At 40.1% G+C, this 72,089-nt stretch overlaps 1 long non-coding RNA gene across 3 annotated transcripts; it reads left to right on the top strand.

Annotated features, from left to right (window-relative positions):
- Positions 1-13,320: 13,320 nt before the first annotated feature.
- LOC310896678 lies at positions 13,321-66,952 on the top strand. Of its 3 annotated transcripts, none has more exons than XR_014581739.1 (4): positions 13,321-14,389; positions 17,398-17,689; positions 26,549-26,725; positions 65,864-66,952. It is a non-coding gene; the product is annotated as an uncharacterized lncRNA (long non-coding RNA). The 3 variants fall into 3 exon arrangements; XR_014581740.1 differs by lacking the exon at positions 65,864-66,952 and adding an exon at positions 41,139-41,678; XR_014581741.1 differs by lacking the exon at positions 65,864-66,952 and adding an exon at positions 38,007-40,425.
- The last annotated feature ends 5,137 nt before the right edge of the window (positions 66,953-72,089 follow it).

Below are 72,089 nucleotides of genomic sequence, written 5' to 3'. Positions count from 1 at the left end.
CTAGAAATAGTTGACTGTTCATGTGCTAAACAAACTGATCCTGTTGTCAGAAGTGGAAAAAAAGTCAGTTAATCATGTGATTTTGCCTCAGTGACAAGCATGGGCACATTTAAAAAGCAATATTTTAAGTATTGCTAAAATCTAATAAAATGGTCATGGATCTTTTATATTGAGTCCAGGGGAGGGCCACGACAATGATCAAAGTTCTGGAGCACCTCTCCTACAAAGACAGACTGAAAGACCTGGAGTTGTTCAGCCTGGAGAAGAGAAGGCTCCGGAGGGACCTTACAGCGGCCTTCCAGTACTTAAAGGGGGCCTACAGAAAGGCTGGGGGGGGACTCTTTGTCAGGGAGTGTAGGGATAGGAGAAATGGGAATGGATTTACAATAAAAGAGGGTAGGTTTAGATTAGATATTCGGAATAAATTCTTCGCTTTGAGGGTGGTGATGCACTGGAGCAGGATGCCCAGAGAAGCTGTGGATGCCCCATCCCCGGAGGTGTTCAAGGCCAGGCTGGATGGGGCTTTGGGTAGCCTGGTCTGATGGGAGGTGTCCCTGCCCATGGCAGGGGGGTTGGAACTGGATGGTCTTTAATGTCCCTTCCAATCCAAACCATTCTGTGGTTTTTTGATTCCATGATTCTAAACTTTTAACTAACTCCATAATAGAGGGAATTTTGGAATTCAGAAAGACTCTTGCAGTACAGATTTTTGATACACCTCTCATTGACCTTTCTACTGGCCAGAAGAGGACAACAGCCATAAGGATCAGTTTTGATGCATTTGTCAAATTATCTGTGACAGCATAAGATACGAGATCAAAAAACTGCTGACCTTCTGGACCAAAGTGGGCTAACTGATACATTGGCAGTGTCAAGGGAGAACTTTTCCTTCAGAGACTGGAGTAAACTGACTTGCTTGCTGTTCCTGAATAATCTTGATGAATGGTTTTGCCTTTCTACTGCTTTTTCCTTAAAGTCTGATCCAAAGATCATTCATATCAAAGAGAATCTTCCAGTGGGCTTTGGTTTGGGTCAGTGAGTGAGGTTGGGTCAGGCATGATACAGCTCGGTAGCAGTGGCAAGAAACAGAACCAAGACCCAAAGGCAGTAATACAACAAAGGTGAAGAAAATCCAAAAGCGAATTTTCAAAGTGGAGTGAAAAAAAACACTAGGGCAGGATTCAACTTACCAGATTCAGGCATCTAAAACTAGTTTAGATATCTCCTATTATTCCTTCCACCTCTTCTAACATTATATTAGCATAAATTCAGATATGGTTTTCCTATATGCCAGCAGCTGCTCTTAAGGCAGGATTAAAGAAAGTGTCGAGGTAACATATTCTTGTTGAAATCAATGACTGGCAATGTTGACTTGGTTTAGTGCATATCTTTAGAAATCTGGCCTAACATTTACTGAGGAGAATACGCATATTTTGTGAAAACTCTTGCAGCTAATTTGTTCAGACAGCTTGGTTACTGAGAAAGAAGTTTTTTTTTTTTTTTTTTTTTTTTTAATATAGCTGGATTCTTAAAGGTATTTACCTACTAAAAATCCATGTAGTTACATAGTGGGATTTTCCATTCGACTGCATTTTGAAGGACCAAAATCTTCCTACAGAGCCCTCAATCTCATTGATGGTCAATGAGATTTAAGCTTCTATAGTAAATATCAAAATATATGTGGATTAATAAGGTAGTCCACATACACTATTGGAAATTTAGACTATATTGAGTTCACTTAGGGTTTTGTACTTGGTTTTGAAATAAAATTATTTGATTGGAATAGAAATATTATTTCTGGTGGACTGCATCACTTCATTAGAATTCTACATTTTTTTTCATTGCCATCAGAAATTCTTAAGAAATGAGTAGCCCAAATGGAGGTATCTGTGTTAATACACACATAACCTGTTTTGAAGGCGATCATCACTTGAGATACAAACTTTGGATTTTTGACCTCTTTTCTGTTTTGTTTTGTTTTGTTTTCACTGAGAGAGAACAGTTTGTTACAGTAAGGCTAGAAAAGAGAAGTAACTGCAAATAAAGTCAATCTGCTCATGAAATACTGTGAACATTAATTATGGTAGGACATTACGGAGGTTGAAGTTGACAGTTGTTTAAATATATATGGAGCCAGATTCACCTCTAAGTCAGATACATAAATTAAAGTCACTTTTTGGGTAGCAAGTGGTGTTGAATCCTACCTATATTACATATTAAAAAAGTCAGCTCTGTGACTAATAGAAATATTAATTTGATTGTAATTATATTTTTAATATTCAATTCTGCACGTTTAGGTATTTCAGAAAAATACAATAAGCCATTTAGTCTGATTATTGAGACATACTTCTTACTGAAGTCAATGTGAACTGTCAGCAAAATGTGAAAGTAAAATATATAAAATAATAAAATAGTCCATTCTGTTTTACCAAATTGCTATTAATAAAATGAAATGCTTATAAGTAAGAAAAAAGGTGACAAATGTAAAGATGTTATTTTATTCTCAATGAAATTCTCTAGTTAACTGGAATTTTAAGCACTTGTGGGAATGCATTAGTATTAAAATTTGTGAAGGTAAATTTCACTTTATCTGTTTTGTTTCCTTAAAGAATGGCTAGATTTCTTGTCTTTAGAAATATGTTGACTGGTACTTATCAAAATAATCTTTTGTTATCCTTTCTGAATCCCTGCACTAATTCCACCAAAGCCACAAAGGCCTTAGAATTAGATGGATTAGTAAATTTCTGAATAAAATTAACATAGTTATTAGTTGCTTATAACCATATCTGCGTGCAAAAACAAATCAGCCAAAAGCAAGAATGTCAGAGAAAAACCTTTTTCCTCTTTATCTCTTGTATGTTGGTTTTGAGGTTAGTGCTAGAGGAAGTGTTAATGATCTTCAGTGACCGGGCTGTTCCCCAAAATTCTTGTGGTTTCTGAGATTGAGAAATACTGAACAAACACATTATGAAAGAAGAACATATTTCAGAGTTTTAACTCTGCAAACTATGTGCACCTTTTTCTCTTTAGGTTTAAAGAGGAAGATGGAAATATATTAGTATAGAAGTTGTACCCATTCCTGGGTTCATTTTCCATACCTTACCTTTGGTATAGCTAGATCCAGTAGTTCATGTCCTTCTCAATGACAAGATTTAAAGACTTTGCAGGAGAACAACTGTGCTTGTCTGTCTTTGTGTCTGTGTCTTCATGGACCTGGACCACAACTGTAGACATGGGATTCAGCCATAGACCTGACACATAACTCTGGTACAGAGGAAAATAGAGTCGAACAGTTTATTATTAATGTGAATGCATGAAACAGAACTGAGTTCAGATGGTGTTGTAAGCTACAGTATCTCAGCTACCATTCTAAAATTAAATATGCTGTTCATTAGTGTCTATAGATGAGCTAAATTATTAAAAATTAATACATCAGTAAAAAAAAATCTATTATATATATAAATTTCTTCTATTCAGATTTTTAGGCCCTCTCTTATGCTGAGCCACTATTTATGCAGGTGCAATGTTCTGGCTAGGTAGATGTAAGACCAGCTCTGCTGGCTCAGTTTAGGATCACTTGGACTTAGTTAATAACTGGAAGTAAGAGTTGCAAAACAAGATACCTGAATATTGATGTATAAACTTCCCCCCCAAACGACATCATTTTTCTAGCTGCTTACAAAAGTAAGATACAATTTGTGTGAGCAAACATAATCACCCAAATACTGAATGGGGGGTTCATGGGCTTTTGTGTACTTAGTCAAATGCTTTATGTAACTCCAGCAGTGGCTTCACAGATGAAAGATTTCAGCATAAATGCATGTTTTACTTACTGAAGGTGAAAAAAATTCTGTTCCCTCATGCTAGAAGCACATTCAGTCCTTTGAAATGTAATTCTCATTCTCTGAGTGCAAAATATGAAAAGCAACCCTTTTTATTTGGTGAATATGTTTTACCTTTTGTAGATTCTAGTTCAGGAATGCCATCCTGTGGGGATTTCTAGCTACCAATGGAGGTGCCTGATGTCAGGTACTTTACACTATTCATTCGTAAATCTTCAAATTCAGGTGTTTAAATAAAGATTTATTTGTTTGGTCTATTTTATTGATCATTTCTGAATGGTGTTCTGGGTTAATAAGAGCGATGCTAGATCAGATTTCCAGGAGCAAGAGAAAGTTCAAGCAAGAACTTGGTAAGAGTATGTGTCATTTACAGCAAACAGTCCTGGCTTGTTCTGTCCTTGCCCATGCGGGATATACCAAAGTTTTTCCCCTCTCTGTACAACTTTTATAGTTCCTCTTGTTCTCTGCCCTTTTATTTAGTCTTTTATTTAGTCTAAGAGAATCTATGGTGGGCTAGCAGCTTATGTTTGAATGCGTTGCTTCTTCTTCCCTTTTGCCTCTAGGTTCTTCCAGTGTCACTAAGGGTCAGTGCTCAGGGCACAAAACGATGTTGAAAAGCTTCATTTTCCAGAGCAGGATAGCTGGGACAGTGCGGGAGCCATTCTTGTTGAGGACCAGAATATCTAGGATATGATCACAATAATATGATTGCACTGTTTCCAGTAAACAGGATAGGTGAATAATTTGGGTACCACTGTGCTGAATTATGTTGTAGGCTTACTAGGCAGGATGGAGGAAAACCTTGCAACTTCATAAAGCAGGATTCTCAGAAGCGTTATTCATACTACAGGTTATTTTATACCTTCATCTCCTCCAGCCCTAGTCTCCCTCAGACTGCACTGCAATGAGCTGTCTAACACCTGGGAGTTGGGAGGGTTTATTACCACTGTTTTTTAAGTCTCTCCCTTAAATCTTTGCCTGTTGGCAAAATATCAAAATTATTTTCCCTGCCAATAGACCTCCAGCCAACAGACCCTCTGAACTCCTCTCCTAATAGTGATTTTGTGTAAGATAAAAAGCAAACAAATTCACTTACATGGTATGAGGCTACTGCAGTGCAGTGAGCAAATAATTCTCAGTTTGGATGTTTATGCTTTTTCTTCAGCATGGGCAAAAAATATTCCTATTTAAAGATCCAAAGGTCAGTAGGTTGTCTACACAATAATGCATTTAAAGGAATGTTCTGTCCAAATACCAAAGTCAATCAATTGAAAATATGGTTGCTACAGCTTCTTTCATGGATAATGTGCTTACGGTCTGCAAAAGGCATCATTGATACCTGTCTGTGATCTCCACACCAGGTGCCTCCAGACTCCAAGAAAAGTGTATTCAGCAATTCAGGAGCAGGCACCCAAATTCTCTTTCACTACACTGGACCCAATGTTAAGCACTTATTTTGGATATATAATTTGTAAGCTCGCATTAAGTACGAATTTTCTGTTTTTCTGAATTTAATAGGGATCTTTGGCATCTAGGATTGGTGTTAACATTAGACAGTCTACAGAGATATGTTGAAACCTGCCTGTGAAAGCAGAACTGTGTCTCACTACCTCCCCATCCTCTTGATACTTAGATGAGAGTGGAATTTGCAGCCTAAAACTGTTTCATGGACTCAGGTGATGAGCCTTCATGTTCTTGTTGTGGGCGCAACAGAGATGCTTTTCCTATATGTCATAATTTAGCTCTCAAACAGGCTGTGGGATAATGAGATTCAAGGCTTCTTGCAAATGAAAGTGCCTTTGGTGCTGGGCCGGTAACTGCTCTAAGTGATTGCAGTTGTCCCATTGAGACTGGACCAGTGGGGAACTGGGAGTGGGAGCTTCCCAGGACACAGTGAGGAAAGGGACATCACACTTGTGCAGTGATAAAAGACATGGTTTGGGAGGCAGGTGTCCCTCCTATCACTATTCTTGCTTTTTTTTTTTTTTTTTCTTTCTAATTGGTTTCTAGAGCATAAATAGTGTTGGAATAGAGAATAACACCTGAGACACTGGGACTCTTGACTCTCAGAGGAGTGTTACTTTGCCAGGATTCCCCGAGATTTAAGTTGTAATTTCTTTCCCGAGATGAAAACAGTACCTGAACTGAAGAACAGTGATTTAACTGAGGGCAGGATTAATCTGTCCTAACATTAATTGCTTTGAAGTTAGCTATTTAGTCTGAGAAAGTGATCTAGGCTCTTAATCAGTGGGCAGAGACATCCAGGAAATGACTCAGCTTGTCTTTAAAAAAAAAAAAGAGATGCTGATGAATCACCGATCAGAAAGTTACCTGTATCAAAAGATACTCCCTGGAGTATGGAGGGGATGGAGAAGACTTGCTTACCCTAGGTGCTGAGCTTGTGGACAGCTGAGGTGGCAGGAGACAAATTGCACTCTAGGTCTGCTATAAATCAGAGTTTGGGTTCACTGTGAATCACGCCTGGAGTTCCTTAATATGATTGATTTTGAAGTGCAAATAGGGTCTCAAAGGAGGAGATGTTCCTACGGCTGTGCAGGATGTCCTGTGAGCATAAATATCTGTCCAGTCTTCCTCCTGTAATCACGCATGTGTGAAAAGTAACTAATTACATATGTATGGAAACTGTGCCCAAGGGGGAAAATCTTCTTTTGGATATGTCCTGTACAGTCAAGGACAGAGCAAGTAATCTAGCAAGCATATTGCACATGTGCCTTACTCCGTGGAAAACTGCTAGTTAAATTTTTTTTTTTTTAAACAATATTGAACCTGCTATTATGCAGGGGACTTTGTATATGAAAACTGTCAAAAAAAAAAAAATTAAGATAAGTGGTGTCCCAGTGAGCTCTTTAATGCTCAGAGTGCAGATGACAAATCTCAAAACACTGTGCCAACAGTAGAAACAATATACAAGAAAACGAAGCAAAAATTACAGCACAATATAGTTTAATTCTGTGCAAATCAGGGAGCATTTAATGACAGAGTCCTAATATTTTTTTAAGAAAGCAAGCACAGCGTTCACAAAGACTGTTAAACTGTCTGGCCCCAGCGGTGACAGAAATCCCTTTAACCCACACGTGGCACCGGCAGCAGCTGTGTAGTTTCTGTACGCTCTGCTCCTGGGGTGTCAGTGCCAGCCCCAGGGCTTCTCCGGGAGATACAACACCATGACATGCGCCTGAATGGGAGGAGAAGGGAGAGATGTAGAAGGAAAACGTCTGCTATTTACCTCTGTTCTAGGGTTGCCTAAAGGTGGATGGGTCTGTGATCATCATTAAGGTACTTCTGTGGGACAGGGAATGAGCAAAACTGCTTGCCACCCTCTGGGTGCCCAGCCAGGAAGGAATGTCACTTTTGCATAGAAGGAAGAGTTCCTTCAAAAGATGTACTGCTGTTGCAGAGTTAGCTTCCTCTGCCCAAATTACTTCAAACTTGCAAAGCACATCCACTGCTTCACAGCTAGAGATTTCCAGAATTAAGCCCGTCCTTTGACAATCCTTCCATTTTTCTGGCAACCGTTACTCACGGAGATGCATGCTGTTTAGGTCTCTCCCATATCCTTTCCGCCCCTATTTTTTTTCAGAGTGTTTCTGCTGAAGCTTTTAGCTGCACTGTTCTTCTATTCATGTTGTTCCCTTTGATTTCTGCTTTTCCCTGCTACCATGCGGTGTCACGTAATCAGAAAGCAATAGTGTCACCGAATAAATTCTCACTTTTAAGCAGCGAATGCATCGCACCATCCTGACAGCATGGTATATCATCCTTTGCAGCACCCTTATTTCCAATCTCATGTCTGGGGAGCTAATCCCATAGGTAAATTCCACTGTAGGAGCCATGGAAATAGCCATAGATCATTTCATTTTTCTTAAAAAGCAAAAACCTTTAAAAAAATCATTTTGCTAATCTAATAGTGAACAAATGTAGGAGGTGCTGGAGACAAAAGTTTACAACTTTTACAAGCTTTCAATTTTTTTGATCTCTCAAAAAAGTGACTTTTCCTTTATACTTTTAGCTGCTGAGTATGAACCTTTCCTTGTTTAACATATAAATATTATGGGCCTCTAGATGACTTCATAACTTTGACATCCCCAGACCAGGGCTTAGTGGTATAAAACGATAGATGATGTCATGAACAACCCGAAGTGTGCATTTTGCTCCAGCAAGCTGTTAACTAATGCCGAAGAGATAACAACAACGCTGTGATGTGGTCACACATTCTGCAGAGCAGATTTTGTGAGCTGGCTGCAGAGCATCCACCTGTGCACCCGTGAGGCCGTGGCACTCACAGTGCTCTGCAGCAGGTACACACGTGCTGGAGAAATGGAGTGCAAAAGTAAAAAGATCTGATAAAAAATGTATGAAGTCCACTTCTGTGTAGCAGTCTAATGGAAAGTCTAAACACCACTTCGTGTCTGATCTTAAGGAGAACTTGAGCTTTAGGTTTGTTATGTGTTCACAGTTTTAAGTTTAGCTAAGTTAATACCCCTACCGTGTGCTAGTAACACTAAAATGACAAGATATTATTCTGCTAATGCCCCTCGCTGACTGTGTGTTTATACACATATGGTTCAATCATCTGGCTGATTGACTTGCCAGTGCTTTGAGTTTTGTAGATGACTGATTTTTACTTCCTTCTCTGTCTCATGCTGTTTTCAGATGACGAGGCTGCGTTTGGCAGGGTCTGACAGTGCATTTCTTCTATTTCAAATGTCCCTGCAGGAATACAACCATGCTTTGGTTTAAGGGGGAACTTCTACAAATACTTGGTAGACCTGCTATTTCTTTATTTATATATGACCCTGTGAAACAGGATGCAAATTCATGGGTCTTTTTTTCCTTATCATTGCATTGTTTTCCTACATATTTTGTCTACTTGCTCTCTAATGTGTCAGCTATACTCCCTATAAGGAAGGATCTAGTCCTTTTTTTTTTTTTAATTTTAATTTTAATTTTAATTTTAATTTTAATTTTAATTCTTATTTTTAGGCTGTGTATGTCTTGAGACCTTTAACTGTGACTGTAGTTTTGGAACTTTCAAAATAATAAGAATAATTAATAATACTTTCCTGTTTTGTAATGTTGAATGATTCCATCAGATCTCAATGTGAAATGTTGCTTCAAAGGAAAGCTACTGGGTTTGAACACAGAAAGTTGTCAACTTGTGAAATAGTTTGACTCCTAAAGAGAACATTCCTGTTTAAAAATACTTATATCCTTTTGTAGTAGTTTTTGATCTTATGTTGAAGATTTTAAATTGGCTTTTGGGCCTGTGTTCTGCATATTTTAGAGCTGAATTAATTGTGAGCTTTATGGTGTTCTTTTCTTGAAAGATTGTTCTGTTCTGTTTTCTCCTTAGATAAGTGTCACGAGGCTCCTGTGAACCCACGAGAGAAAATGAAAGCTTATAGTTAATAAAATGCATTTACCGTGTGAAAGCCGTGACTGACTGAATTGAACTTTTCCACGCGCTGCTCTTATGTTCCATACACCTCCCACAGACGTAGAAGACCAAGGTCAGTGGAGAATATATATATATATATTTTCATTATAAATGCTGGTATGCAAGACTTCTTCACCTCTGAAGTTGCTGTGCCCATAGAAATGAGAGATAATGGTGAGAAAAATTGCTAAAAGAGATATTGTTTCCTTTACAGCCAGCTGCTCCTCCCAGGTCAACCCTTGGCAGCTGCACGGGGTATCTCTGAACAGAGGCACAATGGTAGTGGTCCAGCCCATGGAGATTTTATAGCAGAAGGAAGCAGAGAAAGAAGGGGAAGAGGGGTGGAAAGGTGGGAGGAAGGAAGAAAGGAAGGAAAAGCTCTAGCGTCCTCGCATGCTGGGAAGGGTACAAGAAGAAAAGCCATTCTCTCCACTGCACTTCAGGACTATCATGTGTTGTGAGTCATTTTCCCTTCTGGCAGCACGTACACAAGGGCTGATTTGAAGCAAGCACTTAGCTCATAGCTTTGCTTATTGCTTCTGCCCCAGGCCACATGAAGAGATGGCCAGTGATGCGAGAGTCCTCTGCTGAATGACATCAGCAAGACTTAACTATAGTCTCAAAGACTTGCAGGTGTCCTGGGTGTCCTGCTGGATTTGAACTAGCTCTTATGGCATATTTGGGCTGTGGCAATAGTTTTATTGTATTTTTTTTTCTTAGAGTTGGAGGAGCATTAGGAAAACTCTTTTTAACACCAGGCAGTAGAAGGTGAGGACAGAGCTTCCTGTCTCTCTTATAAAACCACTTAAAGCACAAGAAACCAAATTCAGCCCTGAACTTTTTTTCAGGAGTGTCTTATCTTTTGTAAGAGAGAAGGATGCCAGTTTCTGGAAAAAGGGAAAAGACGAAGCAAAATGAGGGGAATTGAAAATACTGTTACAACGCAGCCCAGGATAAACACAGTATATTAAACGCTGAGCAGCTGAGGACAGTGTTCTCCCTTATTAAGAGCAGGGTGTTCCAGGGTCCCTTTGTATTAGAAATGGTAACTACCTTAAGTACTTACACCTTTTTTAATCCCTTACACCTTTTTAATTCCTTACACCTTTTTAAACCTCTTACACCTTTTTAAGCCCCTTCAGACTTGATGCACCTCAACATTTTTGTCATCCATATAGACTCCCAGTAAATCATCTCCTGATTATTTACTAATAACTTATATATCCTAAATAATACTGCCACTCTACAGCTACTTTTAAATTCTATATCTTCTTATTTTTCAAAATGTTTCAAATCCCAGCAAGGGCAGAGGATTGACATTTAACCTGTGATTTATCAGTGTTTTTAATAGCCTTAAAAAGATCTTAATGAAAAATGAAATAAATCATACATTACCAGCCGATTTCTCTTACTAGTCTGCTGAGTAAAATTCTCATATGTTAGTAGAGACTTTTTTTTTTTTTTTTGACAAAGATCTCTTTCTCTCTATCATGTTCCCTCTAAATCACACAAATGGTAGGAACCAGACCTTCAGCATCAATTAACTGATTTCTTTGGAGCTGTGCTAAGTACAGCAGTTGATGATTTGGCCAAAAACATGTGAATATAAAAACATCTTACATGTTCATTATGTTTGCTTGCATTGTAAGCAATCCCTTCTGAAACAATTAATCCTTAATTGTACAAGTAGTCCTGCTGAGGTTAGTAGACAGAAAGGATCATAGATTTTAGCTGCCAGGGAATTCTATACAGAGGTAAATCACTAAAAAGGTGCTCTCCAGAGCTTGTACCCGCAGAACTGTTTCTCAATAGATACTCGTAAATTTATCTGAAAAAGCTCATCATCATATTTTTTGGCCTGGATAAGAATGCCATTATGATTCATAGGTCTCAACACAGTGCTGTTAGAAAATACTTATTTAGAAGTAATGAGAAGAAAATGCTGCTGACAAATATTTGGGGATGCTGAATTGTGAGTAGGAATCATTTGTCAGCTTCATCATGAAAACAATATCCAATTTTGGTAACTTCTGAAAGAAAAAGTAACATTAGAGAGAGAGAGAACTCAGTGTTTCCTTTTTGTATGTGAGCACTGAAGTGCTGGTGTTAATTTCAGCCAAGGTATTGCACGTGGTTTTAAAAGGATGGTTTAGTGCTTTCATTCCCTACTACTGGCTTGCTGTACAAATGATAGGTCAAATACTTTTACCGCTTCAGATGAGCAGAGAGCAAATTCCCTGGAGTCTCTCAGAGCATGTGGTAGTACAAATATGACATTGAACATTTGCTTTATGTTCAAAGACTAATGATAAACCCAGAGCAGAAATATATATCTTCCTTTCACATTTAAGGCTGTGCTTAAGTAACATAGTCTAGCCTTCTAATTTAAATACAGATTTTTTTTTTTTTTTTGGTTGTGGTGGTGGTGCTCAAGGGAGAACAGCTAATGTACAGAAGAGTGAAAGTGCTAGCTGTCTTGAATTTATTCTTTGTGCTTTTCTCTTTCATCGTTGGAGTTGTTAAATGTTCTGGGATAAAGTGATTACACACTTAAATACAGGATACTATAAAACATGAGGCAGCATAACAGCATGTGTGGATAAATAAGGTCCCTGTTTTTATCAATCATCATTAAAAAAATAAAATCTGGTTAAGAATGAGACATAGAAATAGGCAGCTAGATAAAATGCATATGTACTGGAAAAAATCATATGAATGTGAGTACTTTTCTACCAGCATTAGAAAGTGAAAAATGAAGTATGGGCTAGAATAACTGGTTTTAGGTGAAGCTGCTGATATCTCAAACAGCAGAAGGAAATTGTAGGGAGCCCAGTGAAAGCAGGGAACAAAAGTTAAAGTGAATTATTTTCAATGACGGCCACTGTGGAAGATGCCCTACTGTAAGACCTTCCTTTTTAAGGGGTGAGCCTGGGGAACGCTCTCAATATGAAATGTCACCAGGAGAGGTTTTTGAAAAATCAGTGGAAAGGGTAGTATCAAAGTGGCAGCAGCAGATAGCATGAGCCCAATATTTTCTTTGGAACTCAGGGCTGAATTTGCTGAACAATTAATTGTGGCTTCCAACCTATTGTTTATTTTTATTTTAATTTTTTCCCCTTTTGGATGGATGAGAAACGGCACCAGTTTTTTAACAAAGTGCTGCAGAGAGAATTTAAGGAACTACAGAACAGTAAGTCTGGTTTTTGTACCAGAAAAATCAATAGAAGCTGTAACAAATGATAGAGTTAGTAGAGATGTAAAATACAACATAAGGGGAAATAGTTAAAACAGATTTTGTAGGCTGAAGTCATTCCTCACAAATCCGATCTAGTTCTTTGAAGAATATGTAGGTAACGGTGATGCGGTTAATAACAAATTTACAAAAATACTTTCAACAATGCTTTCTACCAAAAGTTCTGGATGGGATTAAGCTGTGATGGGTTAACAATTGGTTAAATGAAGGGAGGCACAGAGTAGGGGTAAATGGTCTCCATTTTCACAATAGAGTGGAAAGTCCATAGTCCCAGTTTTGTGCTGTTTAGTATACTCATAAATGAGCTGAGAAAAGGGGTGGGTGATGTGGTGACAACTGCTGCTTGATCAAAGAAGATATTTTTGAGAAGCCAAAATTCAAACCAACTGTAAAGAGCATCAGAAAGATGCTCTTCATTCCTTAAAGGATGCTCTTTTGTTCCTTCATTCTAATATCATTGCTTGATATTAATTGACTCTAAGATAAAAATGGCAGATGAAATCTGGTGCCCATAAAATCTAAGTAATGCACATGGGAAAACCAATCTCAACTATATGTACAAAATGATAATTTTCTTATTAGCTATAACAATTTGAAGTTATTATACATACTTTTCTGAATCATTATAATGATCAATGAGAATCGAAGGAAAGTTGAATGCTAGAAGTGACAAGGAAAGGAATGGATATCATTTTTCTCACTGCTTACATATTCAGGGTGTTGAATAAGGCATTCATTTCTGATTCTTCCATCTGAAAAGATATTGTAGAGATTGAAAAGGTACAGAGATGGACAGTAAGGTTAACCAGGAATCTGAAATGGCTTTTGCATATGGAGAAATTAAATGAGTTATGCCCTTTAGCTTGGGAAAGAAACTACTGAGATGTATGTGGAGAAGGCTAGTCAGGGATGATTGTTCCCTGTATCTCACAACCCTTGCAGTACGGGCAGTGTAATGGTACTGTTAGACATCTGTATTACATATACTTTTTCTGCACAGCTTGTAATACAGCTTAGGAACTCATTACCATATGAAGCGTCAGCTGTAAAAGTAGGAATGTGTTATGCGGATGGGATGGATTTGGAGAAGAAAGGCCATGAAGAACAAATTGGCACACAGCAGCCGCAGACACCTGCTTGCTGGAAGATCATCTGTGGTCAATAGGGCTCTCTATGGGCCATGTTCCCTGGCAGGAGCATCTGCTAATAGCCTCTGCCAGAGAAGGGCTACAGGAACAAATGGACCTTCAGTCTGACCAAAATGTCTTAAAATATTTTTCCTCATATCCACTCCATCGGCTACATAGCATTAACCCTGATCTTTGCTGTTGACTAAGTGACCAAACGCCAAGGGACTCAGGTGTCTGCTGTGACTCAGATCTTCTGCCAGAAGGAAACTGTGGTTCTGGTGAGCTCTCAGTCAGCCTTGCTTTCAGGCTTACCAAAAGCTTCTGATTCTGTCACTGTCCTGGACTTTCTTTTTTTTTTTTTTTTTTTTTTTTCCCGTTTTATTTTTTTCCCAAGCCTTGATTTCTCTAAAAGTTGGGTTTTAGCTTCCTTCCTTTTTAAGGAGCACAAGTACAGGGTGCAGCTTGAAGAGGCACATGAGTACAATTCCAGCACTTCTCTATTTTGGTCTCACAGAAAAGCAGCATTTAGATTTAAAAATCTCAAGACTTGTGCTATTACCCAGCACGCATTAAGATATTTCTCTGCTGACTTGGCGTGGAGGAAGGAGAGGTGTCCACTAACGAGGCAGCTGAATCATGACAGTATGAAACAGGCTGGATGTGACTCCTCTGTAAAGAACTTTGGGCTGTGAGTCCTAGCAGACAGGTGGGAGATTCTTATTTGTACGTATTAATGACACTTGCTTATCAGACAGTGATAATGCAATGGACAAACAAATGGCATTTCCCTTATTAATATGTAAATTATATGCTAAGAAGAAATGATCAAAGGCTCTTGAAATACAGCAGTAAATGCTAATTTAATTCCTTGCCTTTCAGCATACTGTGCATTGTAGATAGCTCTTTTCCCTAAATGAACATTTAAAACTTTCATTTTGCATGTTTTCATCATCTTTAGATATTTCAGATACATTTTTCCTAAATATGTTGTGCTGTTTGCATATAATGCTCTATCATACCTCATAAAGTTGCCACTCAGAATTTACAGCAGTGAAGGCGGAGGGGCAGAAGAGTGCAAAAAAAATCTTTATGCTGGCACTGTGTTTTGATGTAGAGGCTGATGTGACCAATGGTCTTCTTGAACAGCCTTTCGGTGCTCTGATTCCCTAGAATTGTTTATAGGTTATTAGTAGCATTGAGCAGCAGGTAAAATACTGAGGTGGATTTCCTTGCAAGAAACCAAGCCAAGTAATCCCCTTTTGCAAACACAGTTGGCTCTACCTTGTAAACTATTTTGTTTGCTTGTTTGTTTGCTTGTTTGTTTGTTTGATTGATTTTCCTAATATATATATATATATACATATATATATATATTTTTTTTTTTTCCCCTGGAAATGTGTTCCAGAACTTCAGTCTCTGGATGTCTAGAAATCTGATTTCTTCATAACCATTTTTTCATATTGCCAACACTGTTGGTGAGCTTGGAAGGTTCTTCTCTCTTGTGTTTTCTCTCATGTATTTGTAACACAATCACACCCGGTCTCAGGATGTGGCATCTTTGCTTCTTTTTGGGCTGAGTAAGCCAATTTGTAGTGGTGTCCCCTTACAAGATAAGCTTCTCCATTTCTTCAGTCATCTAAGCAGTATTCCCTGAACATGTGGCCAGGATTGGTGGCACCCCAGCGTAGTGCCTTTTGTGGTGACTCGTGGCTGGGAGCATGCGATGTTTAGGGTTCCTTTTCCCTTACTGGAGCTATGCTAGAAGGGTTGCAGTGGAGGAAAAGTCCTTTCACGTACTCTTTTAGCAGCTGCTTCTGTTGGCTGCAGGAGTAAATTGCAATTTTCCAGCTCTAGTTCTCCTTCGCCCATTTATTTGTGCTTACTAAGAGGAACTAACTGATACTGAGAAGGAAATGCCTGGCGAGCAAGACTCAGTAGGAACCTCCTCTATGCTGTGAGGGTGATTTATATTTAAATCCTTTTGGAGCTGGCTTTATTTAAGTTTTTAGCTGATAGTCTGCTGTGTCTAGCACTGGAAGAAGTGTCAGTTAGTTTTATAGAGAGGATTCCTACTTGCATGACACCTGAAGTGCTATGACACTTTCTGAAAACGCGAGGGACTATTTGCTCCCACTTGCAGCGGGCATGGTGGTGCCATGCAGTAATAACAGTTCAGAGAGGTACATTGAACACACTTGATTTAAGAGAATTTCACTTTTAAAAGTGTCTGAAGCTTAGTCAACAACCTCGTCTCTACTCAGTACACTCATGTGTACTTTCTGAATTCTTTTAGGATGTTCTTTAGACTGAGACTCAGAAATAATTTCCCTTGCTTTAAAGTCCTGCTTCTGAGTGGAGCAGTAAGCTGCTGGAAAGGGCTGGGGATTTTATTCACCAAGAATTGGAAGAGAGTCTTGAGGTGATCTCTCTGCTTCTGATGAAATTCGTTCCTTTATCTAGAAACTCCTAAATCATTCCTGGCAGAGGTGACATTATAAAAATAATTCTGAAGAACAAAAGTTCTTGCCCTTGGAATACTCTGCATTGCACCAAATGGTATACTTTTTTTTTTTTTTTAACTTCATGAGACTACAGCAATTGTAAGATGCATAGAAACTTTCCTTTCCTTTAGATTTCTTTAATCATTATTTCAAGTTGATAGATTTTATTTTTCCTCACACAAATAAGCTGCACAAAACATAGCCAGAGCAGTGTCTGGTGACCACCAGGGCCTTGCAGAGGACATACCAGGTTCATCCCTGTCCCCCCTTAAGGGATTGTGGTGAGCCCAGCCCAGCCTCCTCTTGCTGTTCACCATCTCTGCAGCAATGTGTGTCCGTGGAGCACGCACCGCTCTTCCCATGTAGCAGAGCACGGCACACATTTAGCTGCATGTGATTATTTAAACAGGGACAAAAATAAATCCTTTTCCTATGGCTTCCTCCTTTGGCAGGCAGATGCACTCTGGGGACATAGGCTTTACTGCGGGATAGCAGAGAGAGAATTTTTTTGGAGTCTGTGTCATACACGATTGCCTAATACACCTCAAATTCCCCTCTGAGGAGATTTATTTTATTTTATTTTATTTTATTTTATTTTATTTTATTTTATTTTATTTTATTTTATTTTATTATTTTATTTTATTATTTTATTTTATTTTATTATTTTATTTTATTTTATTTTATTTTATTTTAATCATCAGCAGCTGATTCTTTCTCCTCCTGATGGCGTAAAGAGGTGGAAGCTGCTATACCATCAAGTGAATTTATTCTCAGAATGGGGAAAGTTTATTTGTTTTTTATTGGCAGTAAGAGCAACACCTAAATAGTGCTGAAGCTGAAATATGGGCTTAAGAATTTATGGAAAGCCTGATAGTTACAAGGACACTAACATCTGTCCCTTTCTGTAAATTATTAAATAAAGAAAACCCCAAATTCTAGGAGACAGCAAATATTAGATGAAGGTGGCGATTTTATGTCATGTTATATTTGATGGCAGCTAATTCAGTCTGAATAGAGTTATGACCTAAATGCACAGATAAGGTAATTTTGAAGTAATTTCTGTTGGTCATAGTGATCTTGAGGACATATTTTGGAATATCACTTGGCTTACATTGTCCTGGAAGCTTGTCAAGTCTTGTTTAAATAAGCTTGTTTAAATTCTGCTCAAGAGCTTTTCTGATATATGATAGCAAAGTATTTTATCTTCTATTAGGCAAAATATTCATCATGTGCATAAAAACCTGGAGTTGGTCCGCAGCTCTGCTGTTCAGCTTCAGTGGCGAGTACTTTGCTGGGCAGCTTCTCATATCTGTGTCACCAGAGACTGACCCAGGTGTTTGGATGCCTTCCGGCTCAGGAAGTCCAAGGTGCCAGCTTGGATTTGTCTCAAGGAAGTAAGACACTCTTTAGAGAAAATCTGCAGCTTATCCAGAAGATTCAGCCACAAACACACCATGTAGTCCAAGAAGCAAGTAGACAACCAGAATAAAGACAGATGGAAGGAGGTGAGCTTTGACCTTTCTCTGTGCAGCATTGCAAGCTTCTCCCCAAACAGACTTTAACTCCCTAACACATGATTTCTATAGCTTTTGTATATTTTAAAATCATCAACTTCATGCAGCTGTTCCACTTCTTATATATCTTTGACAGGTATGATTTTTTTTTATTTATCTTTGGTGAATATATTGCAACATGATTTCTGGTATGTACTTTTGATGCTGATGTTTCAGAATACATCAAATGGCTTGAAACAGGAGCTGACAGCATCTCAGCCACAGCAGCTACTGCAGTCCTCTTAGCAGCTGCTGTATCTGTGTGACAAGTAAGAGCCTCTAACAAAAATAAAGTCATTTTACCGTGTACGTCTAATTTGTTAGCTTGATTTACAGGTGATAAGTGATCCTGACCAGATTGGTTCTGACACATAACGAGTAAGGTATCTGGAGGCCTTCCAGTGGCAAAGGCTTTAGTATACTATTTTATAGCATAGTATTCAGTTTAGCATAACTCAGCTTTACAAATTGGCTACGTCTGACCTTGATATTCTCTTATACAGACTGTGATAGTAGTAAATTTTGAGACTGTTCCTAGTTAACCTGATAAAGGAAAAGTTATTTGGGAATGTAAAGACAGCCCATTGCAGAGGCCTCCCCCTAGAAGGTAGCTTCGTGCTATGTGGACAGTGTGAAACTCACTTTTTCCCTGAGCTTAGGGACTTCAGCTTTGTCAATAAAACATCCATGTGGAACGAAACTACTGCTTCAGCTCTTATCTTCCACCTGGTTGCTGGTATGTGGCTGGAAGTCCTACAGAGGGGCACAGTGCTGGGTAGGGATGCTCTGACATGGGCTAGCCTCTGAGTAGGTGCCTCCAAATACTTCCTAAATCTCTGCTGTACCCCCTGGCTGTACTCCTCAGCTCCACTCTGCTGCTTTTGCTAAATAATCTGCCACTGATGTAGCATTCAGCCAGATGTGAAAGTGTTAAAGAGCTTTCAAACGGGGAGGAAAAGTGGTAATGTGTTCAAAGCCAGGATCAGGAATCTATCAAACTTCTGCCTGGTGTCTTAACGGGACAGTGGCCGTGCTGCTCTGCCCTTTCTCTTCATGGCCAAAGGGCGAAACTCAGCCACTGTTACTCAGTGCTAGGGAAAAGTTGTTGGTAGCATGTGAATTTGGGCATCCAAACAGAGAAGCTGGTAGTCTGCCACAGGCTCAAGGCACGGTGAGTGAACTGGGAGCTTGCTGGGTAATTGGTAAAGCAGCTCTCAGATGCACCAGCAACTTTACTGGGGTGACCAGTACAAACAGGGCCAGAATCCCAGCTGTACCCAACCATGTGAACTTATTGGAGATTTATGTTCCTAATGCAGCAATGAGAGGACACTTCACTACTGCTTGCCTTTAATTTTTCCATGCACCAGTGTTACCAGTTGAAGTACTCATGCCAGGTAATCAGACTGAGACCTGGCCCCGTGTCCCAGCGCAGATGCCTGGGTGAAGTCAGGGTGGTGAAGCTCTAACTGATTCCAAAGGGGCTGGCTGTCAACCATTGCAATAAATAATCCTGGTACCAACAGCCCCAAAGTATTTTCAGTTTATTTTCTCATGCTTTACTTACCATTTTATTGGCAAACATCTTTCATGCTGTAAGTAATTCTACAATGTATATAGAGGTAGTAAAACATGCAGTGATTCTTCACCTTTTAAAATTCACTTAGAATGGTGACACGTTTGCTTTTATCTTGTGTGGCTTCCAAGGGAAAAAGAGCATTAAAAGTTTTATGTGTTTGAACATTTTCCTTAAAGAGAGTTCTTCTGGCAGATTTAGTCTCTTATTTGATCCTGCTAAGTATATTCCATTTCTCCAGTGAAGTAGTTATGTATATTTAGGGGAATTAATTCATATTCCTTAAAAAACAAATGTTCTTCCTGTCAGATATTAAAAATGTACCTAAGAGAATTTGGCTTGTTTACTTTTGATTTTTAAGATTTTTACATATTACCATGTCAATGATGTGAATCATTTCACCTTTGGGAGCTCTGCTGTAGGGAGCTCCAGGTAGTTTTTCTGGGAACCGAGAAGGTATGTGGGGAGGGCTGTATAGGTGTGTGCATGCACATATATGCCTATATACAAACTCACCTGTGGGTGTTTATAAATGCATTTAAGTATATATGCATAGGCAGCCAACCACTTATCAGTGCAGAGCTTCAGCTGCAGGATTAGTGCAATCTGGCCAGCATCTCATGCTGCCCTAACACCAGAGGAGGGCAGGGGCTCATAAAAAATACAACAAATATGTTTAAAATGAAAGGAGGTAATAAGGAAGGAAAGGAGATGAGAACTATATGACAAGATTACATAAACTATAAAGGAGATTACATAAACCATACACCCAGCGTGGTGTTTCTGAATTGTCTGAAAACATGTTTGATAGGGGATGCGGGTTGTCCCTGTCTGCCATCACACCTTACAATTGTAGTCTGGCTGATGGATGTCACAGCAGAGACAGATCTTGAGGAGTGATTTGAAAGAAAAGATTCCCATTAGATCTTTTTCAAAGGATACATTTTCTTCTTTAAATCAGTCAGGGTTCCCAGAGCTGAGTCATTAACAAGCATCTTTTCTGATGAAGTTCAGAGCCCCACAGCACTGGGAGCAGGATGAAATTAAAGGTTGAGAGGTTTGCTATACAGCAGACCACAAAGAGGTTCACTCTTCCAGAAGCTGCCTCGTGTTTTCTGGAGGGCTATTGTTTTTAATTGATACATGGCTGTGCAATGTAATTTCCCAGCTCAGTGTTCTCTGGGAATGCTTTTCAGGATGGCATTGGGGCAGGTTGCAGCTGGGGAATGTGCTGGGGAGGTCAGTGCTGCCAGTCCTGGCAAGCAGGGGATTGAGAAGAGGCAAGTCCTACAGCAGCTTGCAGAGCCGTAGTCCAGGGCAAAGCCTTTGAAGTACTTTAAAATGGAATACACTGTGTTGCTAAGCCTGATTTCTCAGCTCTGTAAAAAACCTTTCAGAACACAAGTATGCTCCAAAGAATCACATGCCACAGTTCTTTCTGGGTTATATCTCAGGAAGAAAAGTTAATTTAGCTCAATCTTCAAATCTTTGTTGAAATTTTGACTTTAAGGTCAAGGTAGTAAATTTTAGTTAGAAACAGATGGAACAGCTATTTTTTTAAATTATTTTCTTTAATTTAAATAGGGTTTATATTTTATTTCATTTTAAATCCTGAATCCAAATCAATTTAGTTTTCACTGTTGGACAATACAGGAACTCATCTCTGCAGCTTTAGGGCTTAGATTCTTAAAGGCAAATATCTGCACAGCTTCTGATGAGTCCAGTTCAATGTAAGTGCTAACCTACCATTGAGGGCACAGATACCAACAGCACATTCATGCCTTTCTGTGAGCAAAGACAGGAGATCCACTTGGGCTCATGTCTAGCCTTTGACACCTTCACCCATGTCTGTTCAGGCTGCTGAAAGAAAGATTTATGGATGCCTTTTTGATCTACACAGTAATCACACAGAGAAAGTGGGGGCCTTTTCTTATATCTCCCACGCTGGAGGAGAGGCTGAATTCAGTATTTCTGTCTGGGTGGAGATGGGGCTCCTATATTTGGACAAATTGTTTGCTCATCTTCTGCTGCAAAGTATTGGTGAGACCAGTCTGGATTCACACCTCAAAATTCAACACCCTGGAAACCTAATGTGACATAGAGTTTGACACTAATTTTGGCCCATCTCTAACTAGAGTGGTCCTCTGATTTACATCTTATTCAAGCATAGAGCTAGGTGAGATTGAGTTTAATTGTTAATGAAATAATGAAATGTTATGAAGGCAAATTAATTTCGTACAGGCCAGCAGTGAGACAGTAACACAAGCTGAACTTGAGTCAGTCAGCAGTGCTTCACAACCTTTCCCTTTGCTTTGAAACAAGTGCAAGAAGCATGGTCATACATGGTGCTGGAGACAGAGAGAAACTGGTAGCTCTGGAGCTACCACAGTAGGCAGGCAGTGCTTCTGCCTTCACTTTAAGCAGCAGTGGCATTCAAACACTATTATATCCCATATGGAGAATCCATCACCCAAAAGGAATCCATGTTTATAAAAACTGCTTCTTTCTACACTCATATTAGTTTATTGGTAAGTGAAAGCAGACAGCTTTCCTTGTCTTGCATGGAATAGCTCAAAGAAGTCAGATGCTATTAAAATGGCAAATGTTATTGCCAGTCTCTCTCTTTCTCTCTCTCTTTCTCTTTCTCTTCCTTAGGGAGCTTAGAAGTTTTCTGAGAATCATTTAGACGTGAAATGTACCAGCAGATGAGTCATGGAAGTGCTTGGGGATAAGGAGCTCTTATTGTGTCTGTGACTCCTATTGTGATTCTCAGCTATGTGATTCAGACCATTTCTGGCGTGGACAATGTAGAGTTTTGCTTCCATGCTGTTGGAAAGTAAATTATCACCGTCTTCACTAAGGAATGGGTTTCTCATGGCAGCATTAGATGTAGATGTCAAGAGGCTTTACCTCTTTTCCAACTCTCAGGTGTGGAACATGAGTTTCCCTTAGAACCATAGAATTGCAGAACAGTTTGGGTTGGAAGGGACCTTAAAGATATTTCAGTTCCAACCCCCCTGCCATGAGCAGGGGCACCTCCTACTAGACCAGGTTGCTCAAAGCCCCATCCAGCCTGGCCCTGAACACCTCCAGGGATGGGGCATCAACAGCTTCTATGGGCAACCTGCTCCATCACCCTCACTGTGAAGAATGTCTTCCTAATATCTAATCTAAAGCTACCATCTTTTAGTTTTAAATTGTTCCCCCTTGTCCTATCATTATACTCCCTGATCGAGTCCCTCCCCATCTTTCCTGTAGGCCCCCTGTAAGTACTGGAAGGCCGCTATAAAGTCTTCCCAGAGGCTTCTCTTTAACATGTTGTTGCTGTTCTCTGACCATCTGCCTCTCAGTATCCTCCCATGGCACATCCATGACACAGAAGTTAAAGCATCTCTCTTGCTCACTGTCTCTACAGGCATACTTTTTTGTAATTTTTAGGAAAGCTGATGATTTCCCTCCCTCACCCCTTTCTCTGATATATAATTTATTCCCCATCCAACAGATAAATCAGAAGCAGCACAAATTGGAAGATGACAGGTAGAAATAACAGGAAAACAAAACTTATGAAAAAATGTTGCATTTGTCTGACTGGTTGTTGATCAGTTGCCCAAAGTCCTGCTTGTACTGGCCCAAAACTTTTGGACATGTGAGCTGATTTCATGCAGACTTGTCAGAAAGATAAAGATATCAAAACCCCCCTACAAGTTTAGTGAAAATAGCTGGTCAAGTGGAGGAGGTGGAAGGCTCATGCCCCAGCAGAGGAGAGGCTGGTGGGGAGTGGTGTTGTCAGACATCACAGAATCCAGAGGAGAACACAGTCTGGAGATACGGAGCTGTAGGAAACCAGCTTGCATCATCTCTGCTGCTCATGGAGCTAGGCATTTAGTTTCTCTCTCCTCAGAGAAAAGAGCGTAACAACGAACTGTTCTTTACTCCTACGGTGTCATTGTTCTATTTGAACCACTTCCTTTTGATGGTATTGCGCTCTCAATTATAGTTAATTTAGGTTTTGCTGATAATGCTTATTGCACAGAAAACTTCTGATTGTGACCTCTATAATGTGGACTCTCTCACCTGAGGTTTTTTTTTTTTCACTATTTTTATGTTTGTTTCTTTATTAGAGAGACTATAATGGTTCCAACCAATGGTAAAATTACTACTCATGGATTAGGTTGCATCAAATGCATTGTGAGACTGAGATAACCAGCAATAATAGGGCTGAGGTTCCCAGCTGCAACCACAATAAACCTGCTGAAATTTATCGGCAGTAGAACTGGAAGTCATAATCCAGAGAAGAAGGTGGTGGTTAGAAAGACTCTGATGGACTATGGAATAGTGATCCCATTCTTTTTTATTTTATTTTTCTCTCAGCTATGAAATAACCCTCTACCATCACATCTTTTTCAAGACATCATTGGAAGATAAAAAGAAGTGATTTTGTTCATTTAAAGTCTATTTCTACTGAGAGGTGTATCAAAAGAGATAAAGCAGATATCTTCTTTCTAGAAAACCCAGATTAAAATCTACTGGCTGTCAGTGTCCTTCCAAATGGAAGAACGTGTTAAACAGTCAAACTCGTTTTATTCTTTTATGAGTAAGTGAAGTAAGCTACGAATTTATGTGCTTCCTTTAATAAGGGCCCTAGCTTGTGCTTTGGAAAAAGGTGGCAGTAAAGCTGTACTCTCTCAGAGTTACGGGGACATATCTCTCTGGTTCTCTCTAAACAAACTTTCAGCCTGCATGATCTCAGATTTAGTAGAACCAATAACATTTAATATCTACAATTTTCATAAAGTTTTGTGGCTTTGAAATGCTATAATAACTACTTTCTTACACCTAAAGACATTCATGGTAAGTTTGCAATACCTGGTATGTGGATGTGGTTCAGCAAGAGTAGCGCAGTGACCTCTCCTGCACGGAAATTTATTAATGAGCTGGGTGTCCCATTTTTTTGCACTCAGATATTTGACCTCTCTCATGTGTTGGCAGTATTTTTTTGAAGCCAAGCTTCTGTAGAAAATCTGAAGAGATCAAAATATAGATAAGAAGCAGACAGTATGTTAGTACGTTAGTGGATTAAAAGATAAATAACATGGTTAAATCTGGTAAGAAAAATTGCATAGAGTAGTTGTACTATCTTTTGAAATGTTATTTATTTTGCTGAAAACTAGTTTTGGTGAAGAAAGATGAAAGCATGTTGAAACATTGCATTGACAGTTGTCTCCAGTTGCAACTTCTATATCCATTGAATCAAAGTATTCAATTTATTTAAAAATCTCCTAATTCTCAGGGGAAAAACAAAACAAAACAAAAGCCATGAAACAACAAACAATAGGGAAGCAAGTGGAAGAATAGTAATGTTAGTGCTTAAAAATCTTTAGATCACAGTTCTGGTGAAAGAATGGTGTTTTTATTTAAATTTCTAAACAAAATAGTTTGAATAAACAAATTGTAACTTTTTCCCAGATAAAACCATACGACAATTTACAACCTTACATTTCCTTTTTTTTTTTTTTTTTTCTTCTTTTCACTATGAAGAAATCAGTTAAATTTAAGTCTTTTCTACAAAAAGTTTTAGCAAGTCAATGTTTCCCACTGGGTAGGTGGGAACCATTAATTGAAGAATTTCTCACCTGCACTACAAAGAAGGCTTCAATAGCTTTGATCGTGATTAGAAAGAGCATTCTCTGAAATGGGCAAATTGTCCCTGCTCCTCCTTTCATCTTGATTGGAATGGCCACTGCATGCCCTGGGCTTCAAACAGCTACTGCTCCTGGTTTTAAGAAAATATGACCAAATTAATGGCCTGATTTATCAAGAATTTTTAATGTTATAAAAATTTCATTAGTAAATTTTTGAAGAATGTTTTGACATATAGCCTCTATTACGAGCTCAGTTTAATATGTTATTGAATACTTGTTAGACTGGTGATAAGGTAACAAAAAGTTATGGATTACTTGGGATGCTCTGCATGGCCAGATGTGTTTTCCTCTTAGATAACCCTTGACAGTTTCATTATCAACTGATAATTGCAAGCTATGCTGCAATATATCTGTTTATTGGTTATTTCACTTTATTGTGAGCTAACCTCCTGCTGTCGTAGTGCTGCTCAAAGGTAGAACAGAAAGACAGGCTCCACATATTTTTGTTTTTGTTTCATTGGAAAAAAGATCTTTAAAAGAAGAAAGACAGGATCAAGCAACACAGTAGTGGTTGCAGTCAAAGTTAAACCACCAAATGTGTCATTTTGTCAGTCTGCACAGTCAGAAATTTATCTAACTCCAGAGTTGAAATAATTCCATCAGCAAAATACCATTTTTTACCTTAAAAGCTCTTGTGGCTGTTACTAGACTTTCATGCATTGGAAGCCTGGAGGACAGTTTTCATCTCAACTTTAGTAATCAAATGAAGCTGATATAAAAGTTTACTGACTATTGTACATGGTTAATACAGCTATTGTTTATTCAGAAGTCTTACCTCTGTGAAGTGACTGTGGGAGAAGTACAAATGTATTTAAATCTGTATAACCATTATGTCAATGTGAATATTTGTTGGTACTGCCTATAAATATATTACCTCCTTTATATTGATATAACTGTCTGCCTAAGCAGGCTGCAGTAATTTAGTCAAAACAGTTTTGCTATCAAGGCAGCTAAATCATAGGGGAGAAAGCAAACACTGCATACAGAGAAAGGCAGGTAATTTCTGTCACTACTTTGAAAACCACTGGCTTTTTCAATCAACAGCAGATTTCTGTGAACAGAATAGGCATTGTTACAAAAACTGCAGTAAATGAAAAGTTATTTTTATTTTATTGATAATGATGCTATTTGCTCTTGAGATCTCTGCACTGTTAGAGGAGCTGGTTCAGAACTTACCAGTCCTGCCTTATATAATATATGCCTTATATTTTTCTGCAGTGAAGACATAAACTGAGCCCTATAATGTTAGTATTTAAGGATCCTGTATACTGTTATTTCAGAGCTTTGTGTGAGGTTTTATCGGTAGCAGCATTCTTCATTGAGTCACACTTGCAATAAAAGACAGGGATGATTTTCCCATTGGAAACTAAGAATCCTTAAATTCTTTTTTTTATTCTGCCTTCGATAAAACACAATATTGTCTAGGCTTTGTGGAGGCTACATTCTCACCCCCCTGGGAGCTCATGGACCTGTGAAAAAAAAAAAAGAAAGAAAAAGTATGACACTAATTGAGTTTTCTTGTTTCCTTTCCAGTCCCAGCATCGTGACTGTGTTTGGGCATCTGGCTGCGAGTGTTTATTCTCACTTCTGCTAGGGGACTCCCACATGTGGCTCCTGCCTTCTCCCCCATGTGTTTCCTCTTCGCCTGCCATGCAGAAGATGCTTTTCTTGAGACACGGAAAAGCCATCATCATGTCATCTTGCCCTGAGGTCTGTTTGCTGGGTGCCTTTGCTCTCATAGGTAAAGGACATCTGCTTTCTGTATGGGATAGTCAGGAACAAGGGTCCAGAGATGGCAATTTCCAGCTGGGTCCCTTGTACAACCCAGCAATATTTCAACGCTATGTATGTGACACATGCAAAAAACCACCACTCTTAGTGTCTTTGGGAGGTGGGCCCAAACAGGCCCATACATTCCCCCTATCCAGATATAGGGGCATATCTGTGCCCCGACATTTGGCATTTGAGGTCTTTGGAGCAGGTGCCAGCTGTGGCTGGGACTGGTGAGCATTGGTGAGTGGGGACTGAGGGGAAGGGCCCTGTTCTTCTGTGGGGAAAGGGGTGGGAGAAGCTGGAGAGGTCCTGCATGGCCATGGAGGAGCAAAGCCTGATGGGACTGCCAGTGCACACCATGGCTGTGCTCCCTCTCCAGGTCCACCTTCCCATGCTCCTTCCCCTGCTCTGAGCCCCGAGACACGTCAGTGAGTTGTCAGGATAATGGCATGGTGGCCTGTTAGTGACTTTGTGGGCTGTCCCTCCAGCTAAAACCATATAGTCCCAGAACAGCTGAGGGTAGCAACCATGCTCAAGCAGGGCCACCCAGAGCAGGTTGCCCAGGACCATCTCCAGGTGGCTTTTGAAGATCTCCAAGGAGACCCCATGGCCTCTCTGGGCAACCTGTGCCAGTACTCCATCACCCACACAGCACAGAAGTGCTGCCTGATGTTCAGAGAACCTCCTGTGCTCCAGTTTGTGCCCATAGCCTCCAGGGCACCAGAGTTGAACCTGTCAGATACACCACAGGGGTTAGGCAGAGTGGTGGCAGAGAGACAGGAACCACAAAGCTCTGTCCCAGCCCCAGGCAGTGGGGAGCAGCTGGGGCAGAGGCAAGGGCTTCGCAAAACCAGCTTGCCCAACTGAAATTTGGCATTGAAAGGCTGCAAAGTCTTGCCCCGTCAGTGAAGGCTGGCAGAGAAGGGGAAAGGCGCACAGCTGGCATAGCTGTTCCCTCCGCAGAGGAAAAGGCTATACATTACAGTTATGCTTTGAGGATTACTTATTGTTACCCTGTTTATCTGCCTGCTAGAGGCATTTTTGTTTTTCTCCCTTTAATAAAAATATTTGCTTGTTAAGCTATTCATTTTGTAGTTGCCAGTGGGGATGGTTTGATCTCTAAGTCATTTGCATTGCTCATTGCATCAGTATAATATCCCTTGGTCTCTGAGTAAGGTCTTGAATGGTGCTTTAGCAGTGATTTACCCTTAAAAGTGAACCCACCTACAGCTGTTTCCACTCAAGTTCCGGTAGAAGGATTACCAAATGACTTTCCCCAAGAGTAGTCTGGCCTGCTATGGTTTTCCAGAGCCTGTTTAAGAGGCAGTGGTAACCATCCACTGCCACACTCACCCAGGTTCAGAATGACAACTGGCAGAATACCCTACTGCCAAAGTGAGGATGCCTGTCTCTGCCAGGAGGAAGGTATTTGTAAGACAACCAGACTCAGGACCTTGGTAGGTGAGCTTCCTTTTGTGCATTGTCCTGCTTTACCTGTGGAAGGACTTTCAGTGCAAGAGCTGCAAAGGGTTTGTTAATGCCCTTTGCACAGTATGATAGAGGTTTATATAATAGATTTTTGTGTTTGTTTTTATTATAAAATAAATAGAAAGTTGTTGAATTTCTACCAGAGCTTCTCAACCTGCTTAGAATTTCAAAACCATTTTTAGATTGAGGAAAATAAATCCAACAATGAAGGAAAGTATTCAAATCCCCTCCTCCCCCTAAAATAAAAGGAAAGACAAAGAAAGTGATATGTCACTTTAATATTAAAGCTAAAATGCTTTGATGGTGAGAACTCTGCAGAAGAGAAAATGATGGGGGTGAAAAATCTTTAAAGAAGGGAAAATGGAGTGCTATTTTTAAAATTCTTTTATTCTTTTTAGATTGTGGTATTTTACAGAGCCTTGCAGATGACAAAGCAGCTGCTTCCCCTGTGCTTGATTGAATGCTTTCTCCACACACCACTGGGTTAGGTTTTTTCTTTCTGTGTCACATTGATCTTCTCTTGTTGCTCTGCCTCTAACATGCCATTAGGCGCCCCTGAGTGCCAGTAGTGAGTGAGAAGAACGGGTCTTGTGGGTAAACTGCCATTAGGTTCTTCCTGACATGACTGATAATACTATAGTCCATGTCTACTTGTTGAAGATATTTTGAGAGGTAGGATTACCTTATTATTGCTTTTACTACTTGTACTGAAGGAATTTCTAGGGGTCCTTACCTATATCTGGGCTCTTTTGCACAGTTGTTGCACACATGAATATTAAAAGGCAGTGCCTGCCTCCCAGAGCTTGTCTTTGAATGAGTGAAAAAGACAAAAAGACAATCATTATCCCCAATTTGCAGTAGGAACCTAAGGCTCTCTAGTGCTGTACAGAAGAAAAGAAAAAACAAATAAAAAAACAAACAAACTAAAAAACTAAGCAAGCTTTGAATAGAAGTAATACAGCCAAAGGAGGATGATACCATGTCTGTCCTAAAATAACCACCTTCTTGCAAGCTCTAAGATGAAGTGGTGTGTTAAGGTGGTTATCTGTGTTCTGGTACTAAAGCTGCTGAGGTGTCTCTTCCTCACATGGTGTCATACAAGGTATCCACAGCAACTAAAATGTGCAAACAGAGATAATCAGTCATATTAGCCAGGCTAGCATCTCTCATTCGTACTGAAGATGTTGGTTGCTGCACCCAGTCATCCCAGAAAGTCAAGACTGCCTGCTCACCAGTTTTCAAAAGTGCACCAATAAGGCTCATGTTGCCAACGCACTGCAGAATAGCTTCTGAAAGCATGTACAGAACAGCTCTGTAATCCCCTCTCGGATGGCACCTTAAAATACCTCTCTGTGCCTGTAATTTCTGCCAGGACGTAGTGATGATGAGGCTGCTGGCATGCAGATGTTGTTGTCTATCAGGCCAATCAATACTGTCTGATCGGTTCTTATATGCCTTTAATGCTCTGTTGTCTCTTTGCTGAGGCTGTGGGTGGCTAGAGCAGCCTTCCAACTTTGTAGAGCATGTCACACGGGGACATGCTCTACAGACACTTTTTGCTCGGGCAGATAATGACAGGACAAGAGGGAATGATTTTAAAATGAAAGAGGGGAAATTTAGATTAGATGTTGGGAGGAAATTCTTCGCTAGGTGGTGGTGAGACACTGGCACGGGTTGCCCAGAGAAGCTGTGGGTGCCCCATCCCTGGAGGTGTTCAAGGCCAGGCTGGATGGGGCTTTGGGCAACCTGGTCTGGTGGGAGGTGTCCCTGCCCATGGCAGGGAAGTGGAACTGGATGGTCTTTAAGGTCCCTTCCAACCCAAGGCATTCTGTGATTCTATGAGATGTTGGGTTTCTAGGTTCTGGGGTAATAAAGCTATTTATAACAAATAATAAGCAACAAAAATTATCTCTACAAACACCTCTCTATGCTTGCATGCTCAAATGCAAAACACCACCTCCCCCCTACCCACCCATGCCCCAAGCACACTCACACAGCTTGCCATATGTGGGAGCATTTTGCAGCTATTGATATTAAGGATGTCCGTCCTTAATAACTGAGAGGAATTAGCATAATGCTTGACTCGCTGAATTTCTGTGGGGAAACGTTAATTTCCAGTGGTCATTTAGAGTCCAGTCATGTTCTAACAGACTTCAGTGACAGCAGTATTAGGTTGTTAATTTATACCTGGCGTTAAAATTTTCCTCGAAGCCCTAAATTACACATTTATAACCAATTTCTCATACAACAAATAGTTACTAGAACTGCACCAAGTGTAAGCTCCTGCATATAGGTTGGGGCAATCCCAAGAACAAACACAGGCTGGACAGAGAATGGATTGAGAGCAGACCTGATGAGAAGGACCTGGGGATGATGGTAAATGAGAAACTCAACAAGAGCTGCCAATGTGCACTTGCAGCCCAGAAAACTGACTGTATCCTGGGCTGCATAAAGAGAAGTGTGACCAGCAGGTCAAGGGAAGTGATTCTCCATGAGGATGATCAGAGGGCTGGAGCGCTTCTCCTATGAAGACAGGCAGAGGGAGCTGGGGTTGTTCAGCCTGGAGAAGAGAAGTCTCCAGGGAGACCTTATAGTGGCCTTCAGTATGTAAAGGGGGCCTACAGGAAAGCTGGGGAAGGACTTTATAAGATATGTCGTGATAGAACAAGGAGTAAAGGCTTTAAACTAAAAAAGTGTAGATTTAGATTAGATATTTGGAAGAAATTCTTTACTCTGATAGTGGTGAAGCACTGGCACAGGTTGCGCGGAGAGGCTGTGGATGTCCCATCCCTGGAAGCGTTCAAGGTCATCTTGGATGGTGCTTTGGGCAACCTGGTCTAGTGGGGTTGGAACTTTAATGTCCCTTGAACTGAAACCATTGTATGCTGAACTGCACTTCTTTAAAGGTTTATTTTGCAGTTATTTACCTTTGCTAAGGGTCTTGACATCCAAAAATAAAAATAAAAAAAAATCCATGTGAAAATGATAAATATTACTAACTTTTAGTGAAAATAACCAGTACTCTAACTTTTCTAAGGAAAGGAGTGCCTGAGCATGGCTTAGGAATGTCACCTAAGTGAACAGATCTTTTTAAAGACAGAGACATCCTCCAGTTGAATGGAATGCTGGGGAATGTTTTCTTATCTATTTTAAATTGCTTCATTTAATAGGTTGAAGTCTGAAGTTAGGTGTACAGATAGGAGCTACACTACTTGAACCAGTGAGCAATCACAGGAGATAGGGATGTCAGGGACCTCAGGAAGATGCCCAGTTTGTCTCCTTACAGTCCAGGTCAGCTCTCGTTAAACCATTTCAGCCCTCAGCTCCCTTCTGGTCTACAGTTGCACAATACAGAGGGATGGGGTTAGTAAGGTTTTATGTCTCTTTGTGGTCCTGTTTATATTAAGGAGCACAACTGGATCTGGTATGGTACTGGAGCTGCAGCGCACTGCTGATACGGGACAGATGGCAGAGACAGGCGTTATCTTTCCTTTTCCTACAGGGGATTGACAAGTAGCATATGAGATCTCAGAAGCTAAATCTTCAGAGTCCTCCTTGGAGTTGCAATGTATTAACTGGGACAAGCACAATTAGCCTTCATAAGTCTGGATTTGCAAGGGAGATGACAGTAGGTTACTGAATATGATCCAGGGGTTCACAGGTGTTCCTCTGAGGTTTTTAATTTTTTTTGTCTGCTGGGTGAGGTAAATTATTACCTCCATTTGATTACCCAGTGCGCTTTTTTTTCTTTTTTTTTTTTTAATATTTGTGCTCCTGGCTTCTTGTTGTCAACATAACTGCTGCAGACTGCTGAGAGCTTTGAGAGGACCCAACCTGTCAAACTAGGAATCAAATACATTAACTCCTCCTCCTTCCTGGGTAATTTTTAGAGAATGTGCCACTGATGATGTTTGAAGATGGAAGACGCTTACGCCTGGATGTGGAGGAGTTTGATTTAGAGCTAAAGCAACTGTGAGACATCAAAAAAAGGGGGAAAAAGTCTTGATGTGCGTCAGGGCTGTGATAGCATTGAAAGATGGAGGCCGCACAGGAGCACCCTACCTTTCTGTGAAACGGTCAGATGAGCTCACATGCCTTGTACCTTGCTCTATATCTACTATATACTTCATGCTATATTCCACCTACACCAGGATAGGCTGTTTTGTGGCCCAGGGTGGTGCCCTATGCAGCCACAAATGTAGGCAACAATTAGACCATGAAAGATGATCACAGTCAATATTAGCTATGCCACAGCTGGTGCGTGCTCAGGGAGAAAACAGAGCTCAAACCAAAGAAACGTGAGTGCTGGTCTTTGAGTCCTGCTTTCTTTCAATTAAGGATTGTTTACCTTTGTTTCTTCTAGTGGGGATTTACCGACCATTTTTTTTCATTTTTTTTTTTTTTTTTTCCTCTATGACATTTAATAGTTATCATCTTTGGCTCTTCTTAAATGACTCATTTGCAGGAAAACTACTTTATGTGCCTGTCTGAAGTACCAGCTAATCGAACACTCGGAAAACAGTCAGTGATGCTGTTCTGGAAGTCAGACTATGTACCAAAGCGAGTGAAAGGTTTTACTGGCAAGATTCATGGGGTGGGGGAGGACATATTCAAAATTAGAGACTAGTGTCAACAAGAGGTGATTCACAGGGCATTGTTATTGTTTCTTAAAAGCAGATGTGTAGTTCTGATTTGCTTGAAAGGATAAAAATTCCTATGTCATCATTTTGGAAATCTTGATATAAATTTTGCAAATGTAAATATATGAACAGATCACTGCATCAGGCAAAAATCACATACCCTTCAGTCTGTCTTCATGTGGATGGCCTGCATACATGATGTCTGGCTAACAGAGGGAATTAGTAAATGTTTTTAATATAATACTGTCCATAAAGTCTCAATCAGTTCTGCATTGAGGTTTCATGCTACCAGACGGTGTAAAAACAATGGAAATATGCCTTCATATTGGTGGTCTTTTCTTAAATTACATGCATGTTGGAAACAGGCAGTGGTGGAAAGAACAACTCAGCACAGGTGTACCCGAGCACTATACAGCTTGGTCGCAAATGGGAGGAAAGCTCTGAGAATCTGACTATACTGGAAGATGAAAAAAAATCCATCTTTTTCAAGGCTGAGTCAGAAATGACTGAAACAAATTGATTATATTTGTGTCCATGGAACCCAGTTTGAACTTTAGTGGCTACACTGCTTCATATGAAACTATTATGACTCCCATAGGAGTCCTATAGGCTTATCAAGGCTCCCATATATTTTTTTATTTTTATTTTTTTTAATTTTTTATTTTTAATTATTGACTTCAGAATTTGGTTTCTTTATATTAATGGCCTATGTAGAATTGATGGAAATCAATATGATACAAGGATATACTTTAAATATGACTTTCTCCATGGTTAGGAAATATTTATGCCTTTTCAGTATTTAATCTTTCTGCTCTCTGCTCAGTCCAATGATAACATAAATAATATTAAAACAATGCACTGACTCACTTTTGTCTGTGTTTCTGGTTAGTTAAATTATTAGTATATGCTTAGTGCAAGACTGATTTCAGCTAACTGTAGCAGTCTGCAGTGCATACATTAACATCTGATTTAGCTTTTAGGGGCTCCCATTACAGTTGGTATGGGAAAGACAACCCTAAGGAGTGAAACACATCATGAGTTTTAGGTACGTTCCTTAAGTAAGATGAATTATTTCCTAAAACACTGATCTTTCTCCAGCTAGCTCCAGTGCAGATGTCTTATTTTGGAGAGACGAATCTGACCTTCTGCTCTGTTTGTGCAATTTCTGTGTGTACCTGGATTGTAATGTAGGGCAGTGTTTAGCCTAATGGAGCTGAAAGCACTGTTCTCCTCTGGCTTGAGGTGTTTCAGAAGGCAATCTCCCTTCGTGATCACCTCCTGACAGCTAAAGTGGCAACTATTTTTTATAAGAGTGTCCCTGGTTGCATTTTGTGAAGACATCTGATTCTGCTTGTGCTGTGTTAAATACCTATCAAATTCAATCTTTCCAAAAGCTTAGCAGAGGAGGGCTTAATGCCCTGACTGTATTCCCATATGTAGGAAAAGCTCAGATAGTCCGTGCTGAGCAGGAGCTGGAGCAGTGCCTCAGGCACCAGTGGACTGGAGTTAGACAGGAAGGTGCTGTGTGAGTGAAACTGTGCCCAGGGTTAAGCAATAGATGAGATTTATTTGTTTATTTATTGAATTATGGTTTGCTTGGAGGCCTGCTAGCTGTGCCTCAGCCTTATGTTAGTGGCCTAAGTCCTTTAGTGGATGTAGTTTTTAGAAATACTCGCAACACAGGGATTTATAGGCACATTTATTCCAGAGGAATCTAATCACAGCACTGCTTTCGTAAATGTAGCTGTATCAGAAGCAAACAGTGCATGAATTATGTGTCTCAGCAGGATTGATTGTACCCTTAGGAGCTATCAGCAGCACCCAGAGAACAATTACCTTCTCCTGCTCCTAGTAATGAAGTATAATTTAGAAACAGAAAATCATTATGTAAAACTTTGAGAAATGACACAATTACATTACATTACACATACTTTTGTCATAGGCCTTGCTTATTACATAAAATTAAAATATCTTCTGGGAGGGAATTCTGTTGTCTTGGTTTCCTGCTCTTGTGCTCCAATGCAGGTTGACTTTCTATCAAATGACAAAAGAAACCTTTTTAGGGTTGGAAATACATATATTCTGAACATTCAAAAACCTGGCTTATAAAAGGAGATAGTATCTGAAACAAGCAATTATTAAATACTGGTTAATTTAATGTGAAATAACCTGTTCATTTGCCAGAATCTATTTCATACTTTGTTTTACCAGGTTATTAAAGCAAAATGCAACTCAAAGGAATGAACACAGGCTTCTTCTTACTTCTTCTTACTTACTTCTAAGGTTATCTCTCTGGTACAGTCAGTCTGATTTCCTGGTAATTGCTTAAAGATTTAAATGTAAGCCCTAAGATTTTTTTTTCCCCTTTCTTTTACATAATAGTTGATCTTTGTTTTGCATGCTGCTTTCAACTGACGCATGACAAAAGCTGTGTGATGGCAAAGAGTCGTGTCAGCCCAGTTTGTGCAGCGCTCCGTGCCAAAGGCAGTCCCAAGGCAGCGCCCTGGTGAGCAGCCGAAACGTGGGGCTGGGCCAGTGCCACCCCCAGCATGGGGGCAGGACTGGGCAGCAGGCAGCACTGCTAGTGGTCCCGATAGGTCTGCAGGCTCTCCTGCCTCAGCTGTAAGATGTGAGACTCGGGGAGGCGAGCTAGTAGAAAATGTTAACATGGAGTTTCTGAAAAACTCAGCAATGCTCCTAAATCTTAAGGGCTTTTAGCTGAGGCTGCAGCTGCAGCAAACGTGAGTTAGTGTCTAAGCAATCTGAACGCATCTCTGAATTATCTGAACGCATCTCATTGCTTTCACTAGCCACTCTCAGTTAAACAATATTCTCCTTAAGGGGGAGATGTTAGGTGTATTTCATACTATCCCTTCTTTAGTTTAAAGGCCTCTTATTTAACCAGAAAGCTGCCACAGTGAGAAAAGTGATCAAAGCTGGTTCTTAAGTCCCCAGGAGTGCACAGGAATTTAAGTGTATAGGAGCCAGTTCTCTCCCATGGAAAGGAAAGTAAGGAAGAGTTTTCATTAAAGGACCTTGCTTTAAGTGCATCATTGGTTTATTTAAAGGGGGTTGCTTTCCACACTCCTATTTATACCTCAGTAATTGAATGTGGATGGTTTCACCAAAAGTGCATCATGAACTCACTAACACTAGTGGCTTGAGCTGGGGTTGATCCCCCTGCTCCCACAAGTTCTCCCAATATTCTCTAACGGGTTATGTTGCATGTTGCTTTGTAAAATCAGCTCTGTGGCAACCACTTCATGCAAACAGTCTGTGTGTGTGTGTGCCTGTGTGTTTGCACACTGTGAGAATGAGGCTCTGTAGGAAATTTTGGGAGAAACCGGTCTCTCCATGGAAAACTGACAAGACCTGGTTAATCATTTACATGTTTGAGATTTTGTACTTAAGGCGCAGAAGCACTGAAGTGATTTCCACAGACTTTCCAGTGCTGTGGGCATTTAGTAGCCTCCTGAAGTAATTAATTATGATTTTGGTTTGACTGGAATTAAGATGGGACTCTTGAGATGTCATTAGTGTTCAACTCGTGTATCAGGCAAGACAAAATTGTATCTCCATTTAGACAATTTCACGTTACGCCTTTCTTTTTAATATTGTTATTTTTTATAAGAGTAGCTATTAAAAGCTTAAAAAAGAGGCCATTCCTTTTATTTGAATTTCACTGAGGCAGGCTGTTTTATAAGCAGGGAGAAACAAGGGTTAGAAGTCCACATTTCATGATGTTGATCTCGCATCTCTCCTATTCTTTCCGGGTGCCTTGCACTGCATGGGCCCATGACAGAAGCTGACTTGTAAACAGCAAACAGTGATGCTATGGGGGCTGAGGAGGTGACTGCCCACTGTTATTTTCCCCACCTTTTCCTCAGCAATTGCCACCCTCCTGTCGTATTATTCATGGATGTGTTCCTCTGCAGTCTCTGGAGTGATGCTTAACCCATCTTGGCCATGCCATTGGTTGCAGTTTGGGTGTCTGCAGTGTGGGAGTGAGCTATGCCGCTGCCAAATAGTTGTGTGTGATCTCCTGCAGGTACCAGAGATCAGTTTGAGCCTGTATCTACCTAGCAAAAAACATTGCTATGCAGTGTTCTGTATACATATATCCAGTATGCTTCATCTTTAAATATGCCGTTTTTACTGAACAGAATAAAACCCTGACATAAAAAAATGGTAGTGGAGAAGGCTGGTAAGTGGTAGCCCCGTATTTGCAAGCTGAATCCCATAACGGGAGTGAGGGCTGCTCTGCTTGGAGAAACAACAGACTTCTTGGTTTTCTTTCTGCTTTGTCACCTTGCCTGAAAGTCCTTGCCCCTTTGTGTGCCCTAGGAGCCATTTTCCTACATTTTAGTCACTAGTGCTGCTGGGAGCTCTAAAAAAGTATTAAAATTTTAAATAGGTGGAAGCCCCCACAGATTGGTCATGAAAACAGCAGTTGCATTTTGATGGTATTTCTCCTTTATTACAATATATTCTCATGAATAAAATGCCTTGTGCCCTGCTAGATACTATCCAAGATAATAAATTGTTGCTGAAAGCATTGAATTGCAGAAGCCTGTCATTAGCATCGAGCACAAGCTGCATTTTGATGTGGTAGTCAAACTGAATTAGACTCTACCACGCATCCATGCAGCATAATAGATAGGTGACTGTCCTCTTCCTAGGCATCCCAAGTGGTGGTGATGTGTGAAAGTCAGTGCTATGGAGCTGCTGGTAGATGACAATCACACAACACCTTCACCACATGCAGCACGCCCATTCAGAGCTTAAAACTCATTTTCTATTTAGGTTGTAGAAGAAAATGAGCAGTAAAATTTATCAGAAATGATGTATGCTAAGAAGAGAATTAGTTTATATTTTGACTTTTTTTTTTTTTTTTTTTAATTTTCAAGGGTGAATGGACGTTTACCTGGTGGTGTAGAGAGTCAACTGAATGTTGTCTTTTTACAAGCTCTGATATCAGGAGCTTATCAGGAGCTCCTGAGCTGTCCCCATATGTTTTTAGTTCAACCTAGATATACCTAGGCATAGAGATGAGAGTTTAATATACTTTAATATACTTCCTTGTTTCACAGATACTGGCTCTCTCTGTCTTCATCATTGTCCCCAGATTTCTGAGGTCCAGTGTGTATTAGAAAATTCTCAGGTCCAGCACTGGAGATGACTAAAGGTAACACTGGGAACAATCCCAGGTTCTGAGCAGCCCTAAAGCACAGGAGGTGCTCGGCTACCAAGCAGCTCCTGTTTTTCTCTGTGCCTACTAACAAGGATGGTAACACTTTTGTTTTCTTTTATGTTATCTGATAAAACTCCTATGTAGTTCCAGTTTCCCTCTTATTTCTGGAAAGCTGCACTGCATTTCAGAATTGCCAGCTTTTTATGGGGAACAATAGATCTCAAGTTGTGCAGTGGTTATTTTTTCAGTCAAAGCCTTCATTCCTGGAAACAAGTGGTTACAGGAGATAGATCGCTTATTTCAAAAGAAAGAGTCCATAAACAGCTATTAGTCTTACTGGTTGCAGTGAAAAACTCAAAAGCATGACTCTACTTTTCTCCAAAGACAAATCAGATGGTAAGTAAAAACAATCCAACATTTATTGTTTTTAAAAGCCAAATTCTAACACTTGTCTGCTTTATAGGTTTTGAATATTTATAATCGATAAAGGTGATGTTGGTAAGGCAGTGATGTACATAGCCGCACACTCCCTGTGGATTGTGGTCCTCGTGTTAACCCTCATATCAATTTGTCACTCCTAGGGAAGCACACTGTTTTTTGTAGCAATTTTCCAGTATTCTGGAAAGTCCTCCAGCCTTCCAGATTATATCAAATTCATATCCACAGACCATCTTCACTGCTGATTCATTCTCTGTCATTTGTTTGGAAATAACAACCCTGGTCTAAACAACACCTAATGAAATCTGTGGTAATCCTGGGACTAATTTAGGAACCTGGAAGATGGGGCTGTATACATGCATACAAATGGTATGTGTTGTTCAGAATTATCTTAAACTCTGTGATAACACAGGAACTTAAAACATCAGTGAATTGTGTGCTAATTTACCAGTCTAACAAAAAAGTTTAAAATTTTATATTTCCCATGGAATCTGTTTTACAACAAGAGTAAACATTGAATCAAAAAAAAAAAAAGCAAATGAAAAGATTTGTTTACTTCATAGTAGTGACAATCTTGAAATTCCAAGTTTGGAAATATCAGAGAAATAATTTTAATTTTCCATGTTACTGAAGGAGATGACAGTAGTGAAATAACAGAGTTCAGTTACAACAATTGTTTTGATTAAAATGGTATTTACTTTGCATGTCTGTCATCCATCATCGATCTGAACTGGATTAAAAATGATATCCAGTGGCAAGTATTCATAATTAAAGTGTTTTTACAAGTATATTTACTAAGATGAGCAATCTTACATGTACTGTGCATTCTCAGACAATAAAAATGATATGAGAATAGATATAATTTTAATTACTTTCCCTTTGCTAGTGAGCTGGTATTAAAGAGAAAAAATATACTTAATTTTTTCTACCCAATGTGAAAACTATCAGAAGTGTATTTCTCAAGAAGAGTCACCACAGTAAGTAATGAAGGAACAGTTTCACAAAAAGAAAGTTCTGGGGTAGACCGTTCTACAATCTTCAGATCTTCAAGTTGGTTTTCCTCATCTGAATGGCTGCAGTTGGTATGTTTTTGTAAGTTGGTGCATTTTGTGCACTCTGAAAACTCATAAACATCCAGTGAATATGAGCTTTGCTTGCTCAGCTCTTGTGAAAACCAGAGAGAAATTAACCTTTTGTCCTGTGGGGACTGTGTAGCTAAAAAAGTAGTGCAACTGTGAATATATGAAATTAAATTAGAAAATGAACTGTGCAAAAATTCTAGGGTGTTAATACAAGGCAACATTATTTGAAAGGTTTTTCATGTTCATATTTTTATCTTCTTTGTTTTAAATCTCGAGAAGACCTAAACAGTTAAATATCTAAAACTGATGAGTTAGAAGAGCAGACACTGGTTTGCAGCTGGTGTTAGAGAGGAATGGTGACAAATATTGGATTTATATATCATAAATACTGGATTTAGACATCTCCCTCTGCTCCCAGCAGGAATCTTGTGATTGATCTCAGTGCTAATAGAATCAAATGCAAAGACAAAAGGCATGTAGAAATGGATGAAAGCAAAGATGTAGAAGGAGTGGCTGGCAAAATGCTGACCGCACTGATACAGGGGGGTAGCATTCTTTAGAATTAGACCTTGCATTGAAAATGTAACATCTCTGTTCAAAATGTATAAATTACTTGCAAAAATGTTTGGAATGCATAAGTGTTCTATCTCATGAATGTATTAATGAGTGGGCTATGTAGATATGTATATGGCTATCGTTTGTTTAGTATTCTGCATAAAATGATTGCTTATCTGTAGCCTTTGCAGAAAATGAAAAGGAAAATGTGAGTTATTTTGCAATAAAATAGACCAGACCATACTTGATCTAGCAAAATCTGTCCTAAGTTCAATGTGAAACAAGAAATGCCAGAATGAGATTTTTTTTTTACTTTATCCTTTTGTTGCACACCATTAACATTATTCAACATTATGAGAGCAATAGTACCAACAATAAAAGATAATGCAATAGGATTTTTATTTAAATTTAGATTTGATTGGTGACCTTCTTGTAAAATTCTAACAGAGGGGAATAGAAAACAGGCAGAAGTAAAAGCAAATAATAATAACAATAATAACCCCCCCCCACACACACACCTCTTTGTTCAATCCACATCTTGAGAGAAGGCTGAAGGAAGCTTCATTGAAAGGATTTTGCTTAAGAAATGACTTTGTGTGAGAAGCTTCCCAGTGCTGAAGAGAACCTATAGGCAGACTTTTTTCTGTCTTGGGTCTTAGAGGAAAACCCGCATGACAGATCTGAAAGATGTGGCAGCCCTTAGCAGGGAAGAATAAGGGAGTAGTTCTACAGAGCCTGTCTTCCTCCATGTGTCCATCTTGTGTAACTCCAGCCCCCTAGATAGTTATCTGCAAGGAACCCACCTATCCTCATGGAAGAGGGAGTTTAGACAACTAGTTTAAACTAAATGTCAACCTTAAACCTCCACTGTGCTAAAATGAGTGTTTCTCAATATAATTTAAAGTTATTCACTCTGGTGTTAATTTATGCCTCACAGTCATATTTCTTTCTTGTAGCCCAGCTCCAAGTATTGTATCACTGCTTGGCTCCCTTATCTGTCTGTAAATGTGGAAAGGGAAGAAGCCTTTACCACCCGAGGGCATGAAGACACCAGATGACACATTTGCCTTGAGGCTGTTTCCATGGGATTTGTTGCCTTGTGTTCACTACTTTCTCTAAATAAAAGTCAGCCTAATATTTTTTTTTGCAGGCTTCTGATAGCTCCCACTTATTTTGTCTCCATAGGAGGAAAAAACATTGCTTTGAAATCCGAGGGGAAGGGGTACGTAGACAGCACAATTTAATGAATGATCAACTTTAGGAACCAGAGCCAGAGTGGCAGCCCTAGTGCAGAGCAGATGAGGACACTTGCAAGGCTGGATGCTTTAGTCTTGGGTAAAGAGAAGTCTAATGCAGATGTGGATACCTCTCTGATTTCTTCAGAGCTCGTTTAAGTTTCTCTACGCGGCACTGCATTGTGTCAAGCAGGTATATTTGTAGAGATAACAAGTGCCCAATAAGCACGTGCACCCAGTGAAGAAAGGTTGGATAATTTTATGTAGAGAAGTTTCTTGGAAGAGTTAAGGAGATTGTGACAGAGAAACAGTTGGCTGAAAAGTTGTATCTAAAAAGGCACAGCATGTGTTTGGAAAGGGATGTTCAAATTGTGTTACTTAGTCAGGCACCATGAAATGATTATTTTTGAAAATATTTTGGCAAGATCCTCTGACATGTAACAGATGATTTGCAATTCCTATTGAATGTAATCCAGTAATAGTTCCAAAAAATATATTCTGGCTTAATTAATGAAGTCTGATTTATTTGGAATTCCACTTTCCTGAGTGGCAAGAGATGTGATGGGCAATGTTGACACAAATGGATCCAAATTACTGAGCCAAACAGTAGTTTCCTTCCTCTCATTAAGCAACGGAGCATTCTGCACATTGGCCACAGTCCTAAGGAAAGCACATGTGAAGAGCATCTGAAACTACTGAAAGCATTTACAACTACCAAAATTAGGAGTCATGCCTAGGTACCAGATTTATGAGAACAGTCTCTTCAAACTTCTGCTGTGGTTGTGGAGAAAGAAATATCCTCTGAAGGTAAGTCAGAGCTGGAGCCTCACCCACCTTCTCTGAATCACCATCTGGAAGTACCTGGAGGAATGACTTAGCCTAAGCCTTACCTATGATAACAATTAAGTGAACTCAGTCCTGTATTTTTTTGAGCTTGCTACTTGTGCTGTTGTAAGCAATACAAATATGGCATTTTCATGCATAAGCATAAAAATCATTATGCAGCTGAGTAGAAAAGTGCACTAAGTGTGATTAAAGTGATTAATCAAACTCTTTTTAAGTTAGGACAGAGGACTCCTCTAGTCTTTCAAAGAATATTTACATTTTTTCTTTTTAACTTATATTAAGGAAATATTACAGAACTTACATTTTTTCCTCTACAATGCAGAACTCCTTGCTGATTTGTCTATGTACTTGGGTCCTTTTAAAGCCTAAAATACATATCTGTTTTCTTTCATCTCCTTCCCGCACTTCTTCTCTCTTCAAAAATCATCATCTCTCTTCAAAACCCAGTAGACAGAAGTTTGGAACTTGCATATTGCTCCTTACATAGCCACATATTATGGATGTCAAAAATGTACGCACTCCATATTTTGTTTTAGAAATATTACTATCGTGTTCTGAACAACATTTGGGCATTACTATATTGTAGCAACGTTCACAAGTATGGGTTAAAAGAGACTCCCAGAAGGTTCCGTGGCACTTCCAGCACTGAAATACAAATGAACATTTAAACTATATTGATGATAGAAGGTATGACTGGGGCATGTTATCACTATGGAAGTCCAGTTAATGGTAGGCTAGATGAGAGGTGAAGTCTTCTTTTAAGACGCCTAAATCTTTCTCTAGGTTACATTTCCTCTGGCACTTTCCAAGGACTTCCCTTGTGGTGGCCTTCAACAGGTCTGCAATGAATTTTGATTTCGCTTGCTTATTGCTAATTTTTTCTACAGGTTTCAAGGAGAAGGATAAGAAGAATCTTGAACAGAGCTTTTAATTTTTATTCTCTCTTTTTTTTTCCTTTATATTGATACTGAATTATTTATGCAATGTCCTTCTTTCCCTGTGAATCCTTAATTTTAAAAGAAACTTTCCTGCTAGACATCCCAGTTTGTTGGCTATGAAACCTAAACCTGCACCTCTCTGAGGTGAGAAAGTGATATTCCCATTCGAAGGACAGAGCTGAAATGCTCAGTGTTCATCTTCATTAGATCTTACATCCACATTCTCTTTCTGAAAAACTTGTTCAGTTTCTGCACAGCTTGGAGATTTTGAAAAGTCTAACAGCTGATCAAGGGCAAATCCAATTTAGTTTGACCTTTCCTCTGCTTTACCAGCTTGTAGACAGCAGCAGAATCATCCTACCCCTGGCCAAAGCACTGGAAACTCTGAAAAGACCCTCAGAAGTGTTTCTTTCCTCTGCCCCTTTGCAGAGGTCTTAGGAACCTGATCCCTTGGGAATACATCAAGATGGGTTCACAGTCACATCATGGAATATGGGATATTGTGATTGTGAAGACTGCTCATCTGTTAGGAGGATGTAAACTGCTGCAGATGCTCCCATCCCAGATTAAATACTGATTGTTGGTTTCCATATTTTGTAGTGGCAAAGGAGGTGCAGGTACCCACTGAATGTACAAAACAGGCTGATGGGAGAGAAAAAGCCCATTGCACTTCTGGTTCAAAGAGACATCTAGAAATCCAGGACTGGAACATCCTTCAGTGTAGCTTAATAAGAGTCCAGCTAGGAGGTAATCAACCAAGCCTGAAACACATGACAATTGGTCCAGAATCAGACCCCACAGAGTGTATTTCACCCATCAGAGGCAAATTTCTTCTGTGAGGGAATGCATAAATTTTCTATACTTTGTGTTGAAAGGAAAGCTTGAAGGTAACCTGACCTAAATTATTAATTTCTGATCAGGTTCCTCAGGATTTTTCAGCATCTTTGTCTATTTGTATTCATCTAGTGAAGGCAGCTGGTGGAATGTGTGTGTTTGTATGTGCACTGTCTTGGGAAACAACTGAGCTGTAATGTGAGGGCCAAGGCAAGCTGTGACCATGGTGAGCTATCTCTTAGGCAGCTGAAGAATGACTTGTTAATTGACTAAGATTGTCTTTAGCAACTCATTCATGAGAATTCAAAGACTGTTTTTACAGCTGGTGTATTTGCCAGTGTAGACTTCAGTTTGTCATCATTAACAACAACTTTCCCTCTTTTTTTTTTTTTTTTTTTCAGCATTGTACTTGATTTCATTTTTTATTTTTTCCCCCGGACAGGCTGAAAACTGACAGCTCTTTTAAGCAAGTGAGAAACTGACTTCCTTATTTCTGTGCTGTCAGCACTGGGATCTATGTGTTTAAAAGTACACCCATACATGTATTTATTTATATTCACATATATTTCATTTTACATCATAAAATTATAAGATAAGAACTGTTCACTTAATATATCAAAATGCTATGCACAACTATTGTGCTATACCATAAAAGCAATACATAGTAAATCATAGAACCATAGAATGGCTTGAGTTGGGAGGAACCTTAAAGATCATTTATTTTCACCCCCCCTGCCATAGGCAGGGATGCCACCCAGTAGATCGTGTTTCCCGGGGCCTTGTCCAACCTGGCCTTGAGCATCTGCAGGGATGGGGCATCCACAGCTTCTCTGGGCAACCTGTGCCAGTGCCTTACCACCCTCTGACTGAAGAATTTCCTCCTAACATCTAATGTAAATCTATTTAGCTTAAAACTGTTTCTCCTTGTTCTGTCACTATCTGCTTTTGTAATAAGTCACTCTCCATCTTTTTTATAAGCCCCATTTAGGTACTGAAAGGCTGCAGTGAGGCCTCCCTAGAGCCTTCTCTTCTCAGGATGAACAGCCCCAGCTCTCTCAGTCTTTCCTCATAGGAGAGGTGCTCCGGCCCTCTGATCAACTTCGTGGCTTTCCTCTGGACCAGCTCTAACAGCCCCACATCCTTCTTGTGCTGGGGGCCCCAGACCTGGACGCAGCACTCCAGGTAGGGCCTTGTGAAGGCAGAGCAGAGAGGGACAATCACCTCCCTCCCCCTGCTGGCCACTGCTCTGTTGATGCAGCCCAGGAAGCAGTTGGCCTTCTGGGCTGCAAGCACACACTGCTGGCTCATGTCAAGCTTTTCATACACCAGAACCCCCAAGTCCTTCTCTGCAGGGCTGGGTGTCATGAGATACTTCTAGATTCCAGCTTTGATTCCCTCTTCACAAATAAATACTTCCATTGTATGGACCAAAATTTCCATCAGAAAAGAAAGCAGTGAGCTGTGCTTCTAGGCCCTGCTGTGCTGTGACTGCTTCCAGTACTCACCCCGCAGCAAGGAAGGGGAGAGGGGTGCAGGAGATCATACGGCTAAGTCCCCCCTCATGTTGGCCAGTGACCAAGTACCAATGAGAAGACCTCTGTACACCTCCCTGGGTCTTCTCCACATTATATCTTCTCCACCTGATGAGTGGGTGGTGCTTTATTGCCATCATTTTGATGTATTGTTGTATTTTCTCTGTTGATGTCAGAGGGGTATTTGCATGCCAAAAGTGATTAATACATACTAAGCCTTTGGCTATTTTGACAGGCTTTTTTTGAATGGCTTATTTTCAACTTTGCTTTTCAAATGTGTTTATTCCGTTTTGACAATGCATAAAAATATAAAATCTTATAATATCCTGAATTGGAAGGGACCCACAAGGATTATTGATTCGAACTTCCGGCTCCACACAGGACTACGCAAAAATCAGATCGGGTGTCTGAGAGCTTTGTCCAAATGCTTCATGAACTCTGACAGGCTCAGTGTTGTGACCACTCACCCTGGGGAGCCTGTCCCAGTGCCCAACCACCCTCTGGGTGCAGAGCCTTTCCCTAACCCCCAGCCTGACCCTCCCCTGTCCCAGCTCCATGCCATTCCCTCGGGTCCTGTCGCTGTCCCCAGAGAGCAGAGCTCAGCGCCTGCCCCTCCGTTCCCCTCGTGAGGGAGCTGCAGGCCGCCATGAGGCCTCCCCTCAGCCTGCTCTGCTCGGGGCTGAACAAACCAAGGGACCTCAGCCACTCCTCATATCTCTTGCCTTCCAGACCTTTCACCATCTTTGCAGCCCTCCTTTGGACACTCTCTTATAGTTTTATGTCCTTATTGGCACTGAAAACTGTACTCAGTACTCAAAGTGAGGCTGCACTGGTGCAGAGCAGAGCAGGACACTCACTTCCCTTGACTGGTTAGCAGGGCTGTGCCTGATGCACCCCAAATCTCTCAAATATCACCCCTTGAATTTGCCTTCACCAAAAGCATTGAAAGCACATCAGGTGGTATTTTCTGTATTTATACAACAGTAGTCATGGCCAGTTATGTTTCCTATGGATTGAAAGGACCAATGGTTCGAGACAGTTCTCACCTAAGGCATAATGGTCAGAGGAGAGAGCGAAGACCTTCATTGATAGGCCTATGTTAAAATATTTTAGCTTGCCTTGATTCAAACATTTGTTCTGCTCTGCTGGGCTGGCTGACTTTCAAACCTCTTGGAAAGCATACCCATGTTTCTGTGCCAGTTCTTCAGCCGTTCTGCAGGTCAGGAGGGCAAGTGTCAAATGTTCTGCTCTCTGTGTGCAGAGTTGTAATTCATAGTGTGGGCCAACGTAATAACCTGATTAATTTATTTATACCTGGCCTTCAGCCACAGAATGCAAAACCAGAATCCTGAAGCAAGTGTCAATGCATTTGCTTATGAAACACGTGGTACAAACTGGCATCTTTTTTAAAACATAAATTCAACATCAATATTGATGGAGGGGAACGTTCAATGCCTATATACGTTTGATAATTAGTGTAGTACTACAGAAGCAGTCTCAAATGGAAAGCCATCATTGCTTAAATAATTTCTCAAAAAAAAAAATAGGCAGAAGTAGAAATGTGTATTATGGATTTTAATTCCTCATTCTCCAATTGAGTTGAAATATGAAGGAAAAAAAAAGTTTTTTTTTTTTTTTTAATCAATTGCTACCTTAATTTCTTTTTCTTGGAAAGAACTTTATTTTCCTTCAAGGTCAATCCTTTGTTGGTCATAGGCTTCTTATTGCTACCTTGAATTTCAGTGGCATGTGTTCTTTAAGACAATAAAAAAATATTTTTAATGCCAAGAAAAACATATTCTTAAAATCCACATTTTCAGAATTTTGCACCCCCTTAAAATCCACATTTTCAGAATTTTGCACCCCCTCAAATTTGCATATACATGCATAGATACATACAAATGAACCCTTGTATCCTTTTTGATATACATTTATTTTTATTTCTGAATTTGCCTTGCTATGCAACAGACAAGTATTACAAAGGCATCAGCCAGAAATACTTACCCAGTAGGTCCCTAGTTTAGCTCAAAGTAATCTGAACAAGTAAGAGCCAAAAGTACAAAAGGTGATTGCTTCTGTGAGCAATGGGCTCCACAGAAAGCATAGCAAGAGGCTAATTTTTTCCTATGTCATTGACAACTCTCCAAAGTTTTGGAGCCAAAGGAACTGGGTTATTGAGGCATGCTGAGTTACCACCTCTCTGCTGAGCCACATCTCTCAGCTCATTACATTTGCAGAGTCAAGCATATTCGTCTAAATGACCACAAACATGGTAAAAGCACAGGGGAAGAAGAGGGGCTTAGTTCTGAAACTTCAGCTCACTGTTCAGTTCATGACCATGAAGGCTCAGAAACTCCTACAAAACTCATGAGCAGCATAGCTTCCTGTACAGTGACAACCAACAGATACTACTACTGAAAGACACTGCAACATTTGTACTTCCAGATCATGAAACACACACACACAATATTATAGAATGAGTAATTAAGACTTGCAGACCTGTTCACAAGCTTTAGTTTGTAAGTCTGCAAGTAGGATAAGGATCCTTCCTGTCTTACCCCAAAGCACTGTCTGTCATCAGGTACTAGGTGCAAAGAAAAAACATCACTTTGCAGCTGTCCAAAGCCTTAGAGCACCTATACCTTTGATACTGTGTGCAGATTTGTGTTTACATCTCAAAAAAGACAGAATAGTCTTTAAAAAAAGTACAGGGAGAAGTAACTGAAATGATTAAGGGATGTAGCAACTAGAGAATAGCTGGGACTTGGGAAGATAGCAGTTTGGGAGGATAGGGCTGATGTGGCATATGCCAGACATAAAATCACGGAGGTGGTATTTAAGGTTCATGTAGAACTGGTATTCTCCTTCAATATAAAAACTTCTGGAAGCCATTGCAACTGGTATGAAGCTGGTTTAAAGCACATAAAAGAAATGACATCTTTATGTGGTGGGCCATGACCTGGAAGCCATCTCCATGGGATTTTATGGAGGAGGTGGTGTCAACAGCTTCAAAAAGGGATCAGAGAAAAAAGGGTATAGACACAGGTCCAGAGTTCAGAATCAGTGAGGTCATCCTAGGGTACTCAAAGAGCTGACTGATGTCATTATGAGACCTCTCTCAATTACTTTTCAATGGTCTTGGGAATCTGGAGAGATCCCAGTCAACTGAAAGTGGCAAATGTTTTCCCAGTTTTCAAGAAGGGCGAGAAAGAAGGCCCTGGTAATTACAGGTCTGTCAGTCTCACTTCAGTGCCGGGTAAAATTATGGAGAAGATTGTTCTGTGAGTTATTGAAGAACACCTGAAAGACAATGCAGTCATTGGTCGTAGCCAACACAGGTTCATGAGGGGAAAGCCTAATGTACTTAATTTGCTTTTAAGACAAGGTCATCTACCTAGCTGACCAAGGAAAGCCAGTCAATGTAATCTGTTTGTATTTCAGCACAGCTTTTGATACTATTTCTCACAGTATCCTTCTGGATAAAGTGTCCAGCGTACAGCTAGATAAATGCATAATGCAATGGGTGAACAATTGGCTGATGGGTAAGGCTCAAAGGGTTATAGTAAATGTGGTTACATCAGGCTTGTGGCCAGTCAGTAGTGGGGTTCTGTTGGACTCCATTTTAGGACCAGTTCTCTTCAATATTTTCATAAATAAGTTGAATGCAGGACTTAAAGGTGCACTAAGTCTGCTGACAATACTAAACTGGGAGGAACTGTTGATTCTCTTAAAGGCTGAGAAATGTCTAGACAGACAAATTAGAGGGCTGGGCAATGACAGACTGCATGAAGTTTAACAAGAGCAAGTGCCAGATTCTGCACCTGTGATGTGGCAACACTGGATATACATACTGACTGGGGGGATGTGAGGCTGGAAAGCAGACCTGTGGAAAATGATCTGGGGGTTCTGGTCAAAGACAAGTTGAATATGAGTCAGTGGTGTGCCCTGGCAGCCAAAAGGACCAAGCATATACTGGAGTACATCAGTTACAGCATTGCTAACCAGTCAAGGAAAGTGAGTGTCCTACTCTGCTCTGCACTGGTGCAGACTCACTTTGAGTAGTAAGTACAGTTTTCAGTGCCAATAAGGACATAAAACTATAAGAGAGTGTCCAAAGGAGGGCTGCAAAGATGGTGAAGGGTCTGGAAGGCAAGAGATATGAGGAGTGGCTGAGGTCCCTTGGTTTGTTCAGCCCCGAGCAGAGCAGGCTGAGGGGAGGCCTCATGGCGGCCTGCAGCTCCCTCACGAGGGGAGCGGAGGGGCAGGCGCTGAGCTCTGCTCTCTGGGGACAGCAACAGGACCCGAGGGGATGGCATGGAGCTGGGACAGGGGAGGGTCAGGCTGGGGGTTAGGGAAAGGTTCTTCACTATCTTCAGATACAAACTCAGATAACTTCTGTGCGAACTATTTCATGCACTTTGACCAAGTTCAAAATTACTGTTTTGTCGAAAGGCTGTTATTTCCTTCCTTGTTTCCATTTTTGCACTGATATAATTGTTCTTGGTTAGTTCAGACTGGGTTGGTATTATTAGGTGGCTATGACTTACATCCAGAGCAAGAGACAGAAGTGATCCCACTGCTAGAGCTGGTCAGGCCAAGGACAGATACAGCAATGTGAGAACTGTCCCCAAAGAGGGCCACATCTTTGGTGTTCGCTGTGGGACAGGTGCATTTTACCGGTGCGGTTGTACGCGAATGTGTTGTGGGGAGACAGCCTGCTACCTGCATCTACCCTAATTTAAGTTGCTGGTTGGCTTGTGCCGTGTAATTGGAAGAAGAAAGTGAGCTGGGCACCAGGGCTGGGAGCTGAGGAGTGGCCATGGGCAACACTCGTATCTGCATTCCAGGTGATGAGCTGGACCAGGTCCCAAAGCTTGTTTTTCCTTGTCTTCCTGGCAGGAGGACTTTATGAACACACCTTACACTGCTCCTCCCCATAGGATTTTTTTTTTAAGGGAGAGTCTGTTTTTTCTATTTGTCTTTTGTTTTCCCTTGGTCCAGACTTGTTACTCTCACTGGTGTTTTTTGAATGGGCTTAATAAAGCTGGCTGACAACCTTCTGAGCACCAGAATTCCACTGATTTTGTGCAGCATTGGAAACATTTTGCAAGATGTCTAAAATCTGAAACTGGTGAACTCAACAAAAAATCTTCCCCCGTCATGGTCTGGCTGTGAAGGAGATGTGCCAGCACAGTGCCCTCACACCAGACACCCCTGGGCATGCTCATCCCAGGGACTAAAAAGATCCATTTGAAGCACAGGAAGAGAGCCAACAGCAGGAAGAACACTTAAAAACTGTTACAGTTTATATAAGGATGATCTGCAGCCTCCAGGGAAATGAAACAGGATTTTTACCCACTTGATCTCCTGTAATCATATAATATCTGTAATACAGTCTAGAAATGAAAGACAAATGACAGCTCCCATGTCATGCTGCTCATCTTGTAGTGAAGACAACACTGAGCAACATCTGAAATTTGATGGACAGATTTCCCAGAAATAAGAGAAGAGGATAGGAAACCAAACTAATAGATTTTTTTTTTCCTGGTTAGAGTAGACTAAGGCATGGCTGTGAGTATTTTGTCAACTGCGTTCAGCTTTCTAGGGGTGAATATGATTATTCCAAGATTTGAGGCTTGCAAGATTTGAGGCTTGCAGCAGCAGGTTGAAATCAAGCAGTTTATTGATGAGGCGAGGCAGAATGGGGTAAAAAAAAATATGTTAACAGCTGGTGGCAGTCTCTTCTTCATATTCGCAAGGGACTGGGGAAAAAAACAAACAAACAAACAAACAAACTAAAACAAAAACCAACCCCCTCCCCCCCCCCCAAAAAAAACAACAAACAAAGCCAACTCCTATTAATCTCTTCACTGTATTTGTCAAAGATTATTTGTGAGTCTCCACTGGACCTGAAGTATTTGAAGTGTGTTTATAAAGTATCAAAATGAAATATACTATTGTGTTTAATTTTGCAAATCACTTGGTGTTATTTCTGATGCTTGACAATGATGCATGGGACTAGGTTTCAGCAAGAACTCCAATGGTAAACTGCAGATACAAGGTGTCATTGCAGTTTTTTTTTTTTAATCAATTTAAGCTCATGATCTTAGACTTTTTTTTTTTATATTTATATATATTTGAAATATCCAGGTTAAGCTAGATTTAGAGGGATACACACTAATTTGAAATGCATTCGTATAGTAAGTGAGTGGATACTCATGGTGAATTTGACATGTTTACCTAAGGCTGGACAGTAGTGACTAATACTTAGTAGTGTGCACATCCCACAGAAAAGACAACACATTTCACCAGTGCTTGTACAAACATAAATTTGCTGACCCTTTCTTTTCTTTTTTTTTTTTTTTGGTCTCTTTCTCCCCCTCCTCTGTCCTAAGGTGCCAAAATCGTGTTTGAAATGATGAGGGTGGATAAGTGTGGAGGCGAGTGCTGCAGATTAAGGTGCTTTGGGTTTTCTTGGCAATGTCTCAGTTAGGAGAGGTGGTGGTGGCACTGGTACCGGTGGGCTCTGAAGATTGTGACTGCCTGTCTTCAACATAGGTTGTGTGGGATGTAGGAGAGGTGCACATGAATGCCAGACTTCTGTGCCTGAAGATGGAGAATCTGCAGTGGCTTAAAGCCAAAATAAAGACCTGGATCTGAAGGTGTCCCACAGCACTTGATACTCACTTCTCAGCACAATGGGGAAGGAGCCATTCTACCAAAGCAACCTCCCTGTCAGCCAGTACAGTGATTTATTCTTTCCTCCTGGTGATTCTGGCACACCGTTCAGCAGCGTGTGCTGCAAGCTGCTCACTGCATGCTCTGTCCTACCTCTTTTCTTTTCATCCTGTCGATTTGATACAATAGTTCACGCACATGAAAAAAGCCCTGAGCTAAGAGGGTTAATGATGAAGACTGTGACTGATGAAATAACTGGGAATACCATCCACACTGCAAACCTGGAAAACACACACATCCTGACTCCTTGGGGTCACTGATGTTGTTCTTGACAGCAGTCAGTGTCCTACTGACATCATGATTAATTGCCACAAAACTTTGCCCTATATTGCAATGGTTTTGCCACCAGTGATTTGCATGTCAGTCATAATCTGTCAATCAAACACACCAGACAATATCAAATGCACAGCTTTGCCAGTCTGGTGAGACAGTCTCTGACGGTATGGTCACAACTGCCAGAGCCATCGCTTCCAGGTGGAAAAGGGGACACCTTACTCATCTTTTGGTGCAATCACAGCACCGACAAGTACTGAGGCCTGCAGTTTTGTACTCAAAACCAAGTTTACCTTTACTCTTCCTCACTGAGATTAGAACAGAGGTCTTGCCTAACTGGTGAAATCTGACTATCTTTTTTTGTTCCTGAAAATAAGTAGAGGTATTTTTTTCTAAACCCTAACTTATTTTGGTCTGGAGTTGTTCTATTTCTTGGCTCTGAGCCTGACACAGTTTTTCAAAATTTTTTATTTTTCTTGACATAAGACTTCCTGCACCAAGGGTGAGAGAAAGACAAGGAATAAGTCAGTGGGGTGGGAGGTGTGCTGTGGGAAGGAACATAGCATAGGCTGAGGGGCATCTCTGTTCAATTCTCTACAGGGTGCATGGCAGCTTCATCCCTCCTCTGTCTTGCTCACCAATTCCAGCTGAAAAAAGATCCCAGGACAGGCTGGGATTACTTGTCCTAGGAGAAGGTATAGCACTGCTCCACAGATGAAAGTGGTGCAAACCTAAGTACCAAAAAACATGGTTAGGGGAGCCAGTTATGTGCCTCTTTTGTTCAGTGTAGTTCAGACAACATACGTCCATGCATTGAGGGAGAACCGTTGTGGACTCTATGTGTGTTTTCCACATTCTCCTGTATAAAGTTTATGTGCAAACACTTTGCTTTCTGAAGGAGTCCTGGGAGGTTACTCTGGTTTGGATTTACAAGTCAACAGTGTCTTCCAGGTGGTGTTTTCAGAGGGAGGATTTTGGAAGTGAGGTGTTTTGGACTCTTTTTCGAGGCATTTACCTCTCCAATCTGTGCAGTTTATTTCTGTCATGGCTCCATCTCTTCCCCATCCATCTTCTGCAGCCCAGACTCAGAGCTGCTTACAATAAATAGATTGGTAAGCGAGGTTCAGTAAGTTGGTTCAGTTGCCAATAAACTCTTGGTAGTTCCAGACAATACAGCAGATGGTAATTTGGTTCAGTTGCCAATAAACTCTTGGTAGTTCCAGATAATACAGCAGGTGGTAATAGTTATAGGTTATGGTTTGGAAGTTGAGGTTGGAATGTCAGAAAAAGGACTCCACCAGAAGCATAGGGTGGCCCTGGAACAAATACCTCAGACAGGCTGTCCGATCTCCATCCCTGGATTTTTTCAAGATTTGTCTAGCCAAAGACATGACAGACCCGATGGCAGTGGCCCTGTTTCAAGTAGGAAGTTGAACTAGGTCATCTTCAAACGATATTTCTATGGTTTTGCTATCGTCTCTGTTCTTGAGTTGCAAGAATGGTCCTTCAGATGGGTTTGGCCTGAGACGAGTATTGGTCTCCTGAATCAGCCCTAGGAATTTCACTTAGGAATTTCTGTCCTGAGCCATTCTCAATAAGTAGTTTGGGTAGGGCTACATTGCTGACAAGGGAAAGAGAATTTTATAGAATGGTAACAGGGCATTCTGCACCAGGAGAATGTATTGGAAACATATAACTGATTTAATTTCCTAGTATAGATGTGTTCCATCAAGGAAAATAAAGTGGGAACCAGTGCAGATGCATTTCCTGCTTGGCCGTTTCTGTGGTAAAGGCACTCACAATGTGGCCATTTTGTTAGCTCTGACAGAAGGCTAACAAAATGTGCACTTATTTACCTCACCATAGCATTTGGATTGTTAGTTTATTACTTTAAAAGTTCTTTAAAGGCTGAAAATGACAATCATTTATCACTGCTGTCAAGAACATAAACTAGTAGAGATCTTGCAGATATGTTTCTGAGTATTGTGTAACAAAATAAAATTTGTCATTGTCTTTCACTGTAGGGATGTAGTGTGATGTTAAATTCAATTAGGATATACAATAAGAGGGAGTGCTGTCACATAACTTGATTTCTAAGCCCTTCTGAAGTTTATTGCCTTGAATTCTTGGAGAGAGCTTTCCAGTCAAATAAGCATCAGACTCTGGTAGTCTTTGTTAATAGGTTCCAGGCTGCATGTTTCTATAAGCAAGGAGGTAATTCAGTAATTCACTTGCAATTTTAGATATTGTCATTTTAATTCTAGGTAGTATTACAAGAATTTTCTTTCTGGATCAGCCCAGGAGGAATTTAGTCCAAAGTTTTGCCACAGGCTGGGCTAAGCATTAGGGTGCACCTGATATTCTGGAAACCACTGGAGACAACTGGTACCAGATGGTGAAGAAAAAAACTGTTAATAGCCCTGCAGCATGGAGTGAGAGAGACTGGGGGAGTTCACGATAACCATATTTAGATTTTTGTTGACCTTTGCCAGTGGGTTTGCATTGCATCCAAAAAGACTCGTCTATTTTTATTGATTTTCACCATTAGCAAATGCTGAAAGCAGGTGAAATTTGTCTCTAGAGTGCTGTGCTTGGGCTAAGAGGAAGGAGAACTCAATGCCTTTGGGGAGAGTTGGCATGCATCGTGGGGACAGGAGGCAGAGCAAGCATGGCCCTGGGTGGAAGGTTATGTAAACACCGTGAAAACAGGCTGTTGTGTTTAAAGCTCATGGATAAAGTCTGCAGGCAGTCCTGCCTCCCATGATTCACAAATTGCCTTTTAGGGCTCAAATCGGAAATAGTGGGTGTTTTTGTAAACACAGGGTTAGCCAGCTTTTCCTCATAACATGCTTCTGAAGAGGTTTTATAGGCTTTCCATCCTATAAAAGGTGAGGTGCGAGCAGTGAGGTTACAGTTTCTCCAAACGTGCATAGGGCATTGGTGAGAGGGTTGGAGTTTCAACATGTCCCTTCTGCTTCCAGCCCTGAGCTTAGCCTGCTGCTGCACCCTCTGTTTCCTGTATTCTTTGCCCCACCACTTCCACCTGGAAGTGATGAAAACTCTCTCCAAATTCAGTCCCATAGATCTTTCATATTAGCTACATTTATCATGCTATATATTCATTCGATTAATGACAGATTTACTTTTGATTGTAATACAGCATTCAGCTCAGCAGGGCATTTTTTTTTGAGGTGTTTTAGTCTTTTTTAAAATAAAAATGATTTTTTGTAGTGGCACTTTGCTAAAGAAACATTTTCAAGTAACATATAATTATACTCTACAGTTGTCAAACAGAACAGTGGCTAAGTGGCTGTTCAATAACATGCAGCAGCAATGCTATATCAGGTACTTATGCTGCTTACCTTTTAGCTACAGTGTAATTATTGGTATTTTAGGCAAAGTACTGCATTTATTCCCACGTGAAAGTGCTGCTGTAAAGTGGGGAAGCATTCTTATACCATAATGCTTCTCAAAGTTCATATGCATGTGAGTAAAAATGAACATGTCAATCACCCTGGAAAGAAAATGGAAAATTACTCATCCTTTCTAAAATCAGTAGTTTTAAAAAAGGTACAAGTATGAAGAGGCAGCTGACCTTTGTGTGCTCTGAAAAGTTCTGAAAACATATTTTCTTTCCCCACTTAACAGAATAATAGGAGGGCTACAAAAGAAGATGATGCTTGAAAGTAGCATGGAACAGAATTTAATAAAGGCCATTCTACATTACTTGATTTGATAAGTGGATGATAGTATTCAGTTCAGCATGTTTTTCAGAGTACCCTAAATTAAACATCCAAATTTTTTAAAGGACTGTGTCTAATCCTGGAGAAAATGCATTGTAAAAGCTAATTAATCTCTTAAATTCTTGAGGCATGTGTTCTATAGAGTTTTGAAACCTGGATGCACTGAGAAGGCTTAGCAAAGAAAGCTGTACATGACAGGGTGCATCTTCAGTATGTGTTTCTTTGAGTATTAGCTTCCTTCCTGGTTCATCAGAATGAGGTTGTGGGGATTTGGGAGGGCAACACTATCCTCAGACACTACACCCACTTCACTTGCAGTGACCTTTCCCTCTTAGCACAAGCAGTCTGCTAACCTGTAACAGGCAAGACTAAAAAGATATCTGATATCTTTCTTGCCTTGTTGCAGAGATGCAAATACACAGATTAATATGATAGCAATCCAAAATGCTCAGTAGAAGTGTAGGGAAAATATTGTGAACACTTCTTAGAAATTCAAATGGTTGCTCATACAAAGTGTTTCTTTGCTAAGCATCTCAGTGAGAGGGTATTTGCAAAATGATGTCTTTTCTATGTCTGAACACTTGTATTAATATCAAAAAACATGGAACTGCAGAGGGACAATAATACTGGCTGGTTTTAATTGGCTGATATTTGTCCACTGTTGTTATCCTTGAATCTCTGAAAAGATCTGCCTTGAGAGAAGAAACTGTATTGTGTAGCCAGTCGTATGCCACGCCGAGATTAACAATTTATGAAACAGAAATTTCTTTATGTGGTAAGTTTCCCCTCTTATTCTCAAGAATAACTGACACTTTCGTACAAGGAAGTGGATTGTTTGCAAAGAGGATAATGGCTAAATGTGCTAGATTTAGTCACAGTGAATCATTCAAAACAACCTTACTCGTATTTATTTATTTATTTATTTATTTATTTGAGAGATGATAAAAAAAATTGTCCTCTTAAATATAGAGCATGAGATACCAGCTGGAAACATAGCTGAGTTCTGTTCTGATGAAGAAGGGGAAGCGAGAGAACGGCATGGTAGTGCTTAGCTACCTACCGGTGTGAAACCACCACATTAACTTTTTGTTGTGCATTTACCAAGAAGGTATATTGGGTTTTCTTCTGCTTACCAGTGGGAATGTAGTCATTTGTGGAGTCAGGTAAAGGCTGAACTGTGGTTTTGAAACTTGTATCCCCAGATGGTGGATTTAAAATGTTTAAGTATTAGAAGACCTGGAGGGAAGTGATAGAGGTGTTGTAGGGGCAGAAAAGATGCCAGGTGTTTCTCAGAAGAACTAGAGACTGTAGTTCCCTTGGCCAAAACCTCATTCCTTGTTGGTTGTGCAACATCAGACGACAGCTGCCTGCATGGCTATCCTGCGTCCTGAAATGAATAATATTGTCTATGAGCCTGTGAATTGCTAAAAAAATAGGTACTTACAGATTTAGTACAATGTGGTGAATATTCCAGACCAGAATATGAGTTAAGACTTATTGGATACTTGCAAACAAACCTTCTTCAGTGTTAATTCTAACTCCAAACATTAGGTAAAATCAGAAGCTGACTAAACTAGAAACATAGAGCTTTCATTTATTGAGTCAGATAAGACCTGGTGACAGAGTATCTATGTATGGGGTAAGCAAACACTTTCTCCCAGGCTTCATTTTGCATCATTAGATTTGATAGCACAAAGAGCCTCACATCCACAGCCTGGACAAGATACAAGTAAGAGATTAGAGAATCAGAGAGAAATAGAAAAATTTTGGCTGATTTTTCCTCCTCTTACACCTTACAAGGTAGTTGCTGAAAGAGGTCCTGCAGCCTTAAAATCCACATTAAATATATGTGAGTATCCCACCAGTTTTTCACAGCTATGCCATAATGCACCATAATGCACAGCAGAATTCCCTAGTAGGAATCACCCATAAAAACAGCCATATAGCCTGGGGCTTCCTGGGAGCTGTTTCTGCAGGACAGCAGAATCAAGCTTAAACCTTTGACATCAATGACCTCTTCCTTCCTCTGCCCCTGCTGCTCTGATCATTTAATTACTTTGCTCCTCAGTTTGGAAGAAGTGAGCATTTGGCACCAGAATGGCTAAGTGGTCCCAAAGTGCCATCAGTTGGCTCTGAGGCTTACATGCAATGCACAGAAGACCAAATGGTTTGGAGGCAGAGCCTGGGGAAAGAGGTCTTTTGCTGCATAGCCCCGATCTGAGTCTGGCTCAGTTCTGCAGAGACAGAATCTGACACAAGAAGGTGCAGGCTGTTGTCTCTGGCAGAGTTTCCCCTGAAGTACTAAGATCAATCAAAGGTAACTCAATGGGGTTCTACACTTTATTTCCCAGTGGTATTCTACTCAATCATGTGCTTAATTTTTGATAGGTTTTGGAAGCATGGTAATAGAGTGATATATCTGTGCAATGACATCTTTCACTTTAAGTACTTTCAATCCAGCCCCTCTAGGCAAATTCAGTAGCATCAGTCCAAAGTGAGACATAAAGTAAAATCAGGCACCTCAGAAACAGAAAGGTAAATCATTAAGTGCTAAGTGAGGCATAATTCTGAGTTTGGATTGATAAGTTCCCATACTTGGCACATCAATTATTTCAATTGGTGATTCAAATATGGAGAAGGCCATGACCTGAGGCTGTTAAAAAAATCAATGGTGGAGCAGTTTAGCAAGCATAATATTTAGTTCTTGAGCTTTCATATAATGAATGATTAATTGAAAAAAAATACGTAGCCCAAAATCTTAGTTTTAAACTATTTTATTTAACAATTGTTCTGTATTTTTGTCTTTTCTTAAGGTATCATTTATTGGCCTCATCTGATTTATTTATTTATTTTTTTTTTTAACTGAGATTTGAAAAAGACCTCCTTATATTGGTTCTGATAAGAAAAGACATGAAACTTCCCCTGTCAAAAACAACATGAAATTGTTAGATACTTCAGTAACCAGGGCTTTGGGGTAACTGTCAATGTGGTGACAACAGTGTAAAGTGCCTGTTGTTAATTTGTATCCATGGCTGTAGGGATGTCCCCTGGAGGGACATATGTGGCTATATTGTAGAGTTATCAAAACAAGAAGAGCATGCATTATTTATCTAATAGAGTGTAAGGAGTTACATTAAGGATGGATAGTGCTTGAAATGTGTCCTTAATGCCTAATATTAAACTAAATTGTACTTGCATCTGCCCCATTTGAGGTGCCAAATTTGGACCACAGTTTGACAGCAGAAGAACATTCCTATTGACCTAATAAACCTTTTCTCTTTCCTTCAGACTACAGACTCAAAGCCGCTTGCTGCAGTGATTAAACAAGCATACCAGCTTAGCACATGCATTGTGGGAAGATGAGATATCTCCAGTGCAACTTCTTCCACGTACTAAATCTTGATCAAAGTCTTGGGCCTTATCTTTAAGATGCCCCTTATAAATTTGGGATTAAGCTGGTCTGAAATGATGTCTGAACATAAAGGATGTGCCATGGTTGGGAACACTGCACATCATTGTCTGTGGAGCTTCTTTGCTAGCTTTTCCCATGTCCTCGCCTAAGGTCCATTATGTGCCCTACATGTGCATCTGGTTATTGCATTATGCACTCAATTGTGATTTCTGCCTGGAGTGAGGGTGAACAAACAATGATCAGCATGCTGCTTAATGCAGTAGCAGAAGGGACTTTAACATTCTGGGAATGAGAAAGCTGCAAGGATTTCTGCAGAAGGGAACAAGTGGCTGATCACCACCCTCAAATCCCTCTGAGCTTTGTGCATCCAGTTGCCTAGGTTATCATAATGGGGCTGGTCCATTAAGAAAGGCTTTCAGAAATGTCAGTCAGCTTTGTTTAACAAACAGAGCTTACTGGCAAGTCTCAAGGCATAATAGAATGGGAGGAGACTGAATATGACCTATGTGAAAGGATTTTGGTCTGAAAATTGGGATAAATAACAGCAATACAGAGAGTATTTGTGTAAATAAGAACTTACTGTGCTCCAGACCATACAACCAACTTACTTGGCACTGTCCACACAGAATGGACAGGCTGGCAGTGACAGCCCCAGCTGGTGTTTGGAGTTCAGATGCCCCAAAGCCTGAGCGGGGAAGCAGCAGCCAAGAGATGTGAGCTATTTGAAAGCACTAGCTAGCACTTGAGCTTGGCTGGCAGAGCTCGTTTCAGCTAGAGATGGACACAGCTCGTGGTTTTGCTCTGCAGATTTTATGTACTACCAATGTCATTTTGTATCCTGGGATTTTGGATGCAGGCCCATAGACAAATATAGCACTTGTTTTTTTTTTTTTTTTTTTTTTCTGCAACTCTTCAGGCAATAGCTGTTTTCATGTTTGAGACTTCTCTTTCACTAAAGTGTGGGTAAGACCTACCAGCTGTTCCTTTTAGTGACCTGTTCATGTCACTTGGCACTCCATGTTGCAAGCTCTCTGGTGGATGGATGTTGCCTGACAGACTTTGTCCAGCTGACTGAAGATGTGATAAAAGATGTTTACCCCACACAGGGGTAAATACAGAAGCCTGAAGGAAAGCACAAAGAAAATGAACACTTATTTTTTTTTCTCCTTCTTTCTGCTTGGATGCAATAAGGAATAAAAAGGGTAGGTAAAAACATGTATCACAGAAATTAGGAATAGCTTGTGTCATTACAGACCTACTCTGGTCCAGTGCAAGCGTCCTCCCCTTCACTCATTGCTCAGACGGAGAAATAAAATGCCAATTTTATTATGGTAGGCCAAAACTCATAACCTGATGGCTAGATCTGCATTGAAACTGCACAGAGGTCCCCATGCCAACTCAAGTGCTTATACACACCTCATACATCATACTCTGGACTAGGGGGAGCAGTGGGTGGAAGCCAGATTTCCCACAGCCTGAGTGGTTCTGCTATAGGGCTATTGCTGCAGATAGGGGTGCAAATGCCCACCGCTGTTGTGTTCCGAGCAGTGCCTGTGTATGCTGCTGCTGCTGTCTGCAGCATGATGCGGAGTTAGCCTGCAGAGCTTTCCCTGGGGGGTCCTCCATGCTCCAAGCAGGTGGACTGTGGCAGGGCACACATCCCTGTGGCAACCTGCTTGTGGGAAGGGCGAACCAACTCCCCGCAGCTCTGCATTCCTGAAACCCATCTGGCTCGGGTCTGATGCTCTCTCTGCAGTCTCTGTACTGCCTAGCAGTCCGAATATATGTGATCCTGTTTGATTCGCTGTGATTACTTTGGAGCAATTAGTCATTAATCCATTAGAGAACTGACTGGTTGCCCAACCTAGCTTATATTTACACATAGCTGCATATCTTTGGGGCTGGATTTTCTTATTATAATCACATACAAAAACACACCAAAGTATTTTTCCCTCTTATTCACGCTAGCAATACAGTACTGTTATTTTCTCTTTTATTTTCCAACCATCCATTACCCCTCTGTTGCTTGACAGTCTCTTTATTTATACACAATAAATAAAGATAGCAGGTCCAACTGAAGCACAGGCATGGAGGCAGTGGTCTCTGGCTATAAGTGATGGCAAAATGGTGATAGCAAAGACAAGCCAACATCCTGCTGCCGACTTTGCCAGGGCTGGTGTGTTGGAGAGCCAGGTTTGCACTTGAAGGAGACATGGAGAGTAAAGCAGACATAGGCTCCTGCTAGGAAAAAGGGGTCTGTATCCCAGGATGAGATTTTCACCCAATGAACAGGAGAAGGATCTCTCCCCTCCCCCAGTCTTACACCCCAGACCCACTTAGCCCCCATCCTCTGCTGCTCTGTTATTCTGTCCCAACTAGTTTTGTCCTTGCTGCTGAGAAACCATGAAATGACTTTGAAAAACAACAAGATCATCTAATTATATGCCTTGTTATGGTTTTTGATCTTCAATAAAACTACCTCCACATTAAGAGCTCAGTCCTGGTCATACTGAGGCTGTGGGAAGAGATTCCCTTGCTCTTAGGATGTGGTCTGCATCTGAGATGTCTGAGACCGTATCTATTAAAGAATAGGAGAAAGAAAATATAACTCACCACCACACTGTATTAGCAAGCTATTAAAGGTCGTATTTTCTTTGACTTTCATTGGTATAGCATTAATGTGATGCAAGTATGACCTAACAGAGAGAAGCTCAAATTCTATAGATTCTCAAAGTCATTGTGGATGCTGGCTTTGCTGGTGAAGAGTTACTCTATGGCTTCATAGTCATTTTTCTGGCTCCTGCAGTACAGGATGCATTTTAAATTTCTACCACAAATCCATAAAGAAATATATTTATAGTGACTGTTGTAGGTAATCATTTCAGATATTTATTAAAAAAAAAATGAAACCATGTAATTCTTTGTCTTCTAAAATGCATAAATTTCAACCCTCTGCTTTTTAAACAGTAAGCAACATCACTGGGAATTTTGGTGTTTAATATTCCAAGTTCATAGTACTCTGAAATCAGCCAACATTAAAAAAATGTCACTGCACAACCAAGCATAAATGCATATTTTTAAGGCTGCTCAGGTTTTTGATGTGATAGATTGGTTTGATTTTGAGAGTTTGTTATAATGATAAGACAATTTCCACAGAGTTTGTTCTGTCTCAATGTTCAGCTGGAACTTCAGCTCAGAACATAAGTTTACAGAGGTCTTCCTGAGTCCGGATGTTTTCAGAAAGTACCGAAGTTTTTAAAAATGGATGGAGGCATCTCCACAAATTTGTCTGAGAAAAACACGGCCAGCTAGAATCTCAGAAGAAATACGCATTGGTGTGCATGCTGGGTAGTTTAAGAGACCTGCAATGTTATATAACCTCTGGGCTATTTTAGCACCTCTGATTATTGACATGGACACATTTTCTGAATTTCAGCTGTTGCGGAAGAAACATCTGTAGAATCATGGAATATAAAGACATTGTTGAATTACAATGATAAATGCTATAGATATATTTTATAGGCTTGATAGTGGCTGTACCCTTGAGAAAATAGCTGATGTAAAGGACAAACCTTGCTGCTGAATGCAAAACTCCCTTTTGAAACAACATAGGTAACAAGTTCCAGTTGCAGTTCAGATTAATTTTACCTAGTTCAAAACTGGAGTTAAGAGACCTAAACCATGCTAAAGGCCTTCAGGTTTCTTCTCAGAACAATTCTTACTGTGGGTCTTCTGTCAACAAAATGATAGAAGTGTTCCAATGGTTTCAAACTTAATTTCGTCATAGGATCTGTAAGTTCCTAAGACAGGCTCATGACCTGGAACTTATTCTGAATATCAGGGGTAAATAACTGCACACTCTAGAATCTTTTTCTTTTTCTTTTTCTTTTTCTTTTCCTTTTCCTTTTCCTTTTCCTTTTCCTTTTCCTTTTCCTTTTCCTTTTCCTTTTCCTTTTCCTTTTCCTTTTCCTTTTCCTTTTCCTTTTCCTTTTCCTTTTCCTTTTCCTTTTCCTTTCCTTTTCCCTTTCCCTTTCCCTTTCCCTTTCCCTTTCCCTTTCCCTTTCCCTTTCCCTTTCCCTTTCCCTTTCCCTTTCCCTTTCCCTTTCCCTTTCCCTTTCCCTTTTCCTTTTCCTTTTCCTTTTCCTTTTCCTTTTTGTTGAGTAGGTTTTCATATTGTGCAAAATAAGAAGAGAGAAGCAGGGTTTCTTCATCCATAAGGCCAACAGGTAATAGAATGGCCATTTACTGCCAGTTTGACATTTACAACATACCTCACCTGCTTCAAGATATTGCTGTCCCTGTTGGTTCCTGAACTTAGCATCACTACTGATTTATCACAGTGGAATTGTAACCAATAAAATTTCTTGGGACTGCAGAGCTCACTGTATTTGGGCTTTTTCGTTTAACAGAGATACTGTTGGTAACCATTTATTTTGACCCTGGTGGGCCAAATATTACCAAATTCTGACTCTTGAGGTGGAAAAATATTTCTTTTTAAAGAAATTAAAACTCAGTCTTCTAAAGGTAACTGGGTTTTCGTTTCAAGAAAGACAACAACATAAATTGTCATTTCATTAGCAACTTCTCTTTCTTAATATCTGCTAACAGACTGAAACAAACAAACATATCACAAAACAACCAACATCCAAAAACGAAAACCAAACATGAAACATTGGCAGAAAATACTTATGAGTATTCCTGACCCTGGTTAGAACTATGGAAACTCCATCTGGGTATTGAGTTAATTAGAAAATATGAACTCATGAAAACCCCACATCTACCTGTCTTGCCACTAAGCATATTTGTGTTTGTATGCTTAATCTTGGATGACAGAAGTGCTGACCGTGGATTGCCATGAAGAAAAGTTACTTCAGAGATGCCTCAAGATACTGATGTGGCCAGGGAAGGAAGGACAAGTCTGAAAGGCCCTAAACACTTGCTAGGCTCTACCCAAATTATTACTGTACCCTCCCTGCCAGTGTATTGTATACGTGGTTTCTGAGGTAGGAAATGTTCTGGGGCAGCGGAGACTGTGTGAGAGCTTTTGCAGCTGGAAATGATCCCATAACATTTGGCATGAACAGTAGTTTCTACAGAGGTATTTCATCTCTCACCAAACCAGTAATATTCATGTAGGCAGGCAGATGAATAATAAAGACCATTTTTCCAGTCCTTTAAAATTTCCTTTCTGCCTTGGGAGCTTTCATCAAAGAATGTGAATCTCTGAGGCTACTGATGGTACTGTTTGTGACTGGGTTAACTGGGGAAACCATGGCTATTTTATTTTTCTTTAAACCCTTCTGAGGCTCAGCTGTGTAATAAGAGTGGGGTTTGATACAAGTTCTAGCTACTTATGTTTTCCAGTTTGTTGCTGTTTTGAATCCCACTGTTCTATGCCACTTCTTTGGATCTTCTTGTTAGATGTTATAATTATCTTTGAAAATGTGTCCTGAGAGAAGAGAGGATATGCTGGGCCAGGCTGAAAGATGTGCAGATCAGACCTACTCCCTCTCCATTTGTCTGCGTGGAGCCACGCTGCAGATCTGGCTGAGGTTTCATTAAAGGGAGTTAATATTCAACAGAATTTAAATTATTTTTGAATTAAATTTAAATTCTTCAGAATTTTATTTGCATAGAGAGTAGATCAAATATGCTTAATCTATCTGTGGTCTGGCATACTGATACTTCTGGCCAAGTAAGTAATGCTGGAGAATTCCTCTGCCTGTCACGTAGCAGCAGAAGAAAAGGAAGGGGAGAAAGTTTGAAGAATGGCCCTAAGCACTGTGAGAGCCTTCATACGCCCTCTACAGGCCCTCGGAAGTTTTGTTGAGATCAGCTCCAGGAGTGTGCAAACAGAGTTTGCCTGATCCACAGGACACTGTCTTTCAAAAGATACTGCAAAAACAAGCCCTGATACTTCAGGATATTTTGAATGTCAGTTATGATTTATGAAATGAGACTTCAAGCCTTATTTCCTTTTGTTACTGAATAAAAGTTTTCAAATGCTTATTAAGATAACCTGAGAATCAAGAAGGAAAACAATGAATCACTCAGAAAGAAGAAATGAATCTTCAAGAGAATCCTAAAAAAGAAGCATTTATCATTCATGCTTCTTCATTTATCTCCCCAGGCTGAGTTCCAGTCCCATCTGTGTGACTGATGCTGCCTCTGAACAACCTCCTTCCCTACCTCCTGCCTTTCCTTTCATGCTGCCAGCCTGGAGAAGATGAGGAGCTGGAGCTCCTTAGAGGTGACATGACTGAGCTTCTCTCTCTTTCCCTGTTGCCTTTCATATTGCGGCCAGTTCAAAGAGTGAACAGAAATCAATACCTTTGGCTACCAAAACTGATCAAAACTTATGGGCTGTTCTGCGTTGTCTTTCACGATTAAGTCATTTTCAGACAATGATTGTTTTGGCTGCTGTTACAATGAGAAAAAGCAATTTCTCAAGGTGAGGAGCTGGGAGGCCAAACCCTGCCTGAGATCTTCAGTTTGTTCCCATTGTCCACCCAGAAACACCTGAATGTGATGGCTGCAAGCTAAAAAATGTTAAGACCCTTGTAGGCAGCATGGTTTGCATGTTGTGGCCAGGTCAAGTGTAGGGCACTTTTTTTTTTTTTTTTTTTTGTCACCCAGGTACCCCCTGGTGAATGGTCATCTGTCTACTCCATATGTTTAATCTCTTCTCCATTTTAAAACTAGAATCTTCTGTCTTATTACAAATGCACTACAGAAAGATAAACTGCTTGCTGTGCTCATTAGTATGTTAGCCCAGAGATTGATTTTTCCAGCTCACAGCATCACTAACAAACTGAAAAGTTTGGAAGTGTTTCTGAAATGCACTAAAGGATTAGCTTCTGCTCATCTTTCCATTTGGTACAAAATGGAGCTAGCATTGCTGGTAATTAATCTAGAACTAACTTTGAAAAAGTCAAGAAGAGAAGTGGGTCTCAATAGTTTTTTCTGAATTTTGAGAACTAGATTTTCCGACTTTCCATTAGTTTAACTTACTGTGAGGAAAAGAAGAATAGCTTGAAGAATTCTAGTAAATATGAGTCCAAATGTTTTTTGAGGCCAGCATTTTTCCAAGGAAGGAGGAGCTATAGCTGCTCAGACTCTGAAAGCTGGACTTTTATGTGGCAGGCTATATGCAGGTGTAACACCTGAAGACTTAGCTGCCACCTTCAAAAATGTTGCCTTCAGTTTTTGTAATAGCAGCTCCAGCACTGAACTCCCTCTATTTGGTATAGCACTTGAGAAAGAGGTATAAAAAGTAAGTGGAACTTCTCCTCTGCACCAGAAGTGCAAAGAGTTTGGAAGACTTCATGTTTCTTCTTAGTTTTCATTAACAATTGAAGCCTGCAGAAAAGTAAAATGACACCTATAATGTGTTTTGGGTATGTAGCAAGCTGTCTGTTTATTTACTGCTGATGGGCATGGGGGTATGTGTGCTTGGGAAGGCCTCTGTCGTTGTGGTGAGTGCTCATTCAAGATGGATGGCTTCCTAGGTGTTCTGCTGGATTTGCAATATGCAATCAACAACTAAATTGCATCAAATCTGAAAGCAAAAACTGAAACACAGGTTTGGGAAGTATTGGTTTAGGAAAGAGCAGTTCAATACATAACTTTATCTCTGTAAGAACTGGAGCTTAATTGTCTTAAAATGACATGGTAGATTTTTAGGGATTGATTATCTACCAAACTGCATTGGTTATTCTTTCTTCAACAAGAACTTTGATATTGGATATCAGCAAGTAACTCTTATGCATGTGCACGCACACAGCCACAGGCAAACTTATTTTGTTTTTATAATGTAATGGAGATATTTCCCAGTCCTTGCCAAAGGCTGCTCTGAACAATTTTTTCTACCTGTGAAGTACTCTATCCTGAATATGCTCTCACTTACCAAGGTAAATGAGCCTGGCTACTGATGCCAATATGTAATTTTCCATAAAAAAAGTTTCTTTTCAGAGTTACCAGAGAGAACAACAACAGAGACAACATCCACATTTTTGCTGAAGGCCATAGATGAAATAATGAAGAGAACCCCAAATTTTCCATGACAGTTCCTGAAAAATGAAAAATTTTTCCTTTAAAAAAACCACACAAACAAATAATTGATTTTTTTGCTTAAATCAAAACAAAATTTTAATTATCTATATTCTTGATCAAAACCTCAATCTAAAAGTAACTGTATGCCAAATTTACCACTGAGACTACTGGTGACTTTGACATGCAAAGCTACAAAACCATGGCAGCCAGCAAAACTCCAATGCAGCACCATATATTTTTCCTCTTGTGATTTTACATGTTATTGTCAGTGGCACTGTGGCTTAAAATCTCCTGAAGCCAGATCCAGGCTCTGCTGGACTTATCCTATGGGCCACCTCAGAATGGCTTTAGAGAAGCCACATAAAAATGTAATGGGTGAGAAGTTCTTATGCAGACTGTATCAAACTATGTTCTGTTGTCATAAATTTAGTAATAGAACTTTTAATGATTTGCTGATATAAGAGTGGGAACTTAGGGGTTTCTTTTTTGAATGCTATATATGTGAAAAAAAGAAAAAAAAAGAACACATCAATGTAAATTCAGTTGAAAAGCCAAACCAGATGAAGTTACCACAATTATTGATAAAAAAACCCTAAACAGTAAATATATAGCCAAATATTAAATCATATTTGAAACTATATTGACAGTATTGCTTGTACAGAAATGGGGAGGTTTGGAAAATCTCCATGTCTTCAAACGGAAGAAAAATAATTATGACAGTTTTCACTGTATGCCCTGCAAAGGTGCAGCTCTATTTCCATCTTTTTTTTTTTTTTTTTTTAATTAAAATACCAAGATTTGTATAAGGGCATGAGGAAATAGCTCTAAGTTTAGACTATGTCAATATAGATTTTATACCTGTACTATGGTTGTCATATAATACAATACAGTAAAAACAATATTGTGCCCCAAACCATCTCAAATAAGATTTTCTTCTTATATAATAGTGCTATTTCTCCCCTAAAATGAAATGACAGAGAAAAACACTTGATTTCTTTGAATCAATGAAACTGTCTCATCTACTTGCCCAGCACCACCATAAGCATTTGTGTCTATGTGCGTTCATGTGACGTATTATTGGAGAAGAGCTGTCAGAAAGCAACATTTGCTGGAGCAAAGACGAGAGGTTTTAGGGATATGAAATCACAGCAGACATTCCAGTTATCCCATTAAGATGAGATGTGACCTTTAAATGGAAGAGTGATACTTTGGATGCTGACATTTGATTTCCCAGTATGCTCCCAGCATGTTGCAATTTGCTACAAAACAATGAGTAGCATTCATCTGAGGCTAAAAATTTCTTTTGGAAGTGCACAATATGCTGTGAAAACAGCAATTGCATTTTATGACTTGCCAGGCAGTCTTTCAATGTGTTAGAGAAATTATCAGAAAAGGAATGAGTGGGTTTATAAATATTGCATGAGAGAAGATGTATAAACAAAAAAAAAAATCTATGGTTCCAGACATATTACTCCTTTTATTAAAGCAGTATTTATTCATACATTAAAAAATCCCATTGAAATATTGAAGAGTTTGGTTGAAGCTGGGAAAGCTGAAACAATAGCTGTTTCAGCTGTATCTTCAACGTCCTTCCCCTCATCACTGCACAGCTCAAACACGCACTGCCGTGAGTGCTGCTCTCCCTGTTGACACGGCTCTTGGCGTTATTGGAAATCTTTACAAATACTCTGCTGGGCCTCTGCTTGGGAAAGGAGCTGTTACTTGTAGGGCACGTTGCTTCCTACAAATGATGGATGTACAGGGCTCAAAAGGTAGCAGCCGGCTGCCTGCCTCACCAGGCAGTCCTGCTGTGCCATGCAGGCATGGCAGCCCCAGTGTGACACCTCCACAAGCTTTTTCTTTGCCACCCTGAGGCACTGGTCCTAGGATGAGGTACTCACCACCCTGCTGGACCTCCTGCCTGGTCAGCTCACAAGGCAGAGTAGGATCACGGAGTCATAGAGTCATCTAAGTTGGAAAAGACCTTCAGGATCATCAAGTCCCGCCATCAACCTGAGCTACTGAGTCCCATCATGAAACTGTGTCCCTTATGTCACATCTCTTAAAAACCTCCAGGGATGGGGACACTACCACTTCCCTGGGCAGCCCATTCCAATGCTTGACCAGCCTCTCCATGAAGAAATTCTTCCCGATATGCAAACTAAACCTCCCCTGGCGCAACCTGAGACCATTTCCTTGCATCCTATCACTGGTCACCCAAGAAAAGTGACCAATACCCTCCCTGCAGCAACTGAATAAGGTGAAAAATGATTTTCTCAGTGCTTGTCCTGCACTGAGATTGAAGTTGGACTGAAGTGTTTATTGGCAGCAGCAATGGCTGAAGAAAAGTGGTTTCAAACATAATCAAAGTAAGAATGGTAAGGTCTATTTTGCTTTGATCTAAAACATTAATTTTGCCTAAAATAAACAATTGCTTCACATTGCAGGCTGATTAAACTTTTTTTTTTTTTTTTTTAATTAAAATTGTGAAATAGTTGAGGTTGGCAGGGCCCTCTGGAGGCCATCTGCTTCAACCCCAACTCAAGCAGGGACACCCAGAGCAGGCTGCCCAGGACCATGTCCAGGTGGCTTTTGAAGGTCTCTAAGGAGGGAGACTCCACAGCCTCTCTGGGCAACTCTGTTCAGTCACCAACACAGTAAAGAAGTTTCCTGCAGCTGAAATCATAGAATCCCAGAACAGCTGAGGTTTGCAGCCATGCTCAAGCAGGGCCACCTGGAGCAGGTTGCCCAGGACCATGTCACGATAGTTTCTGAACATCTCTGAGAAGAGAGACTCCACAGCCTCTCAGGGTAACCTGTGCCAGCACTCTGACGCCCTCACAGTAAACAAGTGTTTCCTGATATTCAGAGGGAATCTCCTATTTATGCCCATTGCCTCTTGTCCTGGCACTGAGCACCACTGAAAAAAGCCTGGCTGTGTTCTCTGTGCCTCCTCTCTTCATGGAATTGAATTTTATTCGATTTTTTTTTTTTTGGCTTGTTTCATAAACATTGGGAAAGTCAGGAGGCTGGCAGAAGTCAAAAGAGAAATGTAATTTTTCATCACTAGTATTTTACATTTTTGTCTTTCAGGGTACAACACTGTTTCTGTTGTTTTTCATTACTGGTTTATATATATGTGTATATATATATATATATATATTTTTTTTTCCTTCCTCCCTCCCTCCCTCCCCTCCCGCCCTCAGCTTTATCCACTGGGACTTTGAAAATATGAGGTCTATCAGTACTGAGTAAACTAACATGTCACACCTTCTCAGGTCATTAGTACTTCCAGGTTTTTGACAGCCAGGATTATTCTTTAATTATTTTCCATCTCTACATGATTGTTAAACACTGTTATTCAATACAAAATGTTTCTCAAAATGTTTCTTGACTGTTTTGTTACTGATAATAGATTATTTTCCCAAACAAGCAAAACAGAAGTGAGCTTCGATATCTCTGAAATTATTATGAAGGTAATTATATTAGTTCCACTAGTGCCAAATAACATTTATAGTTTTTTTTTTTGTTTGCTTGCTTTTTTTTTCTGTGTCCAATCCAGTTATTCATTTTCTTTAATAATTTACAATTTGACTGTCAGTATGGCACCACATTGCTTTATACCTAGCAATAATGGCACTGCAGACAGGAAACCAGCCAGGGAATCAACAATAGCACCTAAAATCCAAAGTAGGGACTAAACAGAGAGTCTTGGATGAAAAGAATCAAGCCCTGCCAGGCGAGACTGCCAGGAAGATGAGGCTGAAAGCTGTAGGCAGGGCTTCCCTTCACTACATCCTGTTGCTGGCTCCAAAAGCAATGTGTGCAGTGGATGTAAAAACAGCTGGATCAACAGGGCTAAGTTGAAAAAGTACACCTAGTCCTTTGTAATATTGTGTAGTCTTTAAAAATTAATTTTAGATAAAAGATGGACAATTTATGGTGATTCTCCTGTTTTCCCTGTGTATTTTGAGGCTATGGAAGAAGTTGATGTTACCCTCAAGTCCCTACCTTCCCACTTTTTTTTTTTTTAAGCTGAAACAGAATTGTTCCATTATTTTCTCAGGAGAAAAAATTTAATGATCTGTTATTAACTTCTTGCCCTTCTCTTCATTATTATTAACTTCAGTCTTAACTCTCTGATATAATAATTAAAAGAAGATGACCACAGACTCAATCTTGAAATGAATCTTTGTAGAGTGAAGCACTTTGAATCATTTACACAAAAAAAAAAAAGAAAAAAAAAGAAAAAAAAAGAAAGTTTTAACTCCCAATCTAGACAAACCTACATGACACCAAGGCCA

Source organism: Anser anser (genome assembly GCF_964211835.1).
Source record: "Anser anser genome assembly, chromosome: 3".
Classification (NCBI taxonomy): Eukaryota; Metazoa; Chordata; class Aves; order Anseriformes; family Anatidae; genus Anser; species Anser anser.
Note: the sequence above shows the minus strand (reverse complement) of the source record. Positions and strands in the feature narration are given on the sequence as shown.